A 59,792-nucleotide genomic window follows, 5' to 3' on the forward strand; every position below is an offset into this window, starting at 1 on the left:
CTGGTGAAGCCTCATCTGGAGAACTGTGTCCAGTTTTGGGCCCCCCACTACAAGGATGTGGAAAAATTGGAAAGAGCCCAGCGGAGAACAACAAAAATGATTAGGGGGCTGGAGCACATGACTTATGAGGAGAGGCTGAGGGAACTGGGATTGTTTAGTCTGCAGAAGAGATGAGGGGGGATTTGATAGCTGCTTTCAACTACCTGAAAGGGGGTTCCAAAGAGGATGGATCTAGACTGTTCTCAGTGGTAGAAGATGACAGAACAAGGAGTAATGGTCTCAAGTTGCAGAGGGGGAGGTTTAGGTTGGATATTAGGAAAAACTTTTTCACTAGGAGGGTGGTGAAGAACTGGAATGGGTTACCTAGGGAGATGGTGGAATCTCCTTCCCTAGAGGTTTTTAAGGTCAGGCCTGACAAAGCCCTGGCTGGGATGATTTAGTTGGGACTTGGTCCTGCTTTGAGCAGGGGGTTGGACTAGATGACCTCCTGAGGTCCCTTCCAACCCTGATATTCTATGATTCTAAGCAGGGAGGGGAGGCTGGGGGGAGATATGGACTCCTGTGCCCCCTGCTGGGGCAGCTGGGTGGGCAGCCCCTCGAGGAGAGACCCCTCGAGGAGTGGGCGGCGGAGCAATAAGGCACAGACAGGCCCTGGGCAGTGAGGTGCGCTAACATTCCCCTTTAATAACCCGACACGCTAGAGTACAGTGGCTTCATGGCCCCGGGGCTGGCAGGAGGCCCCAGCGTGGCAAAGAACCAGTTCATTGGGGGGGTGAGGCCTGGGGCAGAAGGGGGCGGGGTTCGATCAGCCCCGGCCCCACCTCCAGCCCAGTCCCATTGGATAATCAGCCTTCGCTTTGCTGTAAGTGGGGCGCTTTGTTTTTAAAAACCAGACACAAGAGGGATGTAAAAGGGGAGGGGCGGGCCCGGCCCCCCCCACGGCAGGACTGCATGCACCCCCGGCCTGCCCTACACCCCTGCTGCAGCCCCCCGCCTAATAAATAGATGTGCTCTGCGAAGCCAGGGGGAGGAGCCAGTGCGCTCACACTGGGCCACGGCTAGAGGGCGCTCTGCTCGGGGCCTGAGCGTGCTGGGAAACCAGCAGGAGAGCGACCAATAGGGAAGAGGGGGCTGTATGGGTGGGGCAGGGGATGCAAATGTAAGCCCTGCCCCATCCCTCAGCAGCCACCTCCCCTCCAGTGGGAGTGGGGGGAAGGCTGCCAGGGGCAGAGGCCGTGAGCAGCGAGGGGGGCCCTGCCGGTGCCAGGCTCCCATGCCCCCCGGTGGCTGAAGGCAGCGGTGTTGGCAGAGTCCCTCGTGGGAGGGGTGGGGGCGGCTGGTCAGTTCTATTTGAGGCAACGCTCGAAGTAGGTGGAGCCGATGTAGCCGCCCCGCATGGAGCGCTGCACGTTCTGCTCAAACAGGCGTCTGTTGTTTTGAAGGACCTCGGCAGCCTCTTTGTTCAGGGGGTCTTCAGGGTTTGGCTCCTGCGGACGGGGAGGAGACAGAGTTAGAGGCTGGCCATGACCCTGATCACCGCCCCCCGCAAGTCAGGGCTGCACCCCCCTGCCACGCATCAGCCCTACTGTCCTTCCCCGAGTTCAGCTGCAAAACGATCCTTAGTCTCACTTCCGTAGGCCCCTCGCTGCATCCCCCACCTCCAGCCACTTTAACCAAAGGAGACTCTGTGACACCTGGTTCTATACCTGGTTCGCCACCGCCCGTCAGTGCCTCAGTTTCCCCACCTGTAAAATGGGGGTGGATACTGACCTCCTTTGTCAAGCTCTAGATCAGCACTAGCGTAGCAACAGAAAGTTGTATCACCAACTACCCCGCTACAGTTAACGCAGTACATCACATACAGCGGATGCCATTATAGTGGTATAAGACAGTATAACTGCAGCCAGGCTAAGGTTATACCACTGTCAGTGCGCGCGTAACACGTCACTCCTAGCTGACGGAGTGACAGTGGTACAATCTCTGCATGTAGCCCAGGCCACAGTCAGCTTGTTTGAAATCCCTGCAGCGTTACCTCTAATTATGTTGTCAGAGACCGTTCAAGGTGAAGTGGGCACTTAACACACCTCTGCAGGCGTAGGACAAAGGAGGGTTAGCGCATCATCGGTTGCTGTAATAAGCCATAAATCCAGCGTCTTTATTGACTTTCCGTGTCTAACAAAGACACTCCTACGGCACACCCCTGGTTGTTCCTACCGCTCCAGGGTCCACACGGGATATCAGGTAACAATCACAACCCATACTGGATGGGGATCACATCCAGAAAGAAATCTTTCCCGAACCCCCTCCCCTGGTCTGCAAACAGCCCCCCACATCCATCAGAAGCAGGCTCCCCACCCACTCAAAGCAGCACCAGACCCTCTCAGAACAACTGATGCAAAACCTGCAGCTGTATCTTCACTGCTAGGAGGATAACTCCCCCACACGCGCACCCGCCAGTCACAGAATATCAGGGTTGGAAGGGACCTCAGCAGGTCATCTAGTCCAACCTCCTGCTCAAAGCAGGACCAAACCCAACTAAATCATACAGGAGATGAATGTAACAATTAAGTAAGGAAACTGATGAGCAAACAAATAGGATGCCTCCCGAGGCAAATAAACCAAAACGCTTAACACAGGGGCTCTTATTTGCCGGGGAGGGGGGGGAAGGGAACAAATGCATCCCCCAACTAAGAAGCTGCTGAACAGAAGTCGGGGGGGGGAGGGGGGGGGAAATTGCCTGGCTTTTCCATAACTCCAGCACAGTACTGAGGTAAGATCGGTCCAGCTGGCGACATCAGACTGCAAGAGATGGTGACAGAGGGCCCTTCTCCCCTTCCGCCCACCTCCTTTTCCTCCAGACAGACCTGAGTAATTGCATTAGACAAAACCCGGGCGGGGGGGGGGGGGATTTCACCCCAACCCTCCCAGCTGTAGGGACAGACATGACGGACTCAGGGGGCACCCGCAGCAGGGCCGTAGGTTCAATCAGGCCCTGGCTTGATATTCCCCCCTTCCCCTGCGCTGCCTTCCCGGTCCCCCTTGCCCACCACCAGGAGGAGCTGATGACCCAGCCCCCCTCAGCCCCGCCCCTCACCAGGTGGAGCTGGCTGATCTCCTCTTAGGAGAGGAAGCTGAGGATGGGCGGCCCCACCAGCATGTTGCTCTGAGGGAGCCGCTCCAAGGGCGCCGGGCCCCCCTGGAGCTGGGGGGCCGGGGAGAGGTGCGCCAAGCCCATGGCGCCTCCTTCCCCTCCGACAGGAGCCACTCCTCCGCCACCGCCGCCATCTTGGGCCCTGTCCCATGGATTGTACACACGCCTATTACATGTGGTGTACCTTATCCAGTGCACTACACGCCCCAACAACAACTACATGGGCAAAACAGGACAATCGCTACGATTGCTAATGAACTCACACAGAAAAACGGTGAGAGACAAGACCACCCTTATCTCTGAGCAAACACTTTTCACACAGCGATCACTCTGTATCTGCAGAAACAACAAGGAGTCCAGTGGCACCTTAAAGACTAACAGATTTATTTGGGCATAAGCTTTTGTGGGTAAAAAACCCACTTCTTCAGATGCAACTGAAACCCACGAAAGCTTATGCCCAAATAAATCTGTTAGTCTTTAAGGTGCCACCAGACTCCTTGCTGTTTTTGTAGATACAGACTAACACAGCTACCTCCTGATACTTGACTCTGCATCTGGCCTCTCGATTCTCGTCCTCTAAGGAAACCTCTGCAACACCTTCAAAAGATGAGCCTGGGAGCTTAAATTCATAACTCTGCTAGACACGAAAAATCATGGACTCAAAGACAGTGGATTTACGGCTCATTATAACAATCTGTTACCCACTAACCCACCTTTTTGGTCCTATAACTGCAGAGGTGTTAATAGACTACTTCACTATGAATGGGTCCCTTGTTAATTAATTCCTTATACTAAACAATCTGTTCCACCTTGTATTAAGCTGTTACACCTGAGAACCTTTCCCAGATCTGGAGAAGAGCTCTGTGTACGCTAGCAAGTTATTATAAAATATCAGGGCTGGAAGGGACCTCAGGAGGTTATCCAGTCCAACCCCCTGCTCAAAGCAGGACCAATTCCCAGACAAATTTTTACCCCCGTTTCCTAAATGGCCCCCTCAAGGATTGAGCCCACAACCCTGGATTTGGCAGGCCAATTTGTCTCTCTCACAGAGAAGTGGGTGCAATAAAACAATGGTTCTCAACGAGGGGTACGTGCACCCCTGGAGGTACACAGGGGTCTTCTGAGGGTACGTCAACTCATCTAGATATTTGCCTAGTTTTACAACACGCTACATAAAAAGCACCAGCAAAGTCAGTACAAACTAAAATTTCATACAATGACTTGTTTATACTTCTCTATATATTATAAGTACAATATTTATATCCCAATTGATTTATTTTACTATGTGGTAAAAATGAAAATGAAGCAATTTGTCAGAACTATTGGCTGTGACACTTATATTTTTAGGTCTGATTTTGTAAGCAAGTCATTTTTAAGTGAGGTGAAACTTGGGGTACTCAAGACAAATCAGACTGTTGAAAGGGGTACAGTTGTCTGGAAAGGTTGAGAGCCACTGCAATAAAAGATATTACCTCACCTGCCTTGTCTCTCTGATACCCTGGACCAACCCGGCTACCACAACAAGGCAAACAACCCATAGTTATGTCAAATATTCAAGATCCATTTAACTCCAATGCCTGAAGACCATTTTGGAGAAAGGACAGCACTGTTAAAACATCAGCACCCCCACAGAAGAAACATCCCAAAATCTTCCCATAGATTCTCCAGCCTACACCAGGAAAACCCAGATCTGACATTCCCAACCTTTTTAAGGTGGAAAAAACGGAGAAAAATCTCCAAAATTCACTATAAATGTGTGTGAGGGGACAAGCCCCATTTCTGGTTTTTAAACCCCTTTGTGGGTCACTTTGAAAGGGGAAGGCTCACACCTAGCCAGGCTCACACCCAGAATCAGGCTCCAAACAGCTGCTGAGGCCGAGGGGGTGCTGGGTGTGACCCTTTGTGGTGCAGATTCAGAACCAAGGCCAAGCTCAGGGAAAGCTGGAGGCTGCTCCCATGGACCCCCTCCCACAAACCATCGCACTGTGAAAAGACTAGATTCCAGCGCACACACTAAAAGGTTCTAATCTAGCAGGGAAAAGCAGAACAAGAAGGTTTGGAAGCTGAGGCCAAATTCCAATTAGAAATAAAGGCACAAAACTTTAACAGTGTGAGGGCCATTAACCACTGGAACCAACTACCAAGGGAAGCGATGAATTCTCTGTCTCCTGATGGCTTCAGATCCAGCCCAGATCCCTTTCCTGGGAGATGCTTTAGCCAAACTCAGGTTATTGGGCTCAGTGCAGCAGTGAGAGGATGGAATTTAGCAGCTCGGCAGGATCACATCGTAATTGGCAAGTGTCAGTAAACGTCACTGTCACTGCGCATCCACCAACCAATGAAAAACGTTTCCATTGAGCATCAAAAATTACAGGAGGCAAAGAAAGAAAAACGTTGCTTAAGAACTCACTGGAGTTTGATTTCAGGCTATTTACTTTGTATCATTTGACATATGTGGACAACTAGGTTTTAACAGTGATAAAACTAACTTCAAATCTCAGCGTCTAAGGTCACTACATAATTGTCCGGCCCTCTCCAATCATTTTCTACACGTGTGAAAATTGTAAACAATAGAAACGCTTAAACCCCATCATTTTGAAAAATTGTCAACACTGAAATGGATAAAAATTGAAAAAATGCGTAAAAGAAAAACAATATGATCCATCAAAATTACAAAACACCAACAATCGAGGTCTGCCAAACCTCGTCGTATGGGAGGTCAGCCCAGATTTAATGGTCTCTTCCTGGTCTTAAACTCAAGGAGAAGCATCGGTTTCTTTTTAAGGAAGTTAGAGGGTGTCTTTACAAGCTAGCACATCACGGGACTTTTATCCTGCAGCCTGCTTGGAATGCACGCGACAGGGCAGAGTTCAGACCTAATCCCCTTGCACTCTGCAGGGCCTTGGAAATCGTGCCATTGCTGTCCATTAAAGGGGCAGGATGGCCCAATGGTTAGAGAACTTGGGAGCTGCATCATCTCTTCCCTGCGCTGTCACTGCCCCTGTGTGACCAGCCATCCCCGTGCCTCACTGCCCCATCTGTACAATGGGTATAAAGGGCCCTGCCCCACAAGGCTGTGTGAGGATAAATCCACGGAAGATTGTGAGGTGCTCAACTACCACAGTGATGGGGGGAGAGAGGAGGGATAGACGGGAATGTGTGTATTGATTTCCACCTGCAGGATGTATTTTAACATTACATTGGACTCTACTGATTCTGCCCCTGGGGATTTTAATTGACTGTAGAACTGCCTCAAGAAAGAGACAGATAAGGGGTTGTGGGGAGAAGCACATTTGCTGAACGCCTCTGCTCAAGAGAACGGCAGCGAAATATTTCACGATGCTACTATTTAAAGCTGCCTGTCATTAGGGTTCAGGGTTAACAGTCCACCAAGCTCACCCATTTCAGGCTGCTGGCAGATGCTGCTCAGCCCGTTGCCCCCTGTCCCCTTTCGGGCGGCTCTCCGCACCCATCAGGTTGACCAGAGTCTTTAGGGGAAGCTCCAGGACCCCCCAAAGGCTCCATCAATTGTGTCAGAGTCAGGCCAAGGCACCAGGGATGCAGCAGCTGAGCCAAAGGAGAGACCCCACATCCCAATCGTGGGCGATGGGCTCTTGGCAGGCTGCCCCAGGCTGGGTGGCAGCTCCGCCCCCCAAGGACACAGCAACCAGTCATGCCCGCGGGAAGAGCCACAGGGCACCCAGCCTGCGCCAGGGTGAGGGAGCCCTGGGCAGGGCCGAGCAGAGCACCAGGGACCTGAAGAGATGGAAACACACAGGAGAGCCGGCCCCGGGGCCTTGCCAGGCAATAGGCCATGCGGACTGGAGCATGGCACTGCAGGCAGCTCAGCACACAGCTACGCCAACCCCCCCAGCCCTGGCACAGAGTAACCTGCCAGTGCCTCCCTCGGCTCTCAGGGGACTGCCCCACGCACACACCATAGCCTGCCCAGAGACCCTAGGAAAAAATCACCCCACCGCTCCCCCAAACTGCAAGAGGACAGAGATCAGCACCCCACGACCAGCCCCCAAACACATTGCAGGAAGCAACCACACCCCTTCCCAGCCCTGCTGAAATGCCAGGGCTACCTCCACTCCGAACAGTGCAGGGGACACCAGGTCCCTCCCGCCTTCTGCCCCACGGCCCCCACAACATGTCCCCCCCACACACACGCCTGCCCCCCACCCTCCAGCGGTGCAGGTGAAACATTCACCCCCATCCGGTACTCACCAAGAAGAGGTACTGCAGACCATAAATTATAGAGTTTATTGTTAGTACGGGTTTCCAGTCCTCTCTGCGGGGCAGAAAAGAGCCATGAGTGAGGACCCTGCGGCCAAGCCTAGGAGAGGAGCGACACCACACTTGGGCGGCAGGGGATCATCCCAGGTTCTGACTGGGGAGGAGAGCCAGACAGGTGGCAAGTGGGGGGGAGGAGGTTTTGGGGTGGGGATCACATTGGAATCTGACTGGGGGGTGGGGATCATGGAGATTATGGGAGGAGGCGTTGCCTCCAAGACTTGTATGTAAGGAGAAGGTCAGTGCTGCTGAAGGGGAATCCCCCATATCCCTCCCCCATCCCTGCTCCCTGTGGGCAGACCACAGGGGATCCCCCATATTCCCCCCCCAGCTCCATGGGGGTGGGCCACAGGGGATTCCCCCCGTGATGCTGTAGGATTGAAGATGACCATTTGTAGCAGTTGCTACCACTGTTATACAATTGCAACAAATCTTATACCAAGTCTATCATGTGAGGTGTCAATGGAAAAGTCAAATACAATTATCCTGGTTAAATCCACGGATCACCACGGCATCTGAAGGTGTGAAGATTGGCTACGTATCTGTATCCGACACGCGTTTGTCCTTCGGGTAACACCCACAAGGTAGTTAACATTCAGTCTCCCCAGCCCACTGTGAATGGACTACTCAGAAGAACCAACTCTCTTCCGGAGGACACCTCAGAGCGCAAGGAGCCAGTGGCCACCCCTGTGATTCAGTAAAACATGTAAGGGCAGGTGATGTGGACACGTGATCTCAGACTCTATCTTTGTCCATACACACAGGCTGTAGGCTTTGTTTGGGACAGTAACTTTCCATACACATGGCAGAGGATATAAAAGGCACCTGAGACATCTCCAGTTTGCCTCTTTCCTGTAAGAGGGAAGTGGGTAAACTAAACCCATGGGCCACATCCAGCCCGTGGGATCGTCCTGCCCTGTCCTTGAGCTCCTGGCCAGGGAGGCTAGCCCCCAGCCCCTCCCCTGCTGTCCTCCCTCCCCCACAGCCTCGCCTCACCACACCACACTGCCAGCGCTCTGGCCCACGGCGGGCTCAGGCTGGGCAGCAGGGCTGCAAGCTCCTGCCGCTCTGAGCAGTATGGTAAGGGGGCAGGGAGGGGTTGGATAAGGGACAGGAAGTCCCAGGGGGCAGTCAGGGGACAGGGGCCGGTTGGGTGGGGCAGAGGTTCGGGGGCGGGGGAGATCGGGGTGGGAGGGTTGGATAGGCGTGAGAGTCCCAGGGGGCCTGTCTGGGGGCGGGGCTGTGAATAAGAGGCAGGAAACAAGCGGGGTTGGATAGGGGGTGGGGGGGGCTCCCAGGAGGGGGCAGTCAGGGGACAAGGAGCAGTGGGGGTTGGATGGGTCAGGAGTTCTGAGGGGGGCAGTCACAAGGCGAGAAGTGGGAGGGGGCGGATGGGGGCAGGGGCCAGGCTGTTTGGGGGGCACAGCCTTCCCTACCCGGCCCTCCGTACAGTTTGGCAACCCAATGTGGCCCTCGGGCCAAAAAGTTTGCCCTCCCCTGCTCTAAGAGGAGCATTTTGAACAACGGACCGAGGACCGTCCAATCTTTTGGATGTTACCAGAGAGACTTTCCAAGCCAGCCGTCTATTCCATCACCGCTACGAGCCTGCAGTCAGGACTTCGCAATCATTTGTATGTATATGATCGTTTAACCATTTATAACTATTCTTTTTATTAATACATTCTCAGTTAGTTTACTAAAGATTGGCTGACAGAGTGATACCCGGGTAAGATCTGAGATACATTCTGACTCGGTGTGGGACTGGTGGAACCTCACACAGGGTGAATTGGGTTTTCAGTAACCTTTCACTATATCAGACCAGTTTGTTGGGATGGGAACCACTGGCTGGAACGCCTATAAGAGGGCTGTGTTGGGCTTCTTATTAACCGGTGTGGTATTGCAGCTCATTTGCTACTGGTTTGGTGAATCTACCTGTAGTTAAAATCACCAGTTTTTGGCATGTGCCTGCCCTGTTTCTTGCAGTCTGCTCTGAGTGTGCACTCTCAGTGAGGTCCATTCTAGACATCAGGTCACACCCCATATCTCCCCACCCCCGATCTGTGTAGGTGGGGCAGGGAAGGATCCTGATGCTGGAGAGGGGCCGCCCTCCTCCCCGATCTGCGTGAGTGGGGCAATCCCCCAGACCGGCCTGGGGGTAGCAGTGAGAGTGGGGCGGCCGGGTGCGCTCCCTACCTGAGGATATTTAGGCAGACGTTGCCCTCTAGGTCTATGTTGGGGTGGTACACCATGGTCTCACACTTCACCTTGGGAGGGTCATGAGGGTAGCCTTGGCCTACCTGCGGACAGACAGACAGATAGGAGAGTCATTCCCAAGGCCCCCCCACAGTAGAGCAGCTGGGCCCAGACTCCCTGAACCCACCAACTCACAGGAGCTCTGGAATCCCCCCCACCCGTAGTGCTGCTCCCTCCGCAGCAGGAAGGCACAAGAGGCCCGGACTCCTGGGTCCTCTTGCCAGCTCTGGGGGACTGTGGGCATGTCCCCAGCTTCCTGAACAGACACAGCACCTTCCTCCCTCCCAAGAGAGGGGACACCAGATTCGTGGGGCCGACACTCCCTCCTTGGCTCTCACACAGTGCGAAGAGAGTCCAACACGGGGAAGCCCCAAGGGCCCCCCTTTCCCCCCCAGCCGGGCAAGGCTCCTGTGCAAATCAAGGCTCCTGTGCAAATCCCCAGAGGCAGGGAAGGGACTTACCTTAAAACTGAAGACAAACTTCCCCCCTTTATAGAAACCCTGAAAGAGAAAAGACCTTCAGCAAGGGAGGATCCTCATGGGGGCCCCCCAGCACCCCAAGGGGCCTGGGCTCAGCCTGGCCCCATGGAGCCAAGTGCAGGGTAACAGAGATGCAGCAGCTAGGGGCTCTGATCACACTCCCTCCACGTGCCATTCAGCTCAGCTGGCATTGTGGGGCCTGATCCAGGGTGGGGTTGAGGGACACTGGCAGCGCTGTGGTGAGCGAGCTGGGATAGCAGTGGGGGGGGGAGAGCGGGGGGGGGAGATAGTCAGGATTGAGGGGCACCGGCAGGGCTGTGGTGAGCGAGCTGGGATAGCAGTGGGGGGGGATAGTCAGGACTGAGGGGCACCAGCAGGGCTGGATCTGGGGCTGGGACAGCAGAGGCACGTGCAGAGCCATGAAATCTTTTGCAGCCCCTGCCCCCATCTCACTCCCCGGAGTACTGGCTCGGGCTCCAGCACCCCATCACCTCATGCACACGGAGGTGCCGCCCAGCTGCCTCTCCCCCCTCCCAGGTCTGCTGTAGCACCAGCTGTGCCCCTGGCAGCCTGGCAGCCTGGGCCTGGGCCAGCAGGAAGCAGCAACCAGAGTCTGGGCACAGGCTGAGCCCATCAGCTGAGCAGCAGCTGGGGCTTTCCCGGGAGCAGGAAGAGAAAGTCAAGTCCCGGCATGCAGGACTCCCTGCTCCCCACCCACATGCCGGATCCCCTCTCCGCCCCTCACCTCGTCAGGGCAGATAACTAGCTTGAAGTTGAGGAGGTCGTCCTGGTCGGAGAAATCTATTTCGCATGTTTTCGGCAAATTCAGTTCGTTAATATCTGGGAGGCAGGAGGGAAGCAGGGAGAGATGGGTCAGTTCGGAGGATAACCCCAGATCCCTCCCCCCACGGAGGAGCTCCATGCCCACCGCACTCTCCATAGGGGGCAGATCTCTGGATCAGAAAGGGGCATTGCAACAGTGGGTGGGACAATCCTGACCTGCCCCCCAACCCGGGAGGGAGACAGACCTGGGGCCTCTACTAACTCCTTTTCACTGGAGGTCCATGATACTCTGGCTGGGGTCAGGACACTGGCTCTCAGGGAGCAGACTGGGGGGAAGTGCCATATTGAGAGCAGCCCCCAGGCACTCAGCTCTGCCCAGGCCCTACTCACTCAACAGGACGAGCTAAGGCTGTGTCCCAGCTCAGCCTGGCGCCGGGTCTCTGACTGCCCTCCCTCATGGGACGGGGCCCCAGCAGGATCAGGCCCATGGTGATGGGCAATGCACAGAAACATGCCAGGGAGGGGGCACACGTTCCCAACAGGACATAGGCTGAACCTCACCGGGCACGTCCCCGGAGCACAGCCGGGATCCCCCATCAGCTCTCGATGGGGCAGAGGGAGCCAAGGGCACTGACCTGCCCCCTCTGGAAGAGTGGATTGGAGCTCCAGACTGGGACACAAGCAATGGAGATAGACCCTGGTATCTTTCTGGGCACAGCCAGAAGTGGGGAGAACCCAGGTTTCTGCCCTTTGCAGACTCTTGCACAGCTGGCGCTACCTGCAGGTGTGCCTGATTTGTTATGCGGTGGGGTTTGCATCAGAGACCCCCAGTGGGTTCACCCCTCCCCCCATGAACATGGATTCCCATCGGGTGGGGCTCCCACCCCCCCCAGGGAAACCCTAGGAGACCCACACACACACATGGGGGGGTCCTCTTTCCCTCCTGGGGAACCCCGGGAGCCCCAGACACACACTGGGGGCCCCCGCCCCCACCAGGGAAACCCCATGAGACCCTCCATGTCTAAGGACCTCCACAAGAACGCCCCCATATTGAGTCCTGCCACAGTGGCCATCCCCTCGCCTGTTCCCACCCCTCCAGTGAATATTCCTCCCCCTGTTGCATTGAGAAGCCCTCCCCAGCATGTGTGTAGGCGGGGGCATCTCAGTATGCATGTCTTGGGGAGGCTGTATGAACCCTCAGCAGTGAAGAGCATGGGCCCCATTGGGGAAGACCTCCATGGGGGGGGTGGCTCTCAGAGAAAGTGGTGGAGGGGGGAGCAGAGCAGTGATCCCTTTAATTTTTCCCACTCCTGACCGGTCCCCGGGCAGATTCCCATAGTACCTGCCTGATGCTAAATAGGCTGCTGCTCGGCCACACAGCTTACAGGGAACTTAGGAGCAGAGCCCCAGTGGGGGTAGATGAACAGGAAGCCCTTTTGGAGGAGGAGGGATTTCCCCATTCCCCAGCAGGAGGGTCACCTGGCTCATGGGATTCTGTAATGGGCAGGAGAACGTGGAGGTCTGCCCAAGATGTGAGCAGGGGATGCCGGGCCCCCACAGCATAGAGGGGCTTTCACCCATTGTGGGGGACGGGGGAGTAGCCACCTTCCAGTGTGTGTGTAGGAAGGTGGGGAGGATCTTCCCCATTGGGAGGCATCTATGGGGTCTGAGCGTGGGTGCCTCCCAATGAGTGGATGGGGTCTCTCCCCACCAATACAGGCTCTAGGTGGCGGCACAGAGTGGAGGAAGGAGGGTGGCACCCCACTCCCAGCACCCACCTGAGCCAGGCAGTACCTTTTCACTGAAGGTGGGGTGGGGGAGATCTGTGGATCACCCCAGGATTTGCACCAGCTAGTATGTTTCTGAGTGGGGTTTCCCTTGTGTCTGGGCGGGTCTCTCCCCTAGGAGCAGCATCAGCTGGGTTACACCTTTTGAGTTGAGGGGATCTGGGCCCATCCTAGTGGTACCAGTAGGTGGGTCTGGGCCAGATGGTGGTCAGGGAATCTGGACCAGGCCAGATGGTACCAGTGGGTTAGGGCCAGACAATATTGGGACTGGGTGGTACCAGGTCAGGTGGATAGAGAATTTGGGCCAGGGAGGGGGCTGGTACCAATCAAGATCTGGACCAGGCCAGACGGTACCATGCCAGGTATTGCCAGGGTCAGAGTATCCGGGCTGGATCTGAACTGGGCCGTACCGAAGTGGGGGGGCGGGGCGGGGTCTAGGCCGGGCAGTTCCCCACGAGGGTCTGGTCTGGGCAGTATCGGGATGGGGGTAGAGAGATCTAGGCCGGGCGGTACCAGGGGGGAGGAGGAGGGGAGGGACCTGGGCCGGGCCGGGCGGTACCGGGGAGGGGGGACCTGGGCCGGGCCGGGCGGTACCAGGGAGGGGGGACCTGGGCCGGGCCGGGCGGTACCAGGGAGGGGGGACCTGGGCCGGGCCGGGCGGTACCGGGGAGGGGGGACCTGGGCCGGGCCGGGCGGTACCGGGGAGGGGGGACCTGGGCCGGGCCGGGCGGTACCGGGGGGGAGGAGGAGGGGAGGGACCTGGGCCGGGCCGGGCGGTACCAGGGCGGAGGAGGAGGGGAGGGACCTGGGCCGGGCGGTACCAGGGGGGAGGAGGAGGGGAGGGACCTGGGCCGGGCGGTACCAGGGAGGAAGAGGAGGGGAACGGGCTGGGCCGGGCGGTACCAGGGAGGAAGAGGAGGGGAACGGGCTGGGCCGGGCGGTACCAGGGAGGAAGAGGAGGGGAACGGGCTGGGCCGGGCGGTACCGGGGAGGGGGGACCTGGGCCGGGCTGGGCGGTACCGGGCCAGGGGGGGGGAGGGACCTGGGCCGGGCGGTACCGGGGAGGGGGGGGCTGGGCTGGGCCGGGCGGTACCAGGGAAGGGGGGGCTGGGCTGGGCCGGGCGGTACCAGGGACGGGGGGGCTGGGCAGGGCCGGGCGGTACCAGGGGCGGGGGGGCTGGGCTGGGCCGGGCGGTACCGGGGAGGGGGGGGCTGGGCTGGGCCGGGCGGTACCAGGGAAGGGGGGGGCTGGGCTGGGCCGGGCGGTACCAGGGAAGGGGGGGGCTGGGCTGGGCGGTACCAGGGAAGGGGGGGCTGGGCTGGGCGGTACCAGGGAGGGGGGACCTGGGCTGGGGCGAGCGGTACCGGGCCGGGGGGGGAGGGACCTGGGCCGGGCGGTACCGGGGAGGGGGGGGCTGGGCCGGGCGGTACCTTTCTGGATGCGGAGCTGCGCGGCCGACGCCTTCTTGCTGCTGCCCTTGGTGCCTCCGGCCGATTCCTCCTCCTTCTTCTGCTGCTTCAGCGAGAACAGCTTGATCATCCTGCCGGGCGGGCCGGGCCGGGAGCCCGGGCGGGCCCGGGGGGCGGGGCTCGGCGCGGCCTGTGCGGGGTCCCGGCGCTGGGCCGGGTCGGTCGCTCGCTGCTGCCGGGCCCGGGGGGAAGCGGAGCGGGGCCGCCCAGGCTGCTGCCGCTGCGGGTGCGTCGGCAACGGCCGGCCCGCTCGGCTCCTTCCGGAAGGGCTTCGGCACTTTCCGGAAGCGCTTCGGCTGCTTCCGCCGCCGACGGATTGGACCTGGCTGCATTCCGTCCCGGGTGTGGGCCCCGCCCACTCCCAGCCTCGCCGCTTTCCGCCACAGCATCGGCACTTTCCGCCGGACGCCCGGCATCCTACGTCAGACGCTCGGCACCGCCCACCCGGGGCTCGGCACTTTCCGCCACACGCTCGGCACTTTCCGCCGGGCCCTCGCCTTTCCGGTGCGGAGAAGACGCTGCGTTCCAAAAGGCTGGGGGCGGGGACCCGCGGGTCGGGTATGGTTCAGGGCGGAAGTCCGCGGGCCGCCATCTTTAGTGAGGGCAGAATGACTTCCGGTCCATGGGGTTTGTAGGGAGGCTGACGCTTCTGGGAGGGGAATTTGGAAGAATCCCGATCCCAAACGTGCCTCAGCCTGCTGGGAACCCAACCTCTGTATTATGGGGGATGGGGTCCTCTGGTCATTGTACTACCAAGGCTGGGGTCAGAGGTCACCAAACTCATGCCAACTGGCCGCCCATGCCAGGCCCACCGAGCTGTTACATGGCCGGAAGGCCCTGTGGCCGTCGGGGGAACGGGGAGGCTGTGGGGACGATACAGCCAGAAGGCCCTGTGGCCGTCGGGGGAAGGGGGCGGTCACGGGGACGATACAGCCGGAAAGCCCTGTGGCCATCGGGGGAACAGGGTGGCCACGGGGACGATACAGCCGGAAGGCCCTGTGGCCGTCGGGGGAAGGGAGCAGCCGTGGGGATGATGCGGCCGGAAGGCCCTGTGGCCGTCGGGGGAACGGGGTGGCCACGGGGATGACACTGCCAGAAGGCCCTGTGGCCGTCGGGGGAAGGGGGCGGCCATGGGGACGATACAGCCGGAAGGCCCTGTGGCCGTCGGGGGAAGGGAGCGGCCATGGGGATGACACAGCCAGAAGACCCTGTGGCCGTCGGTGGAACGGGGTGGCCACGGGGACGATACAGCGGGAAGGCCCTGTGGCTGGCAGGGGGATAGGGAGAGAAGGGGGCAGCAGTGGGGGTCGCACAGCCACCTAGTGCCATGGCCTTTTGGGATGGCAGGAGGTGGCCACAGGGATGCCCCAGGAACTGCTCTGTGCCCACTGGCAGAGGGCACAAGGGAGGCATAAAGTTTTACAGGTAAATACATAACCGTCCAACAAAGGTGGCATGTGAAGTACCTATTGGGAGCCAGTAGGCTACTGGTCATCATAATCATTCCGAAATGTACACCAAGATGATAATTTCTGTATCTGTACTGGCAACGATGTTCTTAAAGCCATGGAGATCAGGCAGGACACCCAGAGGTGACATCTCCCTCGCTGGGCCTTACGTCTTGCTCACTTCAGAAGTGTGATCTGTTCACATTACAGAGCCTGATACCCAGCATAAGGTTGTGAGATCTGCAAGAGAGAAAATGTACAAGAAAAACAAGGGGGGTGGGGGAGTGTTTGACTAAGATGAAAAAACTAGTTGGGTATATCTGGGAATGCCGAGGTGTCCCCTAAATCCATTACCTCGTGGACAAGCTGGCAGCATATTTCATTCCATGAGAAATGCATGGCCTGGCAGAACAATGCTGGAAGGTCTTTGTGCTGCGTTGTGCTCCAAAAGACATGAAAGTATCTAGTTAAATAAGTCTAGGCTGGGGCAGACAATTATTTTTTCTCAAGGTTCACATTTCTTGGGCAAGGTATTGTCAGGGTCCGGGTTCCAGAGAAACAGTTTTCACACCGCAGATGCCCCTATTCAATGAACACATACAATGCTGTGTAATATACCCAGGGTAGTCAATGGGTGGACTGCAGGCAGTGGGCAGTTAGAGCTACAGGGGTGGGGGCTAAAGCAGTGACGGGCCAGGTGCTGGCAGGTTTGGGGGAGCTGGCACCCAGGGCTGACAAATCAGGGTGGCAGGTTTACCCCGTAAATGGAGCCCCACCCCTGAGAGACCGACAGTGGGAGCCCCAGCAGAGGCCAGGGCTGACTTGTAACTCGAGTGGGAGGGGGGCAGGTGTCCCCCCAGTCCTCCCTAAATGGAGCCCCAGCAGGTGCGGGGCATACAGGGGCTCGGGGCTTCACCTCCACAGAGTGCACCAGATCTTGGGGCTTCAGCCCCATGGAGAACGGTGGGGTTGGGGCTTCAGCACTGCAGGGCACACAGGGGCTTCAACTGTGACCCCAGCGTGCCTGGCAGGGGCTCAAGCCCCAAGCCCCAGCATCTTCGTATGCCTGACGAGGCAGACGGGGCTCCATTTATGGAAGGCCGGGGGGACACCTTCCCCCCCAGTTATGAGTTAGCCCTGGGCGCCAGCTCCCCCAAGCCTGTCAGCATGCAGCCAGACACTCCTCTTCCTGCACTAGACACCAACTTCCCTGTCCTCAGGCACTGCCCCAGCTATTGGTTCCCAGCCTATAGGAGCTGCGGAACCGGCACTGGGGGGTGGGGAGGCAGCGTGCGGAACCCCACTGACTACCCCTGTGCCTAGGAGCTGGAGGGATATGCCGGCCATTTCCAGGAGCTGCGCGGAGCCAGCCATTGCGGCCAACTGGACTTTTAACAGCCCGGTCGCCGGTGCTGACCGGAGCCGCCAGGGACCCTTTTCGACCAGGCGTTCTGGTAAAAAAACAGACACCTGGCAACCCTAGCTGTTGTCTGTGGTCGCTCAACCCCGTTTCAATAAAAAGGCCTCATTTAATTCCTTGTTTGTGGGTTTCAGAGTAGCAGCCGTGTTAGTCTGTATCTGCAAAAAGAACAGCAGTACTTGTGGCAACTTAGAGACCATAAAAGACGGTTACTCACCATTGTAACTGTTGTTCTTCGAGATGTGTTGCTCATATCCATTCCAGTTAGGTGTGCGCGCCGCGCATGCACGGCTCTTCGGAAGATTTTTACCCTAGCAACACTCGGTGGGTCGGCTGGGCGCCCCCTGGAGTGGCGCCGCTATGGCGCAGGATATATACCCCTGCCGACCCATCCGCCCCACAGTTCCTTCTTGCCGGCTACTCCGACAGTGGGGAAGGAGGGCAGGTCTGGAATGGATAGGAGCAACACATCTCGAAGAACAACAGTTACAACGGTGAGTAACCGTCTTTTCTTCTTCGAGTGATTGCTCCTATGCATTCCAGTTAGGTGATTCCCAAGCCTTAGGTAGGCGGTGGGGTCGGAGTTAGATGTTGCAGAATGCAAAACTGCTGAGCCAAAGGCGGCATCATCTCTGGACTCTTGGGCCAATGAGGCAAAGGTGTGGACCGAGGGCCAGGTAGTTGCACTACACATCCCCTGAAAGGGTACGTGAGCCAGGAAGGCATCAGAGAAGCCTGAGCCCTGGTGGAATGTGAAGTAAGGTGGCTCTATGGGACATGGGCCAAACCCCAGGAGGTGCGGATGCACGATGTCATTGAAGACGAAATCCTCTAGGAGGAGACAGGCATGCCCCTCGTCTGGCACGCCAGCACGACGAAGATTTGGGGGCGTTACGAAAGGGCTTTGCCCGCTCGATATAGATTGCAGATGCCCTACGGACATCTAGGGAGGGCAATTGTTGCTCTCCTTGCTATAAGTGAGGCTTCAGAAAGAAGACCGGAAGGAAGATATCCTGGATGTTATGAGAGGCTGACACCACCTTTAGGGAGGAAGGCCGGACGTGGTCACAACTGCCCTTGTCCTTGAGAGACACAGTATACCGTGGGTCCATCGTGAGCGCCTGAAGCTCGGAGACTCGTCTGGCCTATGGAAAGGCCACAAGGAAAAACTGTCTTCCAGGACAGGTATGTCAGCAAGTATGTCGTCAGTGGCTCGAATGGGCAATCATAAAACTGGTTAGAACCAGGTCGAAGACCCAGGTTTTGGCGGGGGCCAACTGGGGGGGTATAACGCTCCAAGCCCTTGAGGAACCTAGAAACCACAAGGTGTAAGAATACGGAGCGGCCACTCTCCACTGGGTGGAAGGGAGAGATGGCTGCCAAGAGTGCCCTTAATGAGGACCGCGCCAGGTGCTGCTGTTTGAGAGACCAGAGGTAGTCCAAGACGGACTGGATCGGGACCTTGGCAGGAGAAACATTGTGCGTTTCGCAGCAGCAGTAGAAACGCTTCCACTCTGATACGTTAACCGAGTGGAGGATTTCCTACCACCCAGGAGAATCCTGTAGAAACGAGGAAGAACAATGCAACTGGGATCGGTTTAGCCACGCAGCAGCTATGCTGTGAGGTGCAGGGATTACAAGTCTGGATGGTGAAGCTTGCCGTGATCCCGCGTTATGGGGTCTGGCAAAGAGGCAGGGAAATAGGGTTGGCTACTGACAGGGGTTGCAACCTGGTGTACCAGTGCTGCCTGGGTTACGCTGGAGCGATCATGATCAGGTGCGCTCTGCCCCCGTGGAGTTTTGGCAGGACCTTGTGAACCAGCGGGAACGGTGGAAGCGTACAGCCAATGGCTCATCCACGGCATCAGAAAACACCTCCAAGATCGAGCCCGGGGAGAGGCCTTGGAATGAGGAGAACTTCTCTCTCTTTTCGTTCTCGCGAGAGCGAAGAGGGCTATGCGGGGAAAGTCCCACTTCCGAAAAACGGAATGGAAATGTCCGGAGGAAACGACCACTTGTGAGATAGGAAGGATCTGCTGAGGCGATCCGCCAGCTGAAATGCCTGGTATACAAGGCAGACTGCTCTCAGCTTTCGGACATTGATGTGGAAGGCCAGCTCTTGAGCCGACCGGAGGCCGTGAGTGCGAAACTGACCCAGGTGAGCACCCAGCCGAGAGATGGGGTGTCTGTCATGAGGGACCCCGAGGAGTGAATGGAACAGCATCCCTGGATACACCAGGGAGGGCGCTGACTCCCGGTCGAGGGAGCCTAGGATGCTCAGGGGGAACGAGACGACCATGAGAATGCTATCTCTGCCCGGGCGGTACACCAAGGTGAGCCACAAGTGAAGTGGACGGAAGCGAAGCCTGGCATGTTTGGAAACAACGTGCAGACAGCCATGTGACTCAGGAAACCTAGGCAAGTGCGAGCCAAAGTTGTCGGGAAGGTCCGTAGACCTTGTACAAATGTTACCATCGCCTGCAACCGAGGCGGAGGTAAGCAGGCTCTGGCGAGACTGGAGTCCAGGATGGCCCCAATGAATTCTATTCCCTGTGTGGGAATCAGAGTGGATTTTTCTATTGATCATCAGGCCTAGACACAGGAATAGGTCCGTGTCGATGCCTACATGACTGGTAACTTGGGCTCGGTGGTCCCTCTGGAAACGACGGTAGGCCCGAAACCGGGGGTACCTTCTCTGTGGAGGAGAAAAGGCAACGTGAAAATACGCGCCCTTCATATCGAGGGCGGCATACCAGTCTCCGGGATCCAAGGATGGGATGACGGTCCCCATGGGTACCATGCGGAACTTATCTGCATCGTGAACTTGTTGAGTCCCGCAGATCTAGGATAGGTCTGAGACCTCCCTTCACCTAGGGGATTAGGTTTCGTCCTTAGTTACCTCCTGTATAGCTCCGATGAAGAGGAGCGTCCGCACCTCTTACAAGAGGAATCGCTCATGAGAGGAGTCCCTAAGAGGGACGAGGATGGGTAGGCTTTTGCCCCATTGGCGGTCAGACGGACCCTAATTTTGGCTCCTTTGGGGTCCTGATTGACGCCTACGACCGCGTAAGCGACGCCTGCTGGCAAAGTCCTGGCTTTGTCTAGGCGCAGGGTAAGAGCGGTCAGGCTGGGGACGGAAGGGTCGGCGCTGAAGCACCGGCGTGTGCATGCCGAGAGAGAGCGGAAAGTGACCCTGTTGCCCTTTAGGCTTTGCAGCCTAGGGCCAGTTTTTTCAGAGAACAGGCCTTTGTCATTGAAGGGCAAGTTCTGTATAGTGTGCAGCAGCTGCGAGGGAAGGCTTGATAACTGGAGCCATGAAAAGCGCCTTGTGGCAACACCCGAGGCCAGAGTCATGGCAGCGGAGTCAGCTGCATCCAACGAGACCTGGAGGGAAGCTCTCGCTAGCGACTTCCTTTGTTCCAGGAGGGCATCGAACTCTTGATGGGAATTCTGATTAACCGACTCTGTAAATTTGCCCACCGCCACCCATAGTAGCGGCTAAGCAGGGCTTGCTAGTTTGCTACACAAAGTGCAGGGCTCCCGCCAAGTACATCTTACGGCCCAGTAAGACCCTTCGGCTAGCCTCCTTGGCTTTAGGGGCTGGTGCCTGCTGGCCATGGTGTTCCATCCCCTTGCGGGACTGGACGACAAGGGAGCGGGGGGGGGTAGATGTACTTATAGGTACTCGTACCCCCTGGATGATACCATGCACTTGCGTTCCGATCAGAGGAGGGCCCGAGCAGTATGTTTCTGCCCCCCGCCTCATCTGGGGAGGAGGCAGAAGAAAGGCCAGGGACAAGCGGGTCCTGTGTGGGCTCGCGCTCCTGGACGACCTCCTGACCCGGTGGGATCTGGGAGCCCGTTGGCTGAACCGGGGCTTGCTCCGTACTGGTCGGAGGGGGACGGCTAATTGTCGCCTCTGGCACCCAGAGCTCCGCCGGAACGGAGCGAGATGGGAGCACCGGTATGCCTCTGGCGTGTAGAGTCTCCTTCTCTAACTGACGTCGCTCGACGTGGCCCCGGGGATTGGTACCGGGAGACATACCGGTACCGAGAACGGGATCTGCCACCGGATCTGTGCCGGGCAGTCGACCGAGAGCGCGAGGCTCGATGTTCAGGAATGGCTATGGGAGTCTCGGTGCCTGGGGCGGTGCCGGGAGCGGGATCGGTGCCGAGTGTACCGGGTCAGCGAACGGGACGCCGACCGGTGCCGCGAGTACCAAAGGCACCGAAATAGAGAACGGTGCCGAGACTGCGAGCGGCGTCGGGACCTCGATCGGTGACGGGACCGAGAACGTCTGCGGGACCGCGATCGGGAACGGTGCTGCTCTGCGGTACCAACGCAGGGTGGCGTGAGCAAGACAGGCTCACCGATAGACAATATAACCCGCACCAGCGGTGTCGGGGGTTAAAGCAGCGCAGGCTCTGCCCTTGCCATCAACTCCCTCGCTGTGGAAATGTTTCCAGCATGGAGGGAATAGTGAGCTCGACCACAGCTCGCACCGGGGAGCGTTCAGGTGCTGGACTCGACGGCTCTTGCGTGGCCGGAGTCTACGGTGCTGATACTGTCGGTGCCGCAGCAGGTACCGGTGCCGGGCAGTACGACATAGTAGAGCACTCAGGCTGCGGAGCGAGCGGCTCGGACGCAGCTTAAAAGCAAGCTCGACCATGGTTCGTACCGGGGAGCTTTCCAGCACCGGACTCGACGGCTCTTGCCTGGCCGGAGTTAATGGTGCGGATATAGTCGGTGCCGCGGCAGACATCGGTGCCGGGCGATCCGACTGAGCATAGCGCTCGGCTGCGGAGCAGGCGGCTTGGACACAGCTTCATAGCGAGCTCGACCACGGTTCGTACCGGGGAGCCTTCCAGCACCGGACTCGACGGCTCTTGCCTGGCCGGAGTTAATGGTGCGGATATTGTCGGTGCCGCGGCCGACATCGGTGCCAGGCGCTCCGACTGAGTATAGCGCTCGGCTGCGGAGCAGGTGGCTCGGACGCAGCAAGTATATCGTGCCTCTTCATCCTCCAGGAGAGGGAACCATGCCGAGTGGACGTTGGAGCCAGCGAGGGCCAGTGCCGGGAGGCCTTGGCGGTACCGGCGATCTGGTGCCGAGGGAGCGCTCCTTGAAGACTAACCAGCGCTTGGCGCCGAGAGCGGAGGAGCAAGAGCTGCCTCCCTCAGGAGCTGCTTGAGACGAAAGTCCCGCTCCCCTTTGTTCTCGGATTAAAGGCCTCACAAATGCGGCATTTATCTGCTAGTTGAGATTCCTCGAGGCACTTAGGAGAGGATCTCTTGTCGGCATCGGCTTGTGGCCAGCCGAGCAGTGTAGAACCCTGTGGACCGGGCATCGGACCCGGCACCGGGTGAGGGGAAGGGGATAAACCCCGAACCCCTGAAAATAAATACTATACTACAAACAAACAAAGTTAACTACAACTATATAAATCTGAACTATATACTAAACGAGAGAACTACGAGTAGCTAGGGAAGTGGAGGTCAGCTAAGCCGCGCTCCACTGTTCCAACGGCCGTCACGGGCGGGAAGAAGGAACTGAGGGGCGGATGGGTCGACAGGGGTATATATCCTGCGCCATAGCGGCGCCACTCCAGGGGGCGCCCAGCCGACCCACCGAGTGTTGCTAGGGTAAAAATCTTCCTAAGAGCCGTGCATGCGCGGCGCGCACACCTAACTGGAATGCATAGAAGCAATCACTCGAAGAAGAACAGATTTATTTGAGCATAAGCTTTTGTGGGCTAAAACCCTACTTCGTCGGATGCATGCAGTGGATGTTTGTGGATGTAACCCAAAAGCTTTGCTTTTGAACGGCTGCTGCTGCTTTGCCCAGGAGCAGAGTAAAACAAGGGGCTCGGTTTGAAACAAGCCCCCCGGCCTGTGTAATGCTGGCGAGGGGGAGAGTTTCCAACCCCCTTGAACCCTCTAGGCCTGTGAGATCCTCTGCAGAGAGCAGCGTTTGGGAGGACAGGCTGAGGGCGGGGCGGGAGGCAGACAGGGGGTTGAGGGGAGATGGGCTGAGGCTGGGGCAGGGGGGTAGGGTAACAGGACAGGAGCTGGGGGGGGACAGTGTTTGGAGAGGGAATGGGGTCGGGGGAGGGGCTCCACTGTCACAGAGTCAGAGTCAGCAGATTGGGGGGGGGGTATTTGTTTTCCTGCCAAAACTCTGGCTGAGCTGGGGGTGGGGGAACGAGGGGCAGGCGCAGACCCCCAGCACCACCCATGGCCATGGGGCAGATTCACCCTGAAATGCTCATGAGGGCGGTACCAAGGTGCTCCGCAACCCCTTAAGGCAGCTTCCATTGTGCTCCCTCCCCCCCCGGCCCAATGCCCTGCCCCCTCCCTGGGTCCTAACCCATCAGTCTCAACCCCCCCTGGCCCCCAATGTTCCCCCCATATTCTCCCATCCCCCATATTCCTCTGCCCCCTGCACTGCCCCCTCCCCCGCAGCCCAGGGGGCCACCATTTCCCAGAGAGTAGCCTGGTGCCAAGCCCACTGGGAGATGGTGGCCATCTTAACTGAGGCGGGGATGGGCATTTGAGGGGAAACAGGGCCGGGGATCAGGCGATGGGGTTGTGAGGGGGGACGCTTGGGGGGGGGGGTGAGGTGGGATGGGCGGTGGTGGGGAGGGTTTGAGGGGGTCCAGTCCAGCAGCCCCCTCCTTCCAGCCGATCACCCTATTTCACCTTCCCCAACAGCCCCGCCTTGGGCGACGCGTGAACCCCCCCTTCGGAGAGGCGCATGAACCCCCCCTTGGGGAGGCTCGCCCCACCGGCCCCCCCTTCCAGCTGAGGCCCCTCCGCCCTCCTCGCCCACTGGAGCCTGAGCTTCACTCCCCCCGCCCACTGAATCTGGAGGTGCACCAGCCCCCCACCCCTTTATCCAGAACCGGCTGCCTGCCAACCTTGGGTGGGCCGCCCCAGTCACCAGGCCATTGTCCGGGGTCCCAGCTCCTAGGCAAGCCCACACCTGGTCCTCTGCAACAACAAACCCTCTCCCACCACCTCCTTACACACACAGCACACAGGGGAAACTGAGGCACACACCGTAGTCATGCAAACGAATTAAGAAAATCCCCACTACTTCATCACAGAGGATGACTCTGCTAGGCAGCAAATCTGCTGCTCGTCCCCCTCCTGCTCCGTGCAGCTGGAGGCAGCCTAGGGGGAAGGCTCCAGAGCGGTTGAGCAGTGGGATCAGGGATTTAAGAAGGTCCATTGGACCATCTGGCCAGGCAGCTGAAGCACCTTTAATGCTGCCCCCAAGTCGCATTGCCCCTGGTGTTACCCAGCAGTGTGTTACCCTCACCTCCCCACCGCTCTAACCACTAGACAGCACTCCCCTCCCCGGGCCAGGAATAGAGTCCCCCTGATCCACAGCTTTCTACTGCCCTCTAGTCGTTGAATGTAAGGCACTGGGTTGTGGCGGCTCTGGTCCGCACCGTGGACCAGGATGTTAAAAGTCCCGTTGGTGGTGCTGTTCTGACACCACACTGTGCCCCGGAAGCGGCCAGCAGCAGGTCCAGCTCCTAGGCAGGGGGGCCACGGGGCTTCGCGTGCTGCCCCCAACCTGAGCACCGGCTCCACACTCCCATTGGCCGGGAACCAGACAATGGAAGCTGGGGGGGCAGTGCATGCGGGTGAGAGCCGTGCAGAGCCGCTTGCGCACCTCTGCGTAGGAGCCGGACCTGCTGCTGGCTGCTTCTGGGGCGCAGCATGGTTCACGGTGCCAGGACAGGCAGGAAGCCTGCTTTAGCACCCCCGCTGCACCGCTGACCGGGAGCCACCCAAGGTAAGGCCCTGCCCTAACCCTGAGCCCCAATCCCCCGCCTCAGCCCTGAGCCCCCCAAACCTGAAGCCCTTTCCTGCACCCCAAACCCCTCATCCCTGGTCCCACCCCAGGGCCTGCACCCCCAGCCCAGAGCCTGACCCCCTCCCACACTCCAAGCCCCTGCCCCAGCTCTGAGTCCCCCCAACCCAGAGCCCCACTCCTGCACCCCAAACTCCTCATTCCCGGCTCCACCCTGCAGCCCTCACCCCCACACCTCAACCTCTGCCCCAGCCCTGAGCCCCTCCCACACCCCAAACCCCTCAGCCCCAGCGCCGTTGGGTCACGGGCATCAACCATTTTTTTCAACTGGGTCGCCAGAAAAAGAGTTTGAAAAACACTGCACTAGCCAATGGCTGTATAAACAAAGGCTGTGTCATGGTCCTCTCTAGGGGCCTGGCCACATAACCACTAACAGTGTCTCCTTCAGCTCGGGGGACAGGGTCTCTGTGGGGGCATTAGTGGGTCCCTGGGTGTCATAAACAGATAGTTAAGGGTTAAAGTCTCTTTTACCTGTAAAGGGTTAACAAGCTCAGTAACCTGATGAACACCTGACCAGAGGACCAATCAAGGGACAGGATAATTTCAAATCTCTGTGGAGGGAAGTCTTTGTCTGTGTTTCTTTGTTTGGAGTTAGTCTCTTTTTGGATTTAAGAGAGGCCAGTCATATCCTTCAAGTTCTCCAAGTTTCCTGAAATAGTCTCTTCTATTCAATATAGTGAGTATTAGTTAAAAAGGTGGATTAGTCTTTTGAGTTGCTTTCTGGATGTGCAATTGTGTGTTTGCTGGATAAATTCTTTACTCCTGTTTGCTGTTACTTTGATTATTCTGAGGAGGAGGGTGGGGGAAGTCTCTCCAGATTTAGAAGTCAGACCCTGTGATATTTTTCCATCCTGGTATTACAGAGATAGTGTACTTTTTTTTTCTTTCTTTAATAAAATCTTTTCTTTTTAGAACTTGATTGATTTCTTCCCTTGTTTGGATTTTCAAGGGAAGGGGAGGGGGGAAAAGTGAATCCTTCTTTGTTTGATTCAAGGAGTTTGAATCCAGGTATCTCTCCCAAGGACAAGGGGAGGGGGAAGAAGGTGGGGGAAATGGATTATTTCCCTTTGTGCTGAGATTCAAGGAGTTTGGATCTGTGTTCCCAAGGGAAAGTTTTGGGGGAACAGGGAGTGTGTCAGACACTTAAAACTTGACTGGTGGCAGCGAGAACCAGATCTAAACTAGGATTTTAGTTTAGAGGAGTCCATACAGGTCCCCATCTTGTGAACGCTAAAGTTCAAAGTGGGGAATAAACCTATGACACTGGGTCTCTCCCGGCTGGTGACCCACTGGGGACCCTCGGCTTTTCTTTTGAACCTGGTTTATTAAATTCACATGCTGAGAAAAGACCCTTAAAACTTTATAGCATTAAGCCGTCATCACCACTCAGCTACGGCGCATGGGGCAGCAAACCCAGGTGTTCCCCATCGCGCCCATGCCTCACACGGTGCAGGCTGAGTGGGAAGGCTGCAGAGTCAAAACCTCCAGCACCAGGAAATGCCACAGTTAAGGTTTCCTGAACAATCTTAACTCTGCCCCCTCGTGCACGTACATTGTGACTCCATTGTTCAATTGCATGATCACATATCAATGTTACCTACATGGGTTGCCTGTAAAAGGTGGGGAGGGGGACTAGAATCTGCTGAAGATTGAAGACCAGACCCTGTGGCCTCTGGTGCACCTTCCCCAAGGCTGTAGGGTACATCAAGGGTGACCAGTCTCCCCTCCCTACAGAGACACGGACAAGCTGTGAGCTGCATGATGCTTGACCAGGCTGATGGTCCCAGGGTTTTGCAGGGACCTCTGCTTACTTTGGCCATGTTAGATTTCACCTGCAGATTAGAGACATGGTGTGATGGACGCAGGAAGAGACGCGACATCATCAGCTTCCTGTAGCTGGAGCCACCAGCTGAGTTCCTTGCTCGGGGCTTGGTGGAACTGTACACCAGGGTGTTGGTGGCAGGGCTGAGGGGCCCCTTGATGGCATCTGCTCTCACCATCCTCTTCCTCAGTATCAGAGACAAATGGGGTGCGTCTATGGGAGGGGGGGTGACGATGTATCCCATAATGCTTTTTGGGACTATGGCATAACTGGAGTATGTTTTATGCTACATGTGCCATGTAACTTATCTCTGTAAAGGTTATGCTCTATCCTATTTGTACACATATATCATTTTGTACTTGAAGTTATGAATATTGGCTGCATACTGGCTTGATTTCTAGGTAAGCTTTGTAAGGCATTTGGTCAGCTTCTTTAGAAAGGAATTTGCAGAAGTTAAGTGCCCAGTCAAGAAGCACTTAAGGAACAATAAAAAGAACAGGAGTACTTGTGGCACCTTAGAGACTAACAAATTTATTTGAGCATAAGCTTTTGTGGGCTACAGCTCACTTCATCGGATGCATAGAATGGAACATATATTGAGGAGCTATATATATACACATACAGAGAGCATGAAAAGGTGGGAGTTGTCTTACCAACTCTGAGAGGCCAATTAAGTAAGAGAAAAAAAACTTTTGAAGTGATAATCAAGATAGCCCAGTACAGACAGTTTGATAAGAAGTATGAGAATACTTACATGGGGAGATAGATTCAATGTTTGTAAAGGCTCAGCCATTAAGGAACAATGCAGCTTGGAATGCTCCAATTCACATAAGAAGTCTTCCAGGAGACATTCAAGATGCCATGTGGGCAATGGCTTCTGCCTGCAAAAACTCTGAGTCATGCATGGACATGTGACTTGCCCAGGTGACTCCAGTACTCCATCTTGGAGCTGGACTTTGCATAGGAGAGAGGGGGAGGACTCCACCCACAAGAGAAAGTCTATTTAAGCTTGTGGGAGACCTCTCCATTTGCTCTTCAGCTGGCTAAAGAGAGCCTCTCCACCCCAAGGATATCTGAAAGAAACCGGCACAAAGGACAGTAAGTATGGGGGTGTGAGTGATTGCTGGACCCAGACTAGCAGGAGACTACTCTATTAAAAGGAAGCTTACTGGAACTGGTGAGGTGTTATCTGTATTCAGTTTCTTAGACATAGACTTGTGTGTTCTATTTTATTTTACTTGGTAATTCTTTTTGTTCTGTCTGTTACTACTTGAAATCAGTTAAATCCTACTTTCTGTATTTAATAAAATCATTTTTTACTTATTAATTAACCTAGAGTATGTATTAATATCTGGGGGGAGAAAACAGCTGTGCATATCTCTCTATCAGTGTTATAGAGGGCGAACAATTTATGAGTTTAGCATTATACAGGGTAAAATGGATTTATTTGGGTTTAGACCCCCTTGGGAGCTGGACATCTGAGTGTTAAAGAAAAGAACACTTCTGTAAGCTGTTTTCAGTCAAGCCTACAGCTGTTAGGGGACATGGCCCGGACCTGGGTCTGGGTTTGCAGCAGGCTAGCGTGTCTGGCTCAAACCAGGCAGGGCACTGAAGTCCCAAGCTGACGGGGCAGGAAAGTAGGGGCAGAAGTAGTCTTGGCACATCGGTTGGCAGCTCCCAAGTGGGTTTCTGTGATCTAACCCGTCACAGTGGCATAGTCGGCAGGATCTGTGCTCAAACCAGGCTGCTGGCTGGGTGGGTGGAGCAGGGTGTCGGGCCATGAATATCTGTGGGGCTGGGGAAACTTTACTGTTAAGGACAGGGTGGGTGGGAAGGAGGAGGGGAAAAGAGGCACTGTGCCCTGAATCTTCACCCCAAAATTCACTTCAGCCTCCTGGTATTGCCTCCAGGGGGGCTGAAATCAGAACCCGGCCCTGTCCCCAGTGCAGTCAGGGGTGACTCCGGAGTGACCCCAGGGGCTGAGATCAGAACCCGGCGCACAGGTTCCCTGTGGATGCAGTGAGGTGTCTGTTAGCCCTGGGGCTGGGTGCTGAGGGCAGGTTACAGACACACGGGGAGGGGTTTGTGTCACCCCAAATCACTCCTGTTTGTGTGTGAACGCAGAGCTCCCTGTGCCCGGACCCTCCATCTCCATCAGCCCCAGCAGTATCGGGGGAGCTGTTACCCTCCGCTGTCAGTGCTGGTGCGAGGCCAGGAGGTTATTTCTGTATAAAGATGGAATCCAAATCCAGGAGCTGGATGCTACTGGGGACGGGGGTGAATTCACCATCCCCAGCGCTAGATGTGGAGACAGAGGGTTCTACAGCTGCCGATCTCGCTCCGGATCGGAGCCGCCCAACTGGTTGGATCCCAGTGATTCTGTGGAGATCATTGTAACAGATCTGGGGCCTGGCTCGGCATCCCCACTCCCAGCCCCACACACACATCCAGACCCATAAAGGATCTCCATGCTGATGGGATACTCAGAGCCAGGCTCCGCCCTGAGCTCTGGGCCCAGCAGAGGGTTCACCCGGCCGGGAAGCAGGGATGGAGTCACTGGGGGGTTCCCAGCTGCTGGAGATTCAGGGATGGGGGGGATCCCTGCCCCCAGGGGACCTTGTGGTGTCACTTAACCTGCCTGTGTCTCCATCTCCCCTTGTATGAACGGGGTATAATCATCCTCCCTGCAGCTTGTGTCTGGTTAGAGAGTCAGGGTTGGCTTTAGGCTGGAGGCTTTATCTCACTGTGTCTGTGCAGCATCCAGCACCTCTCACTCCCAGCCCCCTCTCCCCATGTTCTAACCACTGGACCCCAGTCCCATCCCAGAGACAGAACCCAGGAGTCCTGGCTCCCAGGCTGCAGGGTCCCATTAAGTAGATAGATGGGTACAAGAGTGCTCTGGATTTAGGTCCTCGGGCAGTTTCGGTCGTAGAGCCCAGGAATCTCTGGGATCTCAGAGAGGTTCCTCTGGCTGGGTTTTCTCCCAGAGGCCACATCTCTGGGACCATGCGGCAAGAACAGGGCACAGTGACTGTGCCGGGGTCTGTCCCATGGCCTGTCTCCTTATCATTACAGAGCTCAGCTACCCCAAACCATGCCAGGGTATTTCTTTGGGGTACAATGTCACAAGCCCCCCAAGGAGCAGGGGAGGGGGGTTCTAGGAATGGGGAGGGGAACACTCGGGGGCTCTGGACCCAGTAAAACCCAGGCTGCCAGCTGGGAGCCGGGCTCGATGAGGGGCTGCCCTTGGGGACCCAGCCCACCCAGAGGACAACATGAGAGCCCCGATGCACAGACAGAGATGGAAGACCCGGACGCATGGACAGAGACGTGAGGCCCCAAGATGCTCAGAAGCTTTAGTGGCAGCAATTGCATGTCAGAGAATCAGCAAAAAGCGTCACCCGCAGAATGGAACAACCCCAAAGCAGTCCCCACTGACAGAGCCCTGTGCTCCAAGATCCCCACCGCCCCACCTTGGCTATGGTCCATGCCCAGGAATCCTCCCACCCACTAATATCTGAGTAAGGGGCTCCCCTCTCTGATCCAGCCCCATGATACAGACACCAGGAATAATGTGCCCTGCTCCCCTCTCCGGCCTTGTGCAGGAATGGAGGCTGGGTTCTAGATCAGAATTCTGCTCTCACTGGGTGAATGTGTATTCTAGACTGCAGCTCCGAGACCACCCAGGGATGGGGGTCATGTTCTCGACTGGAGATTGATGCACTGTGGGGGATGAAGGTTTAGAACAGAGCTTGAGGCCCACTGTGGGGGTGGCAATTCTGGATTGGAGCACACTTGGGGAGAGGGACAGGCTTCTAGATCAAAGATTGGAGCACACCCAGGGATGGAGTTCTAGGCTGGAGCACAACCGGAGATGGGAATGGGGTACTGCATTGGAGCACACCCAGCAATGGGGCTCTAGACTGCAGATTTTAGCACATCCAGGGATGGGGTTCTAGATGGGAACACACTCTGGAAGGGGTTCTAGGTTGGCACGTACTGGGGAATCATTCTAAATTGACACATGCCTGGGAATAGGGTTCTAGATTGGAACACACATGTGGATTAGGGTTCTAGATTGGAGCACACATCAGAGTGGGGTTCTGGATTGCAGCCTGGTTCCCAGTTGGGATGTGTTTCTGTTACACTTAGCGATGCAGAAGCGCATGGGCAGCGAGGGAGGCCAGTGGCACAAAGAGCCGCACGTGTTTCCTGGCTCCGCTCCATTGTCTACGCCTTCCCAGCCAGGCAGGGGTTGTTTCGGGGGTCCACCGGAGCACAGTCCTGGCAGCCGTTGTTGTCGCAGCGCAGCAGGGGCACGTTGCGCAGCCGGTGCCAGGCCTGCAGCAGGGCCTGGCGGGTCACTTCAGGCTTCATGTCGTAGTCGAAGATCTTCTGGAACACGAAGGCCTTGAAGTTGTTGTTGATGGCCAAGAAGGCAGCGCTGGTCATATTCACGATGTTGGAGCGCCCGGCCTCGCGCAGACACTTGCTGGAGCAGGGTGAATTGAAGGTAAATAATATCAAGCAGCTGTTCTGGCCGTAGGTCCTGGCCGTGAGCTGGGCCACAAGGCTGTTTGGGCCGGAGAGCAGGCGCCACTCGCTGTGCTCCGTGTAATTCCCACGCGGTGTAATCACTGTCTTTGGCCGAGCAGCCACGATGTTCCCGTTGGGCGGGTTGTACAGGGCACCGAACGGGCCAATCTTCCTTCTCATGTCTGCTAGCTGGGCCATGGGCAGGTAGGTGGCCACATCCTGGGGGTTGCTGCAGGTGGCATGGGGCAGTGCAGTGGCGAAGGCGTATTGCTTGTTAACTCCGCCGTTACTGAAAGAGGGCAGGACACAGAGGGGTCAGGGGGCACCGGGCTCCTGGGACTGAGCCAGGAGATGCCAAGTAAAAGGGAGAGAAAGGGGAATAGGCCCTGAAAAAAACATCCCAGCTCTGGACTCCACCTACCCCTGCAGCCCCAGAATTACCCCTCCCAGCTGTGGGCTCCACCTACCCCCAAACCTCCAGAATCATCACTCCCAGCTGTGGGCTCCATCTCCCCCTGAACTCCCAGAATCACCCCTCCCAGCTGTGGGCTCCATCTCCCCCTGAACTCACAGAATCACCTCTCCCAGCTGTGGGCTCTGTCGCCTCCTGCACCTCCAGAATCACTCTTAGAATCGAGACTGTGCGTAATCTAATGCAGGGGTCAGTACATCCCTGGCATGCTGGGTGCTCTCTGCCCTCGGTTAGGTGTCTCTAGTGCCTGGCACAATGACAGCCCCTGCTCTCAGGTGGGCTCTGAGCAGAGCTGGACACAGTGGGGCCCCCTGACCTTGCTGGGCGTCCCTACAAGCCAGTGGGATCCAACCAGGGACATTCTCTGCTGCTCTTCGCAGCTGGGCTACAGGGGCAGGGAAGGACAGAGATAAACCCCAGGCCGATCACTCACTTGTTCACGTGATCCACGATTTTTTTTGAGCGCAGCCAGGTTGATGCTCCCGACAGTCTCTGGCCCGAAGCAGAGGAGAAGGGGCAGCAGCAGGAGTCCAGCCCTGGGCTTCCGTCCTGGCACCTGCACAGGACCCCACAGCATCAGTGGCCCCAAATCATGGGCACAACCCAGAGCCCCCCAACCCACATCCCCTAGCCCCTGGTGTGCTACTGACAGGAGGGGGACAGGGCCGGCGCAACCCATTAGGTGACCGCGCAGACATTTGCGGGGCGGCGACCGTGGCAGCCAAACATCTGGCCGCTGTGGTCATCGGCGGTATTTCGAGGGGAGGACTTTCCGCCACCTCTGTCGGGGGTGCCATTTTGGGGGGCGGGATCTTCCACTGCCTAGGGCGTCAAAAAGGCTGCCGGTGCTCCTGCCCATGGGGCTCCATAGGTCAGCAGGCAGTCGGGCACAGAGGGGAGTCATCAGGGTTTCCATGGGCAGGAGGAGGTGGGGGGAGGGAGGATTCCCCAGGGGCTCCATGGGGCAGGGAAGAGGGGACTTCCCTGGGGCTCCATGGGGCAGGGGTGGTGGGGGAAAGGTGGGGCTCACCTGGGGCTCCATGGGGCAGGGGTAGGTGGGGAGCAGAGGGGACTCCCCTGGGGCTCCATGGGGCAGGGGTAGGTGGGGAGCAGAGGGGACTCCCCTGGGCTCCATGCGGCAGGGGTGGTGGGGGAAAGGTGGGGCTCACCTGGGGCTCCATGGTGGGTGGTGAAGGGTCCGTGTCTCTGCTGACAGATGCTCTCACACACTCCTGGTGCGACCGGCTCCCAGCCCTGCTCGGTGTGGCCCGTGGCAGACCGGGAGGGGCTCTAGGGTGGGGGCTGCTGGCCAGAGACACTGGGATCTAGGGGCAGGGAACAGGGTGAGGAGCTGAACAGGGGCTCTGAGAACTTCCTCCTGCTCCCGGTCGGACAGCAGCGCAGGGCCGGTGAGTCACTGCTCAGATCAAAGCTTGGCGAGTTACCTCCCTGGGCTGGCACGTCCCGCACACCATGAGGAACCTTCATGGGGCCTCAGCAGTCAGCGCCCAGACAAAGACACGTCCCCACCAAGGAAGTGTGGGGCCAGACCCCCAGCTGGTGTAAAGCAGGATCGCTGCCTTGCAATCAGTGGTCCCTGGTCCACAGCTGATTCAATTGGCCCTGCACTATTGGGGAGGGAATTTTGGTAATAGGTGTAGGCGTGCCTCAGTTTCCCTCTTTGCTTTACATTGCTCTGCACGGCGTATAAACAGTTCTTGGGGCAGAGCGAGAGACTCGGGGTGTCAGGTGACGCTGCTGTCTGGGGTGGAACAAATGGGTCAGTAAAGGCCTGGCACAAATTGACCCAGATCAATGAAGAAGCTGGAAAGACACCAGGCTAACAACCAACAAGCAAGACAATGAGGATTTTCCCACCTCTCTGCAGGGAAGCCGGGCAAAGGCCCCAGCTGGAGAACTGAGGGGAAAGGCAGGGCCGCCCAGAGGGGGGGCAAGTGGGGCAATTTGCCCCGGGCCCCGCAGGGGCCCCGTGAGCCCTGGCCCGGTAGCGGTCTGGGTCTTCGGCGGCATTTTGGCGGCAGGGGGCCCTTCAGTGCTGCCGAAGACGCGGAGCGACTGAAGGGCCCCCGCTGCCGAAATGCTGCCGAAGACCCGGATCGCTGCCAGGTGAGTACAAGCGCCGCAGCTCCCCCGCTTCGCCCCAGGCCCCCCCTGAATCCTCTGGGCGGCCCTGGGGAAAGTGCCAGCTGGTGGGGGGAAGAACCGGCCTTTGCAGAGAGAGAGAGAGAGAGAGAGACACACACACACACGGAACTCGGGGCAAAGGGACAGAGCCACAGTGGTTTCCAGGGTCGCTAGGTTCAAGGCAGCATCGGCTTGGCAGACCCTCTCTTATCTCTGCCTCTGCCAGCCTGAACGCTGATTACGCAGGTTGCGAATTGGGGGGTGACCTGCCCCAATCACAGATAACAGGTTCTTTTCCTAGGCGGCTACTTTACAGTCCGGGCCGGCTCCAGGCACCAGCGAAGGAAGCTGGAGCCGGCCCTGTTTACAGTTAACTGAGAAGCTGATGAAACACATCCAGAAACGGTATTTAATACAGACAATGTCCCGGGCAAGGATCAATACACAGAACGGGTAGAATAAGCACAGTAAAGTAGGTTCTGGCATGGCTCATACTTCCCGTCCTGCATTGCACATACTTACAGCTTACGGAGCCCGCTGGAAGCAGAGATGGAGGGGGAAGACAGCGGTGCCAACCAGAAGGGAGGTCCTGATTCCATATGAGGCTTTTGGGAAGTCCACAATATTAAGTATTAATATTCATGATTTGCATCACTTATTTCTTAGTTCCTGTATGTAAATGTGGTCTAACGGCTCAGCCATTGCATGGCAACCTAATTGCTAAAGGCCCCCAGCACTCCCATCTTGCAGAATCCTGTGGTGGGCTGGAGCAGTTCATGGTTACCTGTTTGTCTCTTAGGAGGAGAGTGGAAAATATCTGACCTGGGGCAGGTCATCTCCTTAGATCTATAGTATTCAGCTACCTCCCACCCGTCAGCACAACTCCCCCACTGGGCCTCGTGCTAACACGACAGGTCATTAATCCCAGCAAGTTTAAGAATCGTTTCCTTAAATCAGCCCCTGCGCCAGGACCCTGTTGTGCTTGGCGCTGTACATTAGGCTCTAGAACAGCGGTGGGCAAAACTTTTTGGCTCAAGGGCCATGAATGCTCACAAAATTGGGGTTTGGGTGCAGGGGGGGTGAGGGCTCTGGGGGTGGGGCCAGAAATGAGTTCAGGGTGTGGGAGTGGGCTGAGGCAGGGGATTGAGGTGCGGGAGGTGGTCAGGGGTGCAGGCTCCGGGCGGCACTTACCTCAAGCAGCTCCTGGAAGCAACAGCAGGTCCCCTCTCCGGCTCCTATGCGGAGGTGTGGCCAGGCAGCTCTGCACACTGCCCCGTCCACAGGTGCTGCCCTGCAGCTCCCAGTCAATGGGAGCTGCAGGGGTGGCGCTTGAGGCAGGAGCAGCACGCGGAGACCCCTGGCTGTCCCTCAGTGTAGGAGCTGGAGGGAGGACCTGCCGCTGCTTCCGGGAGCCTCGGCATGCGCTCGCGGAGTGGCATCCAACCCCGCTCCCCGGCTGGAGCGCAGCAGCAAGGCAAGCCCCAGACCCCACTCCCCAGCAGGAAAAGACGGTTACTCACCGTAGTAACTGGTGTTCTTCGAGATGTGTTGCTCCTATCCATTCCATGTAGGTGTGCGCGCCACGCGTGCACAGCTCTCCGGAACTTTTTTACCCCAGCAACTCCGGTGGGCCGGCTGGCGCCCCCTGGAGTGGCGCCGCTATGGCGCCTGTTATATACCCCAGCCGGCCCGTCCGCTCCTCAGTTCCTTCTTGCCGGCTACTCCGACAGTGGGGAAGGAGGGCGGGTCTGGAATGGATAGGAGCAACACATCTCGAAGAACAACAGTTACTACGGTGAGTAACCGTCTTTTCTTCTTCGAGTGATTGCTCCTATGCATTCCATGTAGGTGATTCCCAAGCCTTACCGAGGCGGTGGGGTCGGAGTGAGACGTGGCAGAGTGTAAGACTGCGGAGCCGAAGGCTGCATCGTCTCTTGATTGCTGCACCAACGCGTAGTGGGAAGCGAAGGTGTGGACAGAGGACCAGGTGGCCGCTCTACAGATGTCCTGGATGGGGACATGGGCCAGGAAGGCGGCAGACGAGGCTTGCGCTCTTGTAGAGTGGGCCGTCAGGCGGCTAGGTGGTACACGAGCAAGCTCATAGCATGTTCGAATACATGCCGTCACCCAGGAGGAAATCCTTTGAGAGGAGACCGGCTCGCCCCTCATGCGCTCCGCAACCGCTACGAAGAGCTGGGTCGAACGCCGGAAGGGCTTCGTGGGCTCTATATAAAAGGCGAGGGCCCTGCGGACGTCCAGGGTGTGAAGCTGTTGCTCCCTAGGCGAGGCGTGCGGCCTTGGGTAGAAGACCGGGAGGAAGATGTCCTGGTTAATATGGAAGGCCGATACCACCTTAGGGAGGAAGGCCGGGTGCGGTCGAAGCTGTACCTTGTCTGCGTGGAAGACGGTATACGGGGGCCAACGGTTAAGGCACTGAGTTCGGATACTCGTCTCGCAAATGTTATAGCGACGAGGAAGGCCGTCTTCCACGATAGGTAGAGCAGGGAGCAAGTCGCCAGAGGCTCAAACGGCGGTCCCATAAGCCTGGCCAGAACCAGGTTCAAATCCCAGACCGGGGTAGGGCGCCGTATTGGCGGGTACAACCGGTCCAGGCCCTTGAGGAAGCGAGAGACCATCTGGGTGGAGAAGATGGAGCGGCCTTCTACCGGTGGACGAAACGCAGACACTGCCGCCAGGTGCACCTTCAAGGAGGAGACTGCGAGGCCTTGCTCCTTAAGGGACCAGAGGTAGTCCAGGATAATAGGAATAGGGAGAAAGGGATTAAGGCCTTTCTGGTCGCACCAGATAGCGAAACGCTTCCATTTTGCGAGGTAGGTGGAGCGCGTGGAAGGCTTCCTGCTTTCAGTTAGGACTCGCTGCACCGCTTGCGAACAGTCACGCTCCGCGTGGGTCAACCAGTCAGGTACCAGGCTGTAAGATGTAGGGAGCGGAGGTCCGGGTGGCGAAGCCGGCCGAAGTCCTGCGTGATAAGATCCGGCCACAACGGAAGAGGAATGGGTTCTCGGACGGAGAGCTCGAGCAGCAGGGTGCACCAGTGCTGTCTCGGCCAGGCCGGAGCGACTAGGATGAGGCGGGCCTTGTCCCTCCGAAGCTTGAGTAGCACCCGATGAACGAGCGGGAATGGAGGGAAGGCGTAGAGGAGGTGATCCGTCCAGGAGCAGAGGAACGCGTCCGACAGGGAGCCGCGGGAGCGCCCCTGGTAGGAGCAGAACCGGTGGCACTTCCTGTTCTCCTTGGAGGCAAATAGGTCTAGTTGGGGAAATCCCCACCTCCGGAAAATCGTATGCGCCACATCTGGGCGAAGGGACCACTCGTGGGTAAGGAACGACCTGCTGAGGCAGTCGGCTAGCGTGTTCTGTACGCCCGGAAGAAAGGACGCTGCCAGGTGAATTGAGTGGGCTACACAAAAGTCCCACAGGCGTAGCGCTTCCGTGCAAAGCAGGGAGGAGCGGGCCCCGCCCTGCTTGTTGACGTAGAACATCGCCGTCGTATTGTCCGTTAGCACTGTGACACAGCGCCCGCGGAGGTGGGCCTGAAAAGCTTGGCACGCCAATCGTATCGCTCGGAGCTCCCGGACGTTGATGTGCAGGGAGAGCTCTGGAGGCGACCAGAGGCCCTTGGTGTGAAGGTCGCCAAGGTGTGCACCCCATCCCAGGTCCGAGGCGTCCGTGGTCAAGGTGACGGAGGGGCACGGCGGGTGAAATGGGACTCCTGCACACACGACCTGAGGGGCTAGCCACCAACTGAGTGTATCGAGGGTAGGCCTCGGGACAGTGACGATCATGTCGATGGGGTCGCGATGCGGGCGGTACACGGAGGCCAGCCAAGTCTGGAACGGGCGAAGGTGTAACCTGGCGTACGCGGTCACAAATGTGCAAGACGCCATGTGGCCCAGGAGTCGAAGGCAGGACCGCGCCGTCGTCGTGGGAAAGGATTGGAGATCCCAGATACAGGCCACCAGCGCCTGGTGCCGAGTGTGTGGGAGGCAGGCCCTGGCCAATTGAGAATCCAGGACTGCTCCGATGAACTCCACCTTTTGAGACGGAGTTAAAATGGACTTCTCGACGTTCACGAGAAGGCCCAGGTCTCGAAATAGGGCCAAGATATCGGTCACTTGGCCTGCTACCAGCTGTTGTGATGGGCCGCGAATCAACCAGTCGTCGAGGTACGGATAAACGTGTACACGACGACGACGGAGGGCTGCGGCAACAACTGCCATGCATTTGGTGAAGACCCTCGGGGCGGTGGAGAGGCCGAAGGGAAGCACCGCAAACTGGTAGTGCATGTTGTTGACCATGAAGCGGAGATACCGTCGATGCGGAGGATAGATCGCGACATGGAAATATGCGTCCTTCATGTCGAGGGCGGCAAACCAGTCTCCCGGATCCAAGGAGGGAATGATGGTCCCCAGGGTTACCATGCGGAACTTGAGTTTTAGCAGGTACCGGTTGAGCTCCCGGAGGTCTAGGATCGGACGAAGACCTCCCTTCGCCTTGGGGATGAGGAAATATCGGGAATAAAAACCCCTGCCCCGCCGGTCGGGTGGTACCTCCTCTATGGCACCCAAACTCAACAGAGTCTCGACCTCTTGTAAGAGGAATTGCTCGTGAGAGGGGTCCCTGAAGAGGGACAGGGAGGGTGGATGGGAGGGAGGGGGCGAAACAAACTGAAGGCGGTACCCGGATTGGACCGTACGCAGGACCCAGCTGTCCGACGTTATGCGGGACCATGCCAGGAGGAAGTGGGAGAGGCGGTCGGAAAATAACGGGGAAGGATCCGGTGGAGAGACTGATGAGCCGTCCTCGGGCGTCCCATCAAAAGGACTGCTTAGGCCCTTGAGGGGCCTTAGAAGGTGCCTGGGACTGGTTGCGCCTGCTGCCTGATGGTCGGCGGCGAGTCAGGTTGTTCCGGCGAGTGTTATAGGGCCGAGACCTGGCCTGGGTAAACGGCCGGAACGGCTGCCTCCGGAACGACTGCCTCTGGGTCGCTGGCGTGTGCATTCAAAGGGTGCGGATAGCAACACGACCGTCCTTGAGGGTCTGTATCCGGGAGTCAGTCTTCTTGGAAAACAGACCGAGTGTGTCGAATGGCAGGTCTTGGAGGGTGTACTGCACCTCCGGGGACAAGGTGGCCGACTGCAGCCAGGAGATGCGCCGCATGGTCACCCCGGAGGCCAGAGTCCGGGCTCCAGAGTCAGTGGAGTCCAGCGAGGCCTGGATGGAGGAGCGCGCGGACTTTTTACCGTCCTCGAGGAGGGCGTTGAACTCCTGGCGGGAGGCCGATGGGACGAGTTCGGCAAATTTGGAGAGAGAGAGCAGCATCTCATAAGTGTACCGGGCTAGCAGAGCCATCTGATTAGCAATGCGAAGTTGCAGGCCCCCTGCCGAATAGACCTTGCGGCCCAAGAGGTCCATGCGCCGTGCGTCCTTGGACTTGGGCGCCGCCGCAGGTTGACCGTGCCGCTCCCGGTCGTTTACCGACTGCACGACTAGGGAGTCCGGAGCCGGATGAGTATACAAGTACTCGTATCCCGTGGGGGGGACCGAGTACTTGCGCTCTATGCCGCGGGCGGTGGGCGGGATGGACGCCGGCGTTTGCCAGATGGTAGTGGAGTTACGCTGGATCGTGCGTATGAACGGAAGGGCCACTCGCACGGGGGTAACTGGGTCATCGTTTTCCACGACCTCTGCCACCGGGAGGTCTATCGCCTGCGCGATCCGACGGAGCAGGTCCTGATGAGCTCTCAAGTCGATCGGCGGGGGGTCTGCCGTAGACGACCCCGCCACAGCCTCGTCTGGCGACGACGACGAAGAGAGACCTGGGACCGCCGGCTCCGGCGGTGGCTCGTCCATCGGTTGAGCAGCCGCGTCAGTGTCCGGCTGCTCCGCAGGGACCGGTAGAGAGGCCCCTGCCGTTGGCGATGGGGGGGGCCTACTGATGGTTGCTTCCGGCACCCGACGTTCGGAGCCCGGCGGCCGTGGGGGCAAGGGCAGGCCCTGTGCCTCGTACTGTGCCCACGGAACCCAGAATCCCCACTGCTTTGAACCATAGTTTTGTCCCCGGGAGTCAGCCCTGACATCCGTGCCGCTGCAGACCTGCGAAGCGACGGAGGGCTGGCGCGACCACTGGGGGGCAGAGGCGCTGAATGAGTGCCCTGTCGAAGGCCCTCGCTTGTCCGCTGGCAGCGTCGTGGGTCGGTGCCGGTCGTCGTGGTATCGGGAGCACGACCGGGACCATCGGTCGCATCGGTGCCGGGAAGGTGAACGACTGTGGTTTCGGTGTCGGGAAGGGCTGCGGTCATGGTGCCTGGAGCGGCTGCGGTCACGGTGCCGAGAGGAGCTACGGTCGCGGTGCCGAGAGGGGCTGCGGTCGCTGCGGTGCCGAGAATGGTCCCGAGAGGCGGACCTCCTTCGGTACCGCCGACTTGGGCTTCGGGATCGGTACCGCGATGCCGAGCGGTACCGTGATGGAGACCGGCGCCGAGATGGTGAACGGTCCCGAGGCGTTGATCGACGTCGGGACCTGGCTTGGCGGGACGGAGACCGGCTGCGGGAACGGGACCGAGACCTGAACTCCCTTTCACGCCGATCGTCGGCACCGGGGTGCCTCATCATGGCCGGCTTCCCCGCGGAGGGCACAGCCCGCACCGGCGGTGCCGGGGGCCGGAGGCTCGGCGCCTCTGTCATGGAAATGAGCTCCCTCGCCTGCGAGTACGTCTCGGGCGTAGTTGGGAGACCGAGCTCGACCTTGGACGGTGCCGGGGAGCAGGGGGGCGCCGGGCTCAACGGCTCTTCAGGTGCCGGAGCTGCCGGGCCCGTGCACTGCGCGTGCACTACCACAGCCGGTGCCTGAGGTGTTGGCAGTGGCTGGGTGACTGGTCCCGGGGTCGGAGTCTGTGCAGCCGCCGGCGCAGCTTTCTTTCTGCGCGCCGGAGAAGGGGAGCGGTGCCGGGACCCTGGTGCCGGTTTTGGAGGATGGGACGCGACCCTGCCGGGCTGACTCGGTGCCGCCGTTGCGCTGCAGACCGAGGACGGTTTCGGCGCCGCTGGGGTCGGTGCCGCTGGGCGAAGCGCCGACTCCATGAGGAGCTGCTTCAACCTGGAGTCCCGCTCCTTTCAAGTCCGCGGCTTAAACGCCGCACAAATGGGGCACTTATCCGGGCGATGGGACTCCCCGAGGCAGCGAAGGCAGGAGTCGTGAGCGTCCCCAACGGGCATCAGCCGCTGACAAGCCGAGCACGGCTTGAATCCCGGTGTCTGGGGCATGAGCCCCCACCGGGTGAGGAAAAAGGAGGGGCGAACCCCCCCTAATTCCTTAAACACTAACTAACTGTCTAAACTATGAATAAACTCACTAACTATATACACAAATTCGGAGAAAAACACTAGGGGTGTGGAGGACTAAGGGAGCACTCCACAGTTCCAACTGGCCGTCACGGGCGGGAAGAAGGAACTGAGGAGCGGACGGGCCGGCTGGGGTATATAACAGGCGCCATAGCGGCGCCACTCCAGGGGGCGCCAGCTGGCCTGCCGGAGTTGCTGGGGTAAAAAAGTTCCAGAGAGCCGTGCACGCACGGCGCGCACACCTACATAGAATGCATAGGAGCAATCACTCGAAGAAGAACTCAAGGGCTGGTTTACACCTGCTGGAGGATCGGATGTGGCCTGTGGGCCGTACTTTGCCCATCCCTACTCTAGAATGTGTGTATTGATTTAAGATGTAACCCTTTGTTTCCAGTATTTCTACTTGCCATTGTCTGAGTCTCCTCTCTTTGTCCAGCAAACTTTCCCTTGCTTTCACTGTGAACGTACCCAAGTGGGGTGTGTTAGGTGGAGCAGTGAGCTGAGGGGGAACTGGTAAGCTGAGGTGCCCTGCTTCTTTGGGGGGCCCCAAATCTGTAAATACGGTAACAAGGGGCTGGTTCCTCCCTGGGCTTGGGGGTTGGAGTGTGTCTACCACTAAGGGGACAACGGAACGGTGTAGGCTGAGAGGGGAGGGCTAGCGCTGCCCATGGCCATTGGAGCTGTGGGACCGGCTCCTGGCAGGCACAGACCAAGCTTCCTCGCGTGAAAGGCAACTGCTAGCAACATGCCTCACAACCTTGGGTAGCATCACAGGCCTTTTATCTCTTGAAATTCTTCCTCCCAGCACCTAGTTCTTTTCAGTTTGGTGAAATTGGCCCTGTATTGTTTGCACATCACACACGCGATCAAGTCATGCTCATTTGTACCTCAGAGACCATCCACGTTTTGTTCTGTGATCAAGCCCTCTTGACGTGTCAAGAGAAGATCTAATACCGAGAGGTGCCCCAGGTTGGAGCTAGGAAACGGTCATCTACAATGAGGTTTTGAAGGATTAGCTTTGTGTCAGTAAATGGAGATTTCACTAACCCGGGACAGGGGAATGAAAAAAAAAATTCCATCAACAATCATCAAAATTTAGCTGGGCAACGTAAGCAAGATGCCGCTTGAGATCTTCTTAAAGTCAAAAAAATCCAGCAATCCAGACTTCTGAAGTAAGCTTGCTAGAGAACGGTAAGAACCATTAGAGAGACGAGATGGGTGATGTAATATCTTTTACTGGACCAACTGCTGGTGAGAGACGAGCTTTCGAGCCACACAGAGCTCTGCCTCAGCTCTGGGAAAGGTGCTCCCAGCTCCACAATAAAAAGACATGACCTCGGCAACCTTGTCTCTCTGATATCCGGGGACTGACATGGCCACAACTACCCAACAGGCGGGAACTATTAGGAATGGGATCAAAATTATCGTGCCACTCTATAAATCCATGGTACACTCACACCTTGAATTCTGTGACCAGTTCTGGTCACCTCTTCTGAAAAAGGATGTAGGGGAACTGGACTAGGTTCAGAGAAGAGCAAGAAAGATGATCAAGGGTCTGGAACAGCTTCCATATGAGGAGAGACAAAAAAAGATTAGGACTGTTCATCTTCAGGGTTTTTGCAGCCCCAAGCAGCGAATAATAATAATAAAAACTGCCGCCGAATTGCCGCCGAAGAGCCCGACGTGCCGCCCCTTCCCCTTGGCTGCCCCAAGCACTTGCTTGCTGAGCTGGTACCTGGAGCCAGCCCTGTTCATCTTAGAAAAGAGATGACTAAGTGGGGATAGGCTAGAGGTCCATAAAATCATGAATGGTGTGGAAAAGTGAATAGAAAAGTGTTATTTATCCTTCCCCACAATACAAAATCCAGGAGACACCCAGTGAAATTAATAGGCCGCAGGTTTAAGACAGACAAGAGGAAGTACTTTTTTACTCAATGCACAATTAACCCGTGGAACTCATTGCCACTGGATGTGGTGATGGCGAAAAGTATAACTGGGTTGAAAAAAGAATGAGAAGTTCCTGGAGGATAGGTCCAGCAATGACCATTAGCCATTATGGGCATAGACATATCCCTAAAAAGACGGTTACTCACCGTAGTAACTGTTCTTCGAGATGTGTTGCTCCTATCCATTCCAGTTAGGTGTGCGTGCCGCGCGTGCACGGCTCTCCGGAACATTTTTACCCTAGCAACTCCGGCGGGCCGGCTGGGCGCCCCCTGGAGTGGCGCCGCTATGGCGCCTGTTATATACCCCAGCCGCCCGTCCGCTCCTCAGTTCCTTCTTGCCGGCTACTCCGACAGTGGGGAAGGAGGGCAGGTCTGGAATGGATAGGAGCAACACATCTCGAAGAACAACAGTTATTACGGTGAGTAACCGTCTTTTCTTCTTCGAGTGATTGCTCCTATGCATTCCAGTTAGGTGATTCCCAAGCCTTACCTAGGCGGTGGGGTCAGAGTGAGACGTGGCAGAGTGTAAGACTGCGGAGCCGAAGGCTGCATCGTCTCTTGATTGCTGCACCAACGCGTAATGGGAGGCGAAGGTGTGGACAGAAGACCAGGTGGCCGCTCTACAGATGTCCTGGATGGGGACATGGGCCAGGAAGGCGGCCGACGAGGCGTGCGCTCTCGTTGAGTGAGCAGTGAGGCAGCATGGTGGCACGCGAGCAAGCTCGTAGCATGTCCGAATACATGCCGTTACCCAGGAGGAAATCCGCTGGGAGGAGACTGGCTCACCCTTCATGCGGTCGGCGACTGCCACAAACAGCTGGGTCGAACGCCGGAAGGGCTTCGTCCGCTCGATGTAAAAGGCAAGGGCCCTGCGGACGTCTAGGGTGTGAAGCTGTTGTTCCCGAGGGGAGGCGTGCGGCTTGGGGAAGAAGACCGGGAGGAAGATCTCCTGGTTGAGGTGAAAGGCCGACACCACCTTGGGGAGGAAGGCCGGGTGTGGTCGAAGCTGCACCTTGTCTGCGTGGAAGACAGTGTATGGTGGTCCAACCGTTAGAGCACGGAGCTCAGAGACTCGTCTCGCTGATGTAATTGCGACGAGGAAGGCCGTCTTCCAGGAGAGGTAGAGCAGAGAGCACGTGGCTAGAGGCTCGAAGGGCAGTCCCATAAGTTTGGCCAGAACGAGGTTCAAATCCCAGGTCGGGGCAGGACGCCTCACTGGCGGGTACAAGTGGTCCAGGCCTTTAAGGAAGTGGGAAACCATCTGGTTAGAGAAGATGGAACGACCTCCCATGGATGGGCGAAAGGCGGACACTGCTGCCAGGTGTACTCTCAAGGAGGAGACTGCAAGACCTTGCTCCTTAAGGTACCAGAGGTAGTCGAGGATGGTAGGGACTGGGACTACGAATGGATTGAGTCCTCGTTGATCACACCAGAGTGCGAATCGCTTCCATTTTGCAAGGTAAGTGGAGCGAGTGGAAGGCTTTCTGCTCTCTAGCAGGACTTGCTGTACTGCCACCGAACAGTCCCTCTCTGCGTGGGTCAACCACTCAGGTACCAAGCTGTAAGATGGAGAGACTGCAGGCGGAGTCTGCCGAAGTCCTGGGTGACGAGGTCCGGCCATAACGGAAGGGGGATGGGATCCCGAACGGAGAGTTCGAGCAGCAGGGTGTACCAGTGCTGCCTTGGCCAGGCGGGAGCTACGAGTATGACGCGGGCTCTGTCCCTCCGAAGCTTCAGTAGCACTCAGTGCACTAGCGGGAACGGAGGGAAGGTGTAGAGGAGACGATCCATCCAGGGGTAAAGGAAGGCGTCCGACAGGGAGCCTGGTGAGCGACCCTGGAACGAGCAAAACAGGTGGCACTTCCTGTTCTCCCTGGAGGCGAATAGGTCTGTATCTGGGGAAACCCCCACCTCCGGATGATTGTGTGGACGACATCTGGACGGAGGGACCACTCGTGGGAGAGGAACGACCTGCTGAGATGGTCGGCCAGTGTGTTCTGCACTCCCGGAAGAAAGGATGCTTCCAGGTGAATTGAGTGGGTCACGCAGAAGTCCCACAGGAGCATCGCTTCCTTGCAGAGCGGGGAGGAGCGGGCTCCGCCTTGTTTGTTCACATAAAACATCGCTGTGGTGTTGTCCGTGAACACCGCTACGCATTGGCCTCGCAGACGGGTGTGGAAGGCGTGGCACGCCAAGCGAATTGCCCGCAGCTCCCTGACATTGATGTGGAGGGAGAGCTCCTGGGGCGACCAGAGGCCCTGGGTGTGTAGGTCGCCCAGGTGTGCCCCCCATCCCAACGCCGAGGCATCTGTCGTCAGAGTCACGGACGGACGAGGAGGGCGGAACGGGACTCCTGCACATACGACCTCTGGGTTCAGCCACCAACCGAGCGAAGGGAGGGTAGGCTTCGTGACCGTGACTACTCTGTCCATCGAGTCGCGGTGTGGGCGGTACACCGACGCCAGCCAAGATTGAAATGGGCGAAGGTGCAGTCTCGCATAGGCGGTGACGAACGTGCACGACGCCATGTGGCCCAGGAGGCGGACTGAACCGTCGTAGTGGGAAAAGCGTGCAGGTCTCGGATGATGGAGACCATCGTCTGGTGCCAGGCGCGAGGGAGACAGGCCCTGGCCACCGTGGAGTCGAGGACCGCTCCAATAAACTCCACCCTCTGAGATGGAGTCAGTGAGGACTTCTCCACATTGACGAGAAGGCCTAGTGCCCGAAATAGGGAGAGTACCTCGGCAACTTGGTCTGTTACCAATTGGCGGGATGGCCCGCGAACCAGCCAGTCGTCGAGATAAGGGTAGACGTGAACTCGACGACGGCGGAGGTCTGCAGCAACCACTGCCATGCATTTGGTGAAGACCCTCGGAGCGGTGGATAGGCCGAAGGGTAGCACCACAAACTGGTAGTGCGCACCGTTGACCACAAAATGCAGGTAGCGTTGATGGGGAGGGTAAATAGCAATATGGAAGTATGCGTCCTTCATGTCGAGGGCGGCAAACCAGTCTCCCGGATCCAGGGAGGGAATGATGGTCCCCAAGGTCACCATGTGAAATTTGAGCTTGATCATGTATTTGTTGAGCTCCCGGAGGTCCAGTATGGGTCTGAGGCCTCCTTTCGCCTTGGGGATGAGAAAATAACGGGAATAGAATCCCCTGCCCCGCCTGTCTTGCGGCACCTCCTCTATGGCACCCAACCTCAACAGAGTCTCGACCTCTTGCAAGAGGCATTGCTCGTGAGAGGGGTCCCTGAAGAGGGACGGGGAAGGTGGGTGGGAAGGAGGGGGCGAAATAAACTGAAGGTGGTAACCATACTGGATAGTACGGAGTACCCAGCTGTCCGACGTGATTTGAGACCACGCTGGGAGGAAGTGGGAAAGGCGGTTGCAAAATAAAGGGGTTGGATCCTGGGAATAGACTGATGAGCCGTCCTCGGGCGTCCCATCAAAATTGCTGTTTGGGCCCTTGCGGGGCCTTGGACGACGCCTGGGCCTGGTTGCGCCTGCTGCCTGAAGGTCTACGGCGGTTGAGGCCGGCGCGCCGACTATTATAAGGCCTTGACCTGGCCTGGGTAAAAGGCCGGAAGGGCTGTTGTTGGCGGAAGGAGCGCCTCTGGGTAGCTGGTGTGTGCATACCCAGAGTGCGGATAGCTACACGACCGTCCTTCAGGGTCTGTATCCTCGAGTCTGTTTTCTCTGAGAACAGGCCGTGAGTCTCAAAGGGCAGGTCCTGGAGGGTATACTGCACCTCCGGCGGCAAGGTGGAGGACTGCAGCCAGGAGATGCGCCGCATAGTTACTCCAGAGGCCAGGATTCTGGCCCCTGAGTCCGCCGAATCCAGAGCAGCCTGGATGGAAGAGCGGGAGGCTGTCCTGCCCTCTTCGACCAGAGCCGAAAACTCTCGTCGGGAATCCGTTGGGATCAGTTCCGTGTATTTCGTGAGGGACACGCAAATGTCAAAGGCGTACCGGGCTAAGAGGGCCAGCTGGTTTGCAATGCGCAGCTGAAGACCCCCCGCCGAATACACCTTGCGGCCCAACAAGTCCATGCGCCTGGCGACCTTCGACTTCGGCGCTGGCTGTCCATGCCGCTCACGGTCGTTAACGGACTGGACGACCAGTGAGTCCGGAGCGGGGTGAGTGTAGAGATACTCGTATCCTGTGGGGGGGACCGAGTATTTACGTTCCACGCCCCTTGCCGTAGGGGGGACGGACGCCGGCGACTGCCAGATGGTCGTGGCATTTTTCTGGATTGTTTTAATAAAAGGCAAGGCCACCCGCGTTGGGGCCTCCGCGCCGATGACGTTGGTCACCGGGTCTTCATCTTCCGGGACCTCCGCCACCGGAAGGTCAATGGCCTTTGCCACCCTGCGGATAAGGTCCTGGTGGGCTCGCAGGTTGATCGGGGGAGGGTCTACCGTAGCGGCGCCCGCCACTGCCTCATCTGGAGAGGAGGATGAAGACAGAGTCTGTACCACTACCTCTGCAGGAGGCTGCTCAGGGGCTTGTGAGGTTGACAGAAGCCCTGCGGGGTCCGACGACGGTAGGGTCTCCCCCAGTGGTGTTGGGGAAGGGCGGCTCACCGTGGCTTCCGGTATCCTGCGTTCAGCACCCACTGGGCGCTGGGACAAGGGGAGCCCTTGGGACTCATAGCCGGCCCAGGGGACCCAGAAACCCCACTGCTGGTGTCCAAGATGTTGGCTCTGGGTGGGAGCCCGGAGATCCGTCTCGCTGTCCGCCTGGGAGACGACCAATGGCTGACGCGAAGGCCACGGGGGTGCAGAGGCGCTGATGGAGTGCGCCGCTGAATGAGGCAGCTTATCCCCGGACGGTGCCGAGGAGCGGTGCCGGCCGTCACGGTGCCCGGACGGTGATCTGGACCGTCGGTCACTTCGGTACCGGGAACCAGAGCGTGACCTTGATCACCGGTGGCGAGAGCGGCTGCAGGAGTCGCGATGTCGAGAGCGGTACCGGGAACTGGATCTCCGACGGTACCGTCAGTCCGGTGACCGGGACCGTGAGCGGTGCCGGGAGTGCGACCGGTACCGCGAGACTGAGCGGTACCGGGACTGCGACCGGTGCCGGGACGGGGTGCGGTACCGAGACTGGGATCGGTGCCGGGACGGGGTGCGGTACCGAGACTGGGATCGGTGCCGGAATCGGGACCGGCGTGACGGCGACCGTTGCCTGGACCGGGACCGGGTCCGAGGCTTGGAGCGTCGCCCCTCTCTTCCGTCAGGGGTCTGGGGCCGCATCATAGCAGGCTTGCCCAACGATTGAACAGCCCGCACCGGCGGTGCCGGGGGCTCGGTGCCTCTACGAGCTGAATAAGCTCTTTCGCCATCACAAACGTTTCAGGGGTGGACGGGAGATGCAGCTCTACCGCGGCCGGCGCTGGGGAGCAGGGAGGTACCGGACTCGATGGCTCTTGCGGTGCCGGAGTCAGCGGAACCGTGCACGGCTTGTGCACTACCACAGCCGGTGCCGGAGGTGCCGGAGGCGGCTGGGTAAACTGTCCCGAAGCTGCAGGTTTTGGAGCCGGGTGCGCCGTCTTCCGCTTCCTCTGGGGGGAGAGGGAATGGTGCCGGGACTTCGGTGCCGTCTGCGCGCCCTTAGGAGCCTTGGTACCGGCTCGGTGCCGCTGGTGCGCTGCGCGCCGAGGATGGTTTCGGCGGTGCCGGGGATGGAGCGGAGGGCTGAAGTGCCGCCTCCGTAAGGAGCTGTTTAAGTCGCGAGTCTCGCTCCTTTCTTGTGCGCGGCTTGAATGCCGTGCAAATCGGGCACTTATCAGTCCTGTGCGATTCCCCAAGGCAGCGCAGGCAGGAATCGTGCGGGTCGCCGATGGGCATAGGCCGCTGACAAGCCGCACAGGGCTTAAAGCCCGGTGCCTTGGGCATGAGCCCGCACCGGTTGTGGAAGAAGAGGGGCTAATCCCTCTAATTCCCTACTATCACAACTATAACAACTATACAACTAACTTATTCAACTAATCTTAACTATTAAACTAAGTGAAACAACTATATACACTAAAGATACGGAGAAACGCTAGGGCTGTGGAGGTGAGATAGCACTCCACTGTTCCAACTGGCCGTCACGGGCGGTAAGAAGGAACTGAGGAGCGGACGGGCCGGCTGGGGTATATAACAGGCGCCATAGCGGCGCCACTCCAGGGGGCGCCCAGCCGGCCCGCCGGAGTTGCTAGGGTAAAAATGTTCCGGAGAGCCGTGCACGCACGGCGCGCACACCTAACTGGAATGCATAGGAGCAATCACTCGAAGAACCACCTCTGACTGCTAGAAGCTGGGAATGGAAGACAGGGTGGAGCACTCCATAATTACCCTGTTCTGTACTCTCTCCCTAAAGCTCTGGTACAGGCTCCTGTCAGAAGACAGGACACTGGGCTAGATGGACTATTGGTCCCACCCAGTATGGCCGCGCTTATATTCTTATAAATAGACTAGTGAATGAATAGTGAGGTATGAGTTGTTTGAAAGATAGTTACTTTGTACATTTTGACCAGTGATGTTGACAACTTGTGTTTTAATGGTTTTTAAAGCGTTAACTTTTTGAATCTTAGCGTGCACTGATGTGAAGTAATTGTCTGACTCTCCCCCGCATAATTTCCTGCAACTCTGCACATTCAAACAAATAAAAATCTAAAACTAGCTTAAAATAAACATGGATATCTGTCAAAACTGTACCAAAAAAAATCAAATGGTTTTGGGAGAGAGGGGGCATTTCTAGCCAACCCCAATAGCAGCCCGCTGGTGTGTTACCTTTTAGGACATTGAGCCGTAAGCATTTAAGATCATTTGCTTCCGAGTTGCCAGTGACTCAGAAACAAGTAATGCCATTTTTGACATTCCTTCCCCCTTTGCGCTCCTGATCCTTCCTCGGATGGGATGGGGGGGAAGGGCCTCACGCCACACACAGGCCCAGTGCTCCGGGGGGCCGCCCGGCCGGTGCTCTGGGGTTAGGGGGGCTTGCGGCTGCGGGGGAGCCTGGGTTTGGAGGGGTGGAGCCTCAGGAGGAGGTAGTGGGCTGGGCGGGGGGCTAGCCTCCCTGAGCCGGTGGTTCACCCACTGCCCATGCCCCCAGCACCTCCTGTATACCGCTGAACATCTGTGCGCGGTGGGTGGGAGGCGCTGGGAGGGAGGGAGGGGGAGGAGCTGATCAGTGGGTGGGAGGAGCTGGGAGGAAGGGGGAGGAGGAGCTGATCAGTGCAGCTGCTGGTGGGTGCTGAGCACCCACTATTTTTTTCCCCATGGGTGCTCCAGCCCCAGAGCACCGACGGAGGCAGCGCCCGTGCCCCGTGCAGGAGGCTTTCTTGGCACCACCCCGTGAGGTGCTGGCAGCAAACTTAGTTAATGGTCCCAAGGAAACAAACAAAAGTTCTTCTACCTTTCCTGGGCTCCAGGGTCAGTTCTCTCCCACTCTCCTGCAGAGGCCACTGACACTCTGGGACTCTCCTTTCTTCCAGGGCCAGTCACATGGGCCAGCGGGACTCCCTGGACATCTGCCGGGGGGTTCCCCGTCTCCAGAGTCTACCGGAGAAACAAGGCCGCCGGGTTCCTAGCCGATCAGGATCAGCCGGGAGAGCCGCTCATCTGTCACAGGTGAGGCTGGGCCCAAGTCCCCGTGAAGGGCCAGCGAGCCTGTGACGAGCTCCCATAGGTTGTCTCCGGGTGCCTGTTTTGGTTTCGAGTTCTCTGCGATGCTGATCTCGGTTGGATAAAACATGAGAGATTCTGTGTAACTGGACATGTGGCCCAGCTCTGCAGCGTGACTCTCTGGCCCCCTCCGGAGGCCTGATCAGAGGTTGCAGACGGTGCACAGAAGAAATTAGCCCCATGGGCCATGCACTAGCATTGTGCTTTTAGACCTGGGGGGGCGCCAGGGTTCGACCCTGCAGCCAGCACTGGTGGCTGTGCCGAAGGAGCGAGAGCACAGGGACCTTGTGGGGCCTCTGCTCGCTCTGTGACACTATGGACACTGCCTCTCGGTGACCCCTAGCTTTAGAGTTTTGCTCATGGGTGCTGCCCACCGGCACAGGGCAGGGGCGAGGGGCACAGCCGCCAGCTCCCAGATTGTTTGGGTTCTTGATTCAATCTTGCCCCGGGGTGGGGGTAGCAGGAGGAGAGAGCAGACGTGGGTGTGTGGGGGCGGGGGGCTGTGTAAATGCAGGGGTGGGGAGGATGAATGAAGCAGCAGGCCAAGGGAAGAGAGAATTATTACTTGTATTACAGAGCCCCATGGTGCTAGGCACTGTACTTTATTAGGTGTATTACAGTAGCGTGAGGTGCCCCGCTCACGGCTCAGGAGCAGGGGCACCGGAACCGGGAGGGTGTGACGGGGCAGGGTTAACCCTACATTGTGGGTTGAGGAAGCCAGTCCCTCTTTTAGTCTAGTGGGATGCTCCAGATGGACTGGTTTAAACGGGAGCAGCACAGCTCAGTTGGGGCTGACCGCCCGGGAGGAAGGACGTGCTCCATTGGCTCCAGCTCAGCCAAAACCCTGGAGAATGGAGACACTGTAACCCAAGCCGATGCTAAGGTATCCACTGAGCCCCCTCTGCGTCAGGAGTCGCCAGGGTCAGCACAGACGAGGGAACCCGGAGACAGCAGCGATGGGAAATACCGTAGGAAGAAGCCCAGGGGAATTAGATAGTGGCCTGGTGGCTGCCAGTGCAGGTTCATAGACTATGAGACCAGAAGAGATGTTTGGGGAGTGGGGAGGCGTTGTGGAGACCACCCCCATCCATCGTGCACTGTCTCCTTGTTCTCCCCCGGCTGTTTGTCTGTCTGTAGCATCACTGCTTGCGTGTTTCACTTAGATTGGAAGCTGGTTGGGGCAGGGGCTGTCGTTTTGGTCAGGGTTTGAACAGCGCCCAGCACAATGAGGTCCTGCAACAGGACAGGGGCTCCCAGTGCTGTCATAATACACCTAATAAATGTACAGTACCCAGCACAATGTACAGCACCTAGCACAGTGGCATCCTGGCGCGGTATAAGGGACGCTGTGTGCTCCCCCCAAACTCAGTTCCTTCTTGCCAGACAACTCCAACAGAAGGTGGGATGTGGAATGAGCAACACACCTCAAAGAACATCAGTTACGGAAAAGGTAACTCTTTTCTTCAAGTGATTGCTCATGTGTATTCCCCAATAGGTGATTCCAAGCTATCTCTGTTGGAGGTAGATGATAGTTCACAAACTCTTGGGATGGAGCACAGGCCCAGCGAACCCGGCGTCCTCCCTGGTCTGAGAGACGATCACATAATGCGAGGTGAATGGAAGACCATGTGGCAGCCCTGCAAACATCCTGAATGGGGACATGGCTAAAAAGGCAGCCGATGAGCCTTGCACCCTCACAATTGACGGCGGAGGAATTCCTGCCAGCTCGTAACAGGTACGGCTGCACGAGGTGATCGGGTTGGAGAGCCACTGAGTGGAGATCGGCCGCCCCCTCATGCACTCAGCCAAGGCAATGAACAGCTGCGAAGACGTTCTGAACAGCTTAGTCCGCTCCAGGTAAAAAGCCAGAGCCTGTCTCATCCAGCGTGTGGAGGTGGTGCTCCTCGCTGGATGCATGGGGCTTGGGGCAGAGGAGTAGCAGGAAAATGTCCTGACCCAGGTGGTAGGCGGAGACAACCTTTGGGAGGAACAAAGGATTGAGCGGAGCTGGACCTTATTCTGGGCCAGCACCAAGTTCAGGTCCCACTGTGGGACTGGGGGCGTAACGTACGGGAAGAGACGATTCAATGCCTTGAGGAATCAGCCAGTTGCAGCATGGGAGAATACCGAGTGCCCCTGCACTGGCAGGTGGAAGGCCAATATGGCCACCAAGTGCACCTTGACGGACGAGGGCGCCAGGCCCTGGGCTCTAAGGTGAAGGAGGCACTCCAAGATGAGCTGGATGGGGGCAGCTGCTCATTGGCAAAACCGAGACCACTTTGCCAAGTGAGCTCGGTGCGCAGAGGGTTGCCTGCTTTCCAAGAGGACGCACTGAACCCCTTCCAAGGACATCCTTTCCTCCCGGCCTAACCATTGAGCAGCCACACTGTGAGGTGGAGAGCCGCTAGGCTGGGGTGGAGGAGGCCCTGATCGAGCAGATCCGTGCGGGATGGTAACAGCCACGGTGGGGCGACCGCCAGGCTCGTGAGGGTCCCGTACCAATGTTGCCGGGGCAATCAGGAGGACCTGGGCCATGTCCGTCTATCTTTTCCAGGACCTTGTCGATCAGCGGGAACAGGGGGAAGGCACAGAGGAACCAGCCTGACCAGGACAGGAGAAAGGCATCAAAGATAGCGCCCTGTCCCAGCCTCCCTGGCATAGAACTGGGGACAGCGAGGGTTCTGCCGAGTCACTATCAGGTCCACCGCTCTTGGAAATGTCTGTGCACCGCCTCATGCTGAGAGAAGTCCCTGCTCAAGTGATCCGCCCGCGAGTTCCGGGCGCCTGGTAGGCCTGTAGGCAATGTTGTGGGCTGTACCGAAGTCCCACAGCTTGAGGGCTTCCAGGCAGAGGAGTGGGCCCCGCCTTGCCTGTTGATGTAAAACATCGAGGCCATGTTGTCCGTGAGAACCATGACCACCCTGCCCTCCAGGTGTAAACGGAAGGCCAAGTATGCCAGCTGGACCACCCTGGTGGGGAGGGATACTCAGTGGTTTGAGCATTGGCCTGCTAAACCCAGGGTTGTGAGTTCAATCCTTGAGGGGGGCCACTTAGGAATCTGGGGCAAAAATCAGTACTTGATCCTGCTAGTGAAGGCAGGGGGCTGGACTCGATGACCTTTCAAGGTCCCTTCCAGTTCTAGGAGATGGGATATCTCCTATTATTATAGCTCCTCTATGTTTATGTGGAGGGCCAGGTAACGTGCAGACCACAGACCTTGAGTCTGAACATCTCCCACATGGGCTCCCCACCCCAGGTCTGAAGCATCGGACACCAGTTCCATCAACGGGGGCCTGCCTCTAAACGGGACCCCATGGAGCACGTTCCTTGGACCACCATCATAGGGAGATGCTCACCAGTTCGGGCACAGTGAGGACCTTGTCCAGCCTGTCTCTGGCCTGGGAGAACACCGAGGCCAACCAGAGCTGGAGGAGCCTCATCCTGAGTCTGGCGTGACGAACCATGTATGTGCACACCGACATGTGACCCAAGAGCTGGAGACACTCTCTGGCTGTTGTCATGGGAAACCTTGTGACTGTGTTGATGAGCCCTTTCAGGGTCTTGAACCTGTCCCTGGGGGAGGGAGGCTCTGGCCCACATGGCATCCAGGACTGCCCTGATCAACTCTATACGCTGTACCAGGACTAATGTGAATTTGGGATCTTTTACCAACAGGCCCAGAGATGTGCACGTGAACAGAAGGAGCGCCACATGGTCCCACACCTGTGACCGGGAGCTGCCCTTGATCAGCCAGTCGTCCAGATAGGGGAAGATCTGGACCCCCATGGCACCTGAGGTAAGCCGCCACCACAGACATACACTTTGTAAATACCCCGGGGGAAGTGGACAGGCCAAAACGGGAGGACCATAAATTGGTAGTGTTCCTGCCCAACCGTGAAATGGAGGAAGCACGTGTTCCCCTCAAATATATGGATGTGGAAATACACGTCCTGCAGATCGAGGGCGGCGTACCAGTCCCCGGGGTCCAGGAAGGGGATGATGGAGACCATGTGGAACTTGAGCTTCACCATGTACCAGTTCAGGCCTCGCAGCTCCAGAATGGGCCTGAGCCCCCTTTGGCCTTCAGGAAAAGGAAATAGCAGGAGTAGCACCCCTTGCGTTTGAACTTTGCTGGCATCATCTCCACTGCTTGTGAGAGGGGTCCCCCAGGAGAGACGGGGGCGGAGGGTGATTGGGCAGGGTAGAGGTAAACTGGAGGGTGTAACTCAGAGATGGTGCTGAGGACCCATCAGTCTGAGGTCAGCCGCGACCTCTCCGGGAGAAAAACACACAACCTGATGAGAACTGGTAGGTTGCCCCCGGGCGTCCTGTCAAAACTGCCATTTCCCTGCCCGTTTGCCCTTGGAGGACGCAGGTTGGGGGGCAGACCGAGACTGTCTCTGCGGGAATTTCCTATAGTCCCACAACTTTTTATAAGGGGGCTCATATTTAGAGTGGGTGGCCTGAGGGAGAGCCTGCTGCGGCTTAAACTTAGGTCTAGCTGGAGCCGGAACACAGAGGCCACGAGTCTTGAGCGTAGTGTGGGAGTCCTTCAGGCCATACAGTTTTATGTCCGTCTGTTTTGCAAACAGAGCCGTGCCATCAAACAGCAGGTGCTGCAAGGAGTTCTGTGCCTCACTGGACAGCCCAGAGCAGGAGCCATGACGCCCTCCTCATGGACACTGCGGAGACCATGGACCATGCGGCCGTGGCCGCTGCATCCAATGCTGCCTGCAGGGTTGCCCTGGCAGCCGCTGTGCCCTCCTCCACCAGAGCTTTGAACTCCTTCCTGTCACACTCCTGGAGGGAGTCCTCGAACTTGGGCAGAAAGCCCTGTAGATTGAACTCATACGGGCCCAGGAGAGCCTGACGGTTCACCACCCATAACTGGAAGCTCAAGGATGGATACATTTTTCTCCCAAATGAATCCAGCCTCCTTGAATCTTTAATATTTCTGAGTAGGGGCTGTTTGGCCCTGCCATTCCCTGTTGTTGACCAACTCGACCACCAGGGAGTTAGGAGCAGGGAGGGTATACAGGTATTCGTGCCCCTTGTGTTCCATGGGGGCCAGCGAGACAGAGGTTTGCCAAAAGGCATTTGAAATTTTCGCCACCTCTTCATGGAGTGGCAAGTCCACCCTGCCCGGTACCGAGACGGACAGGACGTTAGAAAGGGAGTCTGAGGGCTCCTCCACCTCCTCGGGCTGAAAATTGAGGTTTGATGCTACCCTTTTCAATAGCTCCTGGTGGGTTTTAGAGTCCTCCTGCAGGATGGAGGGGCCGTAATCACCTCATGAGCTGAGGGTGAGGAGGTGGGCGTGGTACTTTGCGTGTCCACCGGCACTGGAGGATCTACCACCTGGTCGTTCGCCGGGCACGGCGCCGAAGATGCATGTCCCACCGACTCCTTCCTTGGAGGCCAATGGCTGTTCTGAGGCTTCTGCCACCGGGTGAGCCCCACCAGGAGCTGCGTCGGGGGCCACGGTGCCCACTGGTACCACTATGCTGGCCATGGGGCCCAGTGTCACTGCACCTTCTGTGGCACTGGCAGAACAGGCTGTTCGGCTTGGCTGGACTGACCCATTGATGGACGACTACAAAGGGAGGCCAGGCTGACGTATACCCTGCCGCTGTCCCTGGACTGGGAGGAGGGGCGGTGTTGGGAATGGTGCCTACCACGAGACCGCGACCCCAACGTGGAGGAACAGTACCGCCGGTAGCAGCTGCTCTGCGATTGGCTCCGGCAGGCGGATCCGTGGCAGCGATGCGCTGGCGATCGACGCTGGAGCAGTACCGAAGCAGGGTCCCGGAGCGAGACGATGAACAGGAACAGCGTTGAAGTTCATGTTGTGACAGGCCACAATAGCTCCTCTGAGACGAGGACCTTCGGCGGCGCCTGCTTCGGTCCCGTCTGTGTCCACTCCTCAAGGTGGAGCGGTACCTGGAGTCAGTCAGACAGAACCCAGCCAGACAACCTGGTGGGGGTTGACAGTGACCTACATGGACTACGCACAGGACAGACGCTGAGCAGTGAATGGTGTCGGGAACATTCCCTCGACCGCGACCGGTACCGAGTTGGGGGCAACTGCAGAGATCCCAGCAGCCTCTGGACTCCTGGTACCGGCATGGACATAACATGCAGGGCCTCTGGCATGGAGGGTATCGGGACAAGCCTGCTCAGAATGGGCTGGGCTACTCCGCTCGACCCGAGTCGGAGGCCTAGAGGCCGATGGGGACGGAGGGCTGCCCAGCATGGGTCTAGCCTCTCCCCCCGTCTTGCTCCGGTGCTGCAGCGGAGAAGGCCTCTTAGCCTTCTTGGTGTGCCCCGTGGACAGGGAGCAGTGCCGACTGGTAGATGGTGCCACGCACCGACAATGCAGTACCCAGTGCCAACTCAGAGCAGCGTGCCAGAGTCGGGATCAATGCCGATTCCATCAGGACGGCCTGGATCCTAATGTCTCTCTTTCTCGGTCAGAGGCTTGAACGACTTGCAAATCTTGCAGCGGTCACTGAGATGGATTTCACCCAAACAGCATAAACAGTCCATGTGCGGATCACTCCCTGGCATTGGCTGCCTACAAGTGTAACAACTTGAATCCCAGGGCACAGGGCATGCCCTGGCCTGGGCACAGTAATGAAACTAAACTAAACTACTAACTACAGGTACCATACACTGAACGAAGAGTTCTAGGGACGAGCTGCAGCACAGCTGGAGCAGAGCAGTTCAGAAGCACCTTCACTGGTGGCACGAAGGAACTGAAGATTGGGGGGGAGGGGAAGTGTGCAGCGCCCCTTATGCCATGGGGGCACCACTCCAGGGGTGCTCCCCTACAGATACTGCTAGGGGAAAAAACTTGACACCAGTGCACATGGCAGGCACATACACCTATTGTGGAACACTCATGTGCAATCACTCAAAGAACAACAGGTCTTTGAAGATACTAATCTCAGCTTCCTGTGGATGCTCCATATAATAAACTTGAGTTATGGCTGCAGGCTCCTGTGATCAAGTCACCTGGTACTGGAATCCATCTTGGAATACCAGTGTTTTTCCACTGATTTGTTTTCAAACATAGTTCCCATACCAAAGGTTCCCACCACATGCAAAACCTATTTAAAGCTGGGGAGTGATGTAAGCAGGATAGTTCTTCACTGAATCCACACCCACGATGACTGGAAAAATCAGAAACAAAGACCAGGGGGTGGAGAGAGAGAGGCACTGAGCCCAGGCTGGAAGTGTCTTGACTGTGCAATACCTGGAGTTTTAAGCTGCAAGCAAAAGCAGCTTGCTTCCATGAATCTCTGCAATCTGCCTAAAACAGCATTTAGGGTGAGAATGTGCTACTTGTAGCAGTTTCTATAGTACCTTAAGCTTAGTTTGGGTGTTTTATTTGCTCAGTAATCTAATTGGATTGTTTACTATCCCTTATAACTACAATCTAGCTTCTGTAGTTAAACTTTTTTGTTCTCAATCAAACCAGGTTGTGGAATTCATAACTAGAGGCAGAAAGCTGTGCAGATCTTCCTCCACACTGAGGGAGGAAGCAAATTTCATGCACGTATGCTGTAATTCTCTGTGCAGCACAGATGATACAGTTTTGGGTGTACAGTCCGGGGGGTGCACTGGCAATTGCTTAGCTGAGCTCTCTCACATAAAGCTGATCTCAGCATGAGAGAGAAAGTGGAGCTGGGTATGGCCCTACCTGCGTGTGTGCTGGAAGGGGGCTTGAGAGCCTGTCATAACAGCGGCGTAAAGGAAACCCAGGCTGGTGGGTCAGGCGATCTCAGTGGTATCCCAGTTCTTGGTGGCAACCTGGGGGGAACCCATCACAATGGTGTCTGATGCTCAAAGAGCCACACTGGATAAAAGAGGGAGCCGGTGATGCAGCAGGGTGCTTGGTCCAAGCCAAGGCCTGGATGAACGTGTAACCACAGAAAAACTCCCTGGTAGGGGTTGGTGCAGTGATGAGCTGCCAAAATCATAACAACCGGTTCCCTCCTCACCCCAAGAGGGATCATGCCCCCCGACCCCACCCAGGGACCCCTGCCCCATCCACCCCCCTTCCCTGAACCCTGACAGCCCTTGGAACCCTTGCCCCTGACTGCCTCCCACCACCCCCATCCAACCCCTGATCCTTTCTGACTGCCCCACCAGGACCCTTGCCCCTATTCAATCCCCCTGTTCCCTGCCCTCTGACCCCCCCACCCCCAAACTCCCCTACCCTCTCTCCAACACCCCCTCCCTGCCCCCTTACCGCGCTGCCTGGACATGGCTGGTGGTGCTACAGTCCGGCCGCGGCTGGAGCCGGGAGCCCGGGGATGCGGGGCCGAGGCAGGAATTGCGCGGCTGGAGCCCGGAGCTGGAGAATATGGCAGGAGCCGGGCAGCCGGAGCCAGGCGGCTGGCCGGAGCCGGAGCCGGGCAGGGCCACAGCTGGAGCCGGAGCCGGACCGGAGCGGCCGCCAGCCCGGACCCTGGCATCTGGGTAGGTGGGTTCGCGGCCGCCGCCCTGCCCAGAGCCGGGCTGCAGCGGGGCCGGAGCCCGAGCCAGGCAGCCCCCGAGCCCGGCGGCCGGGGAAGGACGCGGGGTGGGACACGGGGCCGCGGTGGGCCGCGGCCAGAGCCGGTCAGGGTGCACAGCCAGGGCACACAGCCCTCCTCGTTCCCTCTACCCCTACCTGAGCTCCGTCTTCCTGGGCGAGCAGGAAGCCTGCTTGCTTCTCAGCCCTCCCAGGCTTCCCACGCGAAGCGCTCATTTGCAGGAAGCAGGGTGGGAGGAGAAGCAGGGCGGAGCATTCATGGGAGGAGGTGGAGGCAGAGCTGAGGCCCCAGCAGGGAGCACTTGTTAAATTTAAATGCCCTTTTA

At 57.7% G+C, this 59,792-nt stretch overlaps 1 protein-coding gene across 1 annotated transcript; it reads right to left on the reverse strand.

The window, feature by feature from the left end:
* Positions 1-654: 654 nt before the first annotated feature.
* Positions 655-14,503, reverse strand: UBE2M (ubiquitin conjugating enzyme E2 M). Its single transcript, XM_044989350.1, has 6 exons — positions 14,181-14,503; positions 10,925-11,019; positions 10,162-10,200; positions 9,641-9,744; positions 7,382-7,445; positions 655-1,487 (listed from the first exon to the last, which is right to left on the reverse strand). Exons 1-6 carry the CDS (start codon positions 14,287-14,289, stop codon positions 1,347-1,349), a joined length of 552 nt encoding a protein of 183 aa, XP_044845285.1. The 5' UTR covers positions 14,290-14,503; the 3' UTR covers positions 655-1,346.
* Positions 14,504-59,792: the final 45,289 nt, after the last annotated feature.

The sequence above is a fragment of the Mauremys mutica genome, chromosome 15 (genome assembly GCF_020497125.1).
Source record: "Mauremys mutica isolate MM-2020 ecotype Southern chromosome 15, ASM2049712v1, whole genome shotgun sequence".
Lineage (NCBI taxonomy): Eukaryota > Metazoa > Chordata > Testudines > Geoemydidae > Mauremys > Mauremys mutica.

Coding starts and splice junctions, on each gene's coding strand:
- UBE2M (XM_044989350.1), bottom strand. CDS start 14,289: ATGATCAAGCTGTTCTCGCTGAAGCAGCAGAAGAAGGAGGAGGAATCG. Junction 11,020..14,180: donor GCAGCTCCGCATCCAGAAAG/GTACCGCCCGGC, acceptor CCTGCCTCCCAG/ATATTAACGAACTGAATTTG. Junction 1,488..7,381: donor GTCTGCAGTACCTCTTCTTG/GTGAGTACCGGA, acceptor CCCCGTCCGCAG/GAGCCAAACCCTGAAGACCC.